Source organism: Dipodomys merriami, unplaced genomic scaffold, assembly GCF_024711535.1.
Source record: "Dipodomys merriami isolate MVZ:Mamm:240054 unplaced genomic scaffold, mDipMer1.0.p SCAF_70, whole genome shotgun sequence".
Lineage (NCBI taxonomy): Eukaryota > Metazoa > Chordata > Mammalia > Rodentia > Heteromyidae > Dipodomys > Dipodomys merriami.
The window spans coordinates 5,048,439-5,108,742 of NW_027206291.1; the positions used below are offsets into that span (position 1 = coordinate 5,048,439).

Here is a 60,304-nt window from a genome sequence, read left to right on the forward strand (position 1 = left end):
CATTTCTTTCCTTTTGCTTAGTGGTAGCTGTTCCCTTTCATTCCCTTCCTCCCATCGCTGCCCTTGAGTTGCTTAGTTCATTTTCATCAATGTCCTGTGCAGCTGATGGGCCCCTCTGTTGTATTTTTTTCCCCATTTCTTAATATCTATCTTAAATATCTTTTTTGTCAGTCATGGGGCTTGAACTCTGGGCCTGAGTGCTGTCCCTCAGCCCTTCAGCTCAAGGCTAGTGCTCTACCACTTGAGCTACAGCACCACCTCCAGTTTTCTGGTGGTTTATTGGAGATAAGAGTTTCACAGACTTGGGGCTAGGAAGGTGGCTCAGTGGTAGAGCGCTTGCCTTGCATGCCTGAGGCCCTGGGTTCGATTCCTCAGCACCACATAAGCAAAAAGAAAAAAGCCGGCAGTGGCGCTGTGGCTCAAGTGGTAGAGCGCTAGCCTTGAGCTGAAGAGCTGAGGGACAGCGCCCAGGCCCAGAGTTCAGGCCCCACGACAAAAAAAAAAGAGTTTCATGGACTTTCCTGCCCCAGCTGGCTTTGAACTATGATCTTCAGATCTCAGCCTCCTGAGTAGCTAGGATTACAGGGGTGAGCCACTGGCACCCGGCTATCTTAAATATCTTAACAAGCAAGAATATACACAGTCAAATCCAGAAAAATGTTAATGATGCCCTTATAACAAATGGAATTTTTTTTAACAAAAATAAAAGGAATTTGTTATTGTCTAGAAAAGTATGGTAGTTTGGATATATCACTAAGCAATATTTACTAGTTATGGCAGGCTTATCATTGTAGTCATGAGGTGCCCAAATAAGTAACTAAAAAGTAAAACAAAAACAAAAACAAAAAGTCAGGCGCCTGTGTCTCATGCCTGTAATCCTAGCTACTCAGGAGGCTGAGATCTCAAGATCTTGGTTTGAAGCCAGCTTGGGCAGGAAAGTCCCCAAGTCTGTTTTTTTGTCAGTCCTGGGGCATGAAACTCAGGGCCTGAGCACTGTCCCTGAGCTCTTCAGTTCAAAGCCAGAGCTCTACCACTTGAGCCACAGCGCCACTTCTGGCTTTTTCTGTGTATGTGGTACTGAGGAATTTGAACTCAGGGCTTCATGCATGCTAGGCAAGCACTCTACCACATTCCTAGCCCCCAGGAAAGTCTTACCTCCAATTAACCACCAGAAAACTGGAAATGGCCCTGTGGCTCAAGCGGTAAGTGCATTCACCTTGATCTGAAGAGCTCAGGGACAGTGTGGAGGACCCTGGGGCTTAAAGCCCCAGGACTGACAAAAAAACAACACAACCTTTTTCCCCTTTTATGTGTGGGTATTGGGGCTTGAACTCAGGGCTTGGGGGCTTTCCTAGAGCTTTTTCACTCAATGGTGCTCTACCACTTAGGCCACAGCTCCACTTCCAGCTTTTTGCTAGTTAACTGGAGATAAGAGTCTCACAGACTTTCCTGCCTAAGCTGGCTTCAAGCCCAGATCCTGAGATCCCAGCCTGAGATCCGGAGTAGCTAGGATTACAGGCGCAATCCACAGGTGACAGGCAATTAAAAAACCTTTCTTGCCTCAGTCTCGGCAGTGGAACTGGTCCTTCAAGGTCAAGGCCCACATGCTGCCATGCAGCCATCAAGGCCTTGGATGCTGTCTGCCACCCACTTACCCAAGGGCCACGGGGGTCCTGGATGCTCACCTCCACGCCCATTTTCCCCTCTGGGCCTGACACCTCACTCTAAGGACCAGGCCTTCCACTGTAAGATGTCTCTCCACAGCAGGGCCGGTCTGCAGGACAACTGCCCTCAGGGCTGTGACAAAAAGTGGGTTTCCAGCCAGGCCAATAAAAAAGTGAGCTCCCTGCAGCGCTCATGGGGCCCTCACACGTGGGCCAACTGGTAAGCATCTTAAGAACTGGAACATTCTGGAAGGTTCTGTCGGAGGTCGTGCGCAAGTGAAGTGGCGAGGCATCCATTTTCCCTCAGAGACTCGAGAGACTAGGGTTTGGAGTCTGACTGGTAAGACAAAAGCGGGCAGGGCGGGAAAGGTAAGGGCCCTGGGGTGGTAAGAGGTCCTGGTACGGTCAGACTTCCATGGCCCCTTCTACGCACGCGCTAGGAACAGTGGGCAGGCAAAGAAACGGAGGCGTGGCCTACACCAGAACGCGGGCGTCTAGAGCGGGAGGCGGGGCGGAACGACGATGCGAGCATCCCATTGGAAGGTGGGGAAGGGAGGGGCTTGGCGCCGCTGCGAGGCAGGCCCCGCCCCCAGGCCCGCGGGGAGCGGCGCAGCAGCGGAGGCGGTGAGCGCGGTGAGCGCGGTGGGCACGGGCGGCGGCGGTTGGCGGGCTGGCCTTCTGTGGTTGGGGCCGCCGCGGCCTCCTCGCTCGGGCTCGGGCGCCGTGCTGGACAGGCCGAGGCGCCCGGTGAGCCTGGCCTGTGCACTCCTCGGGTCCGCTGGGCGGGGCTGAGGCGGCGAGGCCTGGCTGGGCCTGTGGGAGGGACGGCCCCGGCTGGCCGGGAGACTCGTCCCCGGGTGTGCACCTTGGAGCCTGCTAGCCGTATCCCCCCCACCTCTGCTTTCACCCGGGTCCTTGCTGCTTCATCCTCCGTCTCTGCGAACTCTTATTTATGCGGCCGCAGACGCATTTTCTGCTCCCTGGAACCCCGTCCTTGCTACCTGATCCCCTTCTCCCGTCGACTAATTGCGAATCACATCTTTGCTGCTGGAACACCTCCCCCCTGCCCCCCCCGTTGGCCCACATGTGAGGGTCCCCCCCCCCCCGCGTCCCTGATCTCTGCTGCGCGATCCTTCATCGCTACTGCAAAAAGCTCATTCTTGCTGTCTGAACCCCACCTCCCCTACCTTACTGCTGCGAACCCTAGTCTTTGCTGCCTGGATTCCTGTCTGCTGCTCGAAACCCTCCCCCCCCCATCCCCCACCGGTTCCTCTGCTACCTAAACTCCCCCCTCTGCCATACTTACCCCCCTCCCCACCCCCCCATCACCAGCTTTCCATTTCTGTCCACAGCCTAGGCCGCCATGGCCTTGGGTTTAGAGAAGGTTCTGCAGCTGTCCCTGTCCTTTCAGGGACATGGCAACCAAAAGAGAGAGCAGTCCTCAGCTCTGTGGGGTTTTTGTTTTGTTTTGAATGCTCTGTGGGCTACTATTTAACTCCCTGAGCAGGGGAAGGTTTGTAAGATGTGATTGTTTAAAATGCCTCTCGTGTGGAGGTTCGAGGCAGGCCTTCAGCCCAGGGATGATTTTTTCAGGAGCCTTTTAAAAATAATCTGGACAGAACCTTTGGGAAGGAATCTGATGTATTTGTATTTTATTCATGGGGGATGGTGTGTGTGTGTGAGGGGGAAACAACAACAACACAGGCACCTGCCTTCCTAGGTACCAAGGCTGTCCTGTCCCTTTTTTTGTTTGTCAATGGGCTCTTAGGCACTGAGCAGCTCATTTTGAGGTTACAGGATTGAACCATTTACTTGCAGGATAAGTCAAGCTCACCTTTGCCCTTGAGGGTTATGTCTGTGTTAAAATAGCAAGCAAACGCCTTCATAAACCACCGTGCAAATTTTGTTGCAGGGCACATCGGCGGCAGACCTTGAAGCATTTTGTCTGTGCCAAATCATTACCACTTGCCACATGAGTCCCAATCATGACGGATGCCAAGTATGTCCTCTGCCGATGGGAAAAGCGATTATGGCCTGCGAAGGTGACAGCCATTATTCTGTAATTTCAGGAATTAGAAATGACTTTCAGATGACAAGTAAAATCTTTATCAGGCTCCTGTACCTAGGAGTAGCTTGGGTGGAATAATTGAACCTGAACAGTTGGCGCCTGGATCTGTTGGCACAGATCCCCGTTCCCCATTTAATGGGGTTTTGGTCTACTGCTTACAAAGTCTCATGCTTCCTAAAGTGTCTTTTTTTTCACTCTATGAAAAAAAAAAACAGCTATAAAAAGGCATGTGAGGCTCTGACTCAAGAGAATATCTGGCAAGAAGCCCCATGATAGTAAATAACAGTAGTGTTTTGGGGACGCCTTCCAGCAGTTCAGCAGGAAGTGCTGGGCTGGAAGGCAAGGAGCCTGGGTCCCTGGACTGAGTTCTCCTTTGGTTTTATGTGCCTCCTTTTCCTATTTGAGTTAAGGGGATTGGATCTAGTATCTGAAATCCTGCAGTTGTACTTACTACATTTGTATTCTTGTGTTTGCCTCTGTTCCTTAGTTTGTCTCAATAACAAGGATTATTTTTCTTTTTTCTTTTAAACTTAGGTATTGGCCAGAACGGAGACTCCAACAAAAAATAAGAGAAAAAAGACATTCTTTCTAAATGTTCAAATACTCTCCCTAGAGGAAAAGTTAAGTGTTTTGTTTTTTTAATACTGTTTTTTTCCCCCCTGTCTGGGATTTCTAATACTCTTCTGTCATCCCCACAACATGAGATCCACTTGTAACGGTTGATAATGCTGTAGTTACTATTATTCATTATTATTAGTTCCTAATGATAATGCTGTAGTTACTATTATTCATTATTATTAGTTCCTAATCAGCTTTATGAGGATGACACCTTGATTCTACTTTATGCTAGTTTGGAAGTTGAAGATCTGAGCAAAGCATCTGTAAGATCCACAGAGAGATTTTAACGAAATTTGAATAAACAAGCTATACCCAAGAGCAACTCTTTTTTCGGGTCCAAATAGAGAGCTTTCCTTCTCAGATTAGTGTATCTTCTTTTGGAAACTGCAGGGGCCTGTCGGTTTTGAAGCCTTTGATTTCCAGCCTGGCACTCCAATAAGAAACAATTTTTCAGCATTCAAAAGGTTATTGAGTAGTTAAGGGGCAATCCAGTATTGTCCTATACCTGATTATCTGGGTGTGAAGAGGTGTGGGTTGTCTGCAAGGACAATGAGTACTTCAGTGATGTGTGATGGTGCTGGCGTGTCTGGGGTCAGAATCCCCACTTCTAAAGAGTTCCCTGGCTGGTTCTCTTTCTTGCTTGTGTCTCTTGGGGGGCTCCCTGGCCCCACTTCTTCCCTGCCATCTCCCGCTTCTTCAGAGCTGCCTCAAGAGCCCGCCTGGCCCCCAGCTCACACTCTCCCTGCGGCTGGGAAGGTAATTGAATACTTGAGTTAAAAAGGAAAGACATCCTTTTAAACTAAAACACGCCTGCTGGGCTGTAAACAGCTTTTAGTGACATTATCGTCTACTCTGGAAACCTAACAAAGGAGTTATTTGTGCAGTTGAAAGTCGGATTTGCCTCATAAAAGTCACAATTTGAATTTATTTTTACTCTTAACTCCAGCCAACCTTTTCTGTCTTAAAAGAGAGAGAGAGGGAGGGGGAAAAAACCCACACCCACCGGGGTCCTTGCTGCCTATAACCTCAGGCAGGCGAATTCCTAGTTGGCTGTGACTTTTGGTGTAAGTGGAAGGTTGAGGAGGGAACTGAATCTAATTCTTTTGTCATCTGGAGAAAAACATGTTTGAAAGTGTCTCGGAGGCCTTAGCTGCTAGTGTATAACCGCGTCTGTCCCTGCAGAATCCAGGTGAGGAGCACAGAAGTCAAGGTCCTAAAGAAGTCTCAAATTGAGAACATTGCTGCCTTGTTAGGTAAGAGCACACTTCGGGTGACCGTGAGTTTTGACAAAAGGAGCTTGGGAGAAGGGAAGAAAACTCCGCTCTGTCGGTAAAAATTTATCCTGTGCAGTCTGTATTTCCTTATGGAAGGGAATATGAATGACATATGATGAGAAAGGAAAAAATCCCAGGTCTGTTATCCCAGCACTCAGGCTAAACAGGGGTTCCAGGCAGAAACAAAGACCAAAAAAAGGTAGCTTGGCTCTGCTTGCTTTTTTTTTTTTTGGTGCCAACCTGGGCTTGAATTTAGGGCTTGGACACCGTGCCTGAGCTTGTTTTTGCTCAGGGCTAGTACTACAGTGCCATTTCCAGATGGTTTGGTTTTTTTGTTTTTTGGTTTTTTTTTTTTTGTTGTTGATTTTTTTTTTTTTTTTTTTTTTTTGGTAGTTAATTGGAGAAAAGTCTCACAGACTTTCCTTCCCAGGCTGGTTTTGAACCTCATTCCTCAGATATCAGCCTCCTGAGTAGTTAGGATTATAGATTTGAGCTACTGATAACGAGCTAGATCTGCTTTCTTAAGCCTTTCCAGGATTTTCCAGTTTTTTGTGTATATTGAATTTTTTTTCAGACCAATACTGGCTACTTGAGCCACACCTTCAGTCCAGTATTTTGTTGGGTAATTAGAGATGGTATCTAGCAGATTTTTCTGCCTGGGTTGAGTTTGAACCTCAGTCTTTCAAGTCTCAAACTCCTCTTGAGTAGCTAGGATTATTGGCATGAGCCATCAGTAATTTTTTTTTTTCTTTTTTTGGCTGGAATAGGGACAGAATCTGGGGCCTTGTACTCACCAGTGAGCTGCGATCTCAGCCCCTGTGTTTTTTGGGGGAGGGAGGCATTTGAGGCAGAATCACAATATATATTCCAGGCCGGCCCGGAACTCTCGATTCTTTGCCTCAGACTCAACTGCTGCGTTTACAGATGTGCCATAAGGCCTGGCCCTCCTAGTCATGTTCTTTATTTAAGGTTTAAGGCCATTTCAATAAATAGTTCTCTCAAGTGATCTAAAGACATTGATGAGTTTACTGCCATGGGGGGAGGGGAGGTGTTGCTCCCTGTCCCCCCCCCCCCTTTTTTTTTTTTTTTTGGCTATCCCACAGGTAAGGCTGTAAACTGGCTCTCTTGCCATCTGGCTAAGAAGCACTTGCTTATGTAAGATTCTAGAACAGAGCCCAAAAGGAGAAAGAGTGGGGTAGTCTAGGATCTGCATTGGTTGCTGCCCATTATATGCAGGTATTGTCTGGATGGGAATGAGGCTGGTCAACTGGCAAGAATTTAGCAGCTATCCCCTGTGCATTTCATAGCTGAGAGTGACTTGAAGTAAGCCTGGCAGAGCCAGGGATCTGTCACATGCATACACAGCTAGAGAACAGTAACCATCCTCTGGGTGCCCACCTAATCACTTTCTAGCAAAACCAGACTTAAAATTGCTCAAACCTATAATCCTAGCTACTCAGGAGGCTGAGACCATGGGATCCTGGTTTGAAGCCAGCCTGAGCAGGAAAGTCTGTGAGATTCTTATCTCCAATAAAATACCAAAAAAGCCAGAAGTAGAGCTGTGGCTCAAGTAGTATAGCGCTAGCCTTAAACATAAAGAAACTCAGGAAAAGCACCCAGGTCTTGAGTTCAAGCTCCAGGGCCAGCACCCAAAAATAAAAAAATTGCTGTCTGCCTTTAAAATAGGAGCACTTATTTATTGTATTGGCAAAGGATGGTTTGTCTTGTGAAAACATTGACCAGGATCCCTTCCCACAGTGTTTAGCAAATGAGGCTCAGTTTCCTGGACTAGAAAACTGCTATTGTTTGGTGGTGTAAGATCCCATCCGCCTGTTGAAGGTGGTGCTGACATCCGACCCCGGGTGGCATCTGCACCACTGGCTCAAACCCTGTTGGGGGGATGACCACTTGTGGGTGTCTTTAATATTAAACGGGCAAAATACTGTTTTGATTGAGGCATTGTGCCCGCTGAGTTGTGATATTGCCTCTATCATCTTGTTCAAATAAGTAGCGCCGTGTCTGTATGTCGGAATGAATAAATAAAACTATGGCAGCGGGAGGATGGGCGCAGACTAGAGGCCTGCGACATGCCTTTATGGCTTTGAAATGCCCTTGCAGAGAAGTGGAGGAACCAAGCAGCATACAATGAGTCTTTTTATATCTCCCCCCTGTTAGCTGATCACTCCCCCCCCCACCCCCAGCCAAGCACCCACTACCAGCCGAGTTCTTTATTTGGTTGGCATTGGGTTTTATTGACCCTGATTGAATTGGAAATTGTAAGGCTGACAGAGGATTTGCAAAACATTTGAATACATTTTGCTCCCAGTATTGTTTTGTAACTTGAAGGAATTTATCTTTTTAGCCAATCAGGTTAAGGTCAGTATTTTTTTTTTAATTGCAGCTGAGAATGAATAGCTGTCTTCTAGCTTTGTCTCCTTTTAGAAAAACGTGGGTTAAAGATATTAGGCCCGACTTCACTCAGGAGCTAGTGACTGAAGTTTATAGATACTTAAGCTTTTGAGAAAGCAAGATTATGGTGGTAGTGCCTGGGTCCCTAAGTGTAATAACTAGCATGTGTCTTCCATCCTTACAGCCTCAGAGAGCCAAATCCCCACCGCACCCCTGGAGGAGCTGACCTATAGACGGTCACTACGCGTGGCTCTAGATGTTTTGAGTGAGACACCCAGTTTGAATCAAGAAAACCATTCAAGGAAAGATGAACTTGCACTATCTCAGAGAGAAAAGCAGTGTACAGAAGCAGCCTCCTCACGCTCTGGTTCTCCATCTTCATCTTTACCTTGTGAAGATGTGTCGGCTGATTCTGGACTTGAGAGGAAGAAGGAATACAAACCACAAAGCTTGTCACAGTCATCCACTAGTGAAAAAGAAGTGGAGCATAAGAAGGGGCTCGGGAAAGGTGAAACCCCAAGGGCCCAGTTCACTGCTTCAGCTGGAGAAGGTTCTCACAATGAAAGTGGATTAAAGATTCACCACAGAAATCTGACTCTGGCACGTAAGTCCAGCTGGTGCCAGACAGTGCCTATCCTTTCCAGGAGAGAAATCAAAGAAGAGAATAAGAGACAGGCCTGGCCTTCTCAAGCCAAGGAGAGTGATCCATGTGCCAGTGCCGAAGGATATGACCCATCAGGCAGCCTCACAGTGCTCCCCGCCCTGGAGCAGACTGGGGAAAGCTCTGCAAAAAGATTGCGCCTAGATAAAGGCCAGAGGCCACATGCCACACATCTGCAGACAGGTTCCAAGGGGATAGCACTTGAAGGCGCAACATTGTCCACTAGGCAGGAGACAAGTGAATGTATGGCTTTGCACAGAGCTGCCAATAAACCCAGTCCAGCTCCCTCCAACACTCAGGCAGAGCAACCCAGCAATCCTCTTCCGGACCGTGACAGTGACAGGATAGAAGAAGGTAAGCGAACTCTGGCAGTTCCTGAGCTGGATCCTTAGATCCTCAACTCCTCCCTGGGCTTGGGCTTTGCCAGTCGGGATCCTCAGGCAGCTCTTGAGTATTTTTAACCAGATCTTAATGAGACTGTTTCCAAAATAGATTCTGAGCAGAGATTTCTCATTCCTTTGTCTCCCCACTGAGCTATAATTACCTCAGCTCCTCCCAAATATTTAGGTCTTTATTTTTGTTTGAAGCAGAGCAAGTTGGAAAGGGAGCCTCTGGCAGAGTGTGAGGGGTGGCTGTTGGTGACACAGGCGGTGATGCATGGGGCCGGGATGCCTGCTGCATCTGCACCCTCAGGGTTTTCTCTTTATTCTTAATCTTTGCAGAACTAATAATGCATTCCCGGTAAATGAGGTAGGACTTGCAAAAAGTGATTAAAAGTATCCCGACTAGCGGAGTTCCCATGTAACCATCTTTGTGTGATTTTGGAGACCTGTGATTTTTTTTTTTTTTCCGCCTAAACCTTGTAGCATCCCACTTAGTTTTGAAATGCTAATTCAGAAATCTTACCCACTTTGTGGTCAGATATCTGGAAATGGCTTCATTGCATACATACAGCACAGATCTCTGTTAATTGGAAACTTCCTTCCCAGGCCCTCTACTCACACATTGGAAGGCTACAGGGAGCTGGCGTGTGCCATGTTCTAAAGAGATGGTGACTGCCCTCTACCTTGTTTGGAGCTCAATCTGGAATTGAGTTATTCATGCTCTGCCGGTCCCCTGTAATTCAGAAGGAAGAAGGGAGGGGGAAAAAAAAAACATTTGAAAAAGAATTCTCATTTAGGAAAAGGGAGCACCTGTCTTGTGCTGAAATTCACCCTTTGAGACCCCTGGCTTCATCTCCCTTGTCTTGGGTGCTGAGCAACCAGCTGTCCAACCTCAAAGGGAGGACCCAGCTTCCAGCTGCTCAACCTTATTTATTGAGTGTTTACTGAACACTTCCTAGGCTGCCTTCTGAGAGTGTTCTAGGACTTAGGCCACTAGATAGGTAAGGAAAAGGCAACGCTTATGACCTCTCCATTGTTGACACAATGCTTGTATCACCTTTCCACAGAATATGCTCCATGAATATTTGTTGAATGGCCCAGTGGAAAAAGAAAATAATTCCCATCCAGAATATGATGAATTTATCATAATTTAGTTTTAGGTTGTTGCTTCTTAGAAGCAGCCTCTTTATGACATGAAAGCATGTTCTTTCTCTCTCTCTCTCTCTCTCTCTCTCTCTCTCTCTCTCTCTCTCTCTCTCTCTCTCTCTCATTCTCTCCCCCATTTAAAATATACTTTGGAAACTGGATGTGGTGGGTGATGCTTGTTAGGATTATGAGTACCAGTCTTATCTGCCCTATATAACAAAGCCTGTCTCAAAAACCCAAGAGCATACACAAAAAGGCTCAGAGGTTAAAAAAACAAAAAAACCATAACAAAACCCATAACAATCAGAAAGAGACATAATAAAATGGACTCTAATTAAGGTGCATCTTATTTTGAGTTCTGCACAGCCTAGGGTCTTTTCCTTTTATATCGATGGCCATGTGTCATAAAATGTTTTCTTGGGATGAAGTTACAGTGACAATACAATATAATGAAAGTCTAACCTCACATTCTTGGCAGACCCTCAGTCCTCTGAAGAGTCCATGGAGTTTAATTCCATTAATTCCATTCTGGAGGAAGATGAGGAAGATGAGGAGCCACCAAGAATCCTTTTGTATCATGGTAAGAAAGCACCAGAGTCTGCTGTATTCTTGTAGGAGGGGGAAATGTGGGCCAGGGCTCTGAAAACATTTCTGACATTAGCCACCAAGTCTCTTGGGTCATTTTTCTCCTACCAAACGAGAGCCTGGCAGGGACCCTAAGAAATGCCCCTTTTCAGTCCCCTCATCTGAAAAAAAAAAAAAAAAAAAAAAAGATCTTTACACAAAGAGAAGAGGGGCTCAGCCCTCGTCCTTGGTCCCCTCCAAGGGTCTGAGGGTGGCTGAGTGAATTGATGGGCTATACTGCCCTCCTTTGGGCGTGGCCGCACACTGCCTCACCAGTTCTGCAGCCTCTGATCAATCCCTTTGGCAATGGCCAAAGGGACTTTGGTCTTTCCAGGAATGCTATGGGGTCTTCCCTTCCCACAATTCCTGTTTTCCCCATAGGAAAAGGTACTTGTTTCCAGGGAAGCAGGACACAACTACAAAAGAATCCAGAGGTTTGAACGAGCACCAAACGAAAAGTCTAGAACCAGCTCTGCTTTTAGACATGATGCTTATCTCTGGCCTGTCCACTTCTAGTTTGGAATTAATTGTGGATTCATAGGATGTGGTAGGGAAGCTATAGGAAAGTCTGTTCAGCCTATCACCTGCTTGCCCCAGTGGTGACATTCTACAAAGCCACAGGCATCTGTGCAGCCAGACACTGGCCAGTTTTAATGCGCAGGAATAGATGTGTGCATGCCTTTGTACAAGTGCGTGTTTGTGTGGCTTTTCTGTTCTTTTCATATAAACTACTAAGCTTTTCATCATTAATAAGTATAATTATAACTTCACTTTGTGTATGTGTGTGTGTGCAAGCTCAGTTTTTTTTTTCATTGTGTGTGTGTGTATGTGTGTATATGTATGTGTCACATTCCCACCATCTCCTAATTGTAATTAGTGGGAACTGGTTATCATTTTCTGGGGGTGATGAGTCATTTTGTTATGTCTTCCCCAACTACCTTCCACTGAGTGTCTGGACTGCTCCAAGGCCATAGAAGCCATAACACCCCTGCAGTGCATTTGTGAGGAGTAAGTGGTGGAAGATCAGCAATCACTGCTAGCGTGAGCAGGATTAACTAGCCACAAAGAAGAACCCCATACCTTCCTGGAGGGACCTTTCCTTCTATCTGTGGCCACCAGCCAGGGATGGGGGTCACATGGCCACAGCCCCAGGATTCTACCCCTTTGTCCTGACAATCGCTTGAAATGGCTTTTGCTCCCTGTTGGTTTCGTGTTTTACCCATCAGGCGAAACTCATTCTGAGTATTTACCTACCACCTCCACATTGGCCAAGTGTGCCTGTGTCCAGTTAATCCATGCTGGGCCTCAGAGTGTCCTCAAGCTAAATGCCTCCCCCAAGTGGAAAGATGACTTCCTGAGAGTGCAGATGCTCATCCTGGTTTGCCTGCCTTCTCAAGGGCATTAGTTTTTATAGTCATATGTGGTGGCTTTGAATCACCATCGTAGGCCGTACCCCACACAAGCCTCTGCTCTCTGCTGGCACTTGACTTTAAAATTTTTTTTATTGCTTTTATTTATTTGTTGGCCATGGGGCTTGAACTCAGGGCTTAGGCACTGTCCCTGAGGTTTGTTTGTTTGTTTGTTTTGTTACTATAAAGGTGTTGTAGAATGGGGTTATAGTTCCAGAAGTCAGGTAATGAGTACATTTCTGTTTTTTTGGACAATGTCACCCCTTCCTGCCATTTGATTTTTAAAGATTTAAACTATTCCCTTATCCTAGAATTAAGAGGAGAAGGCAAAAAATATAGTTAAATAATTCTGTTCACCAACAATTTTGTAGTTATTTCACGGCTTAATTTTCCCCCTATTTTAAGATCTTAGGTTTTCAGATGAGTTTCTTTGAAATTATTTTTTTCTGCTTATTAGCAATTATCTCACTTGTGTTTTATATCCCACTCTTATTTTATTTATTTTTGTAGTACTAAGGACAAACTTGGGGCCTTATACATATTCAGAGCACTGAGTAAGCACTCCTCCATTGAGCTTCATCTCAACCTGAACAACACTTGTTTTTTTAAGTTTTCTTTTTCTTTTCCTTTTTCTTCCTTTTCTTTTTTCTTTTTGTATGTGTGTATATGTGTGCGTGTGATATTGAAGTGTGAATTTGGAATGATTTTAGACTTAGAGAAATTGCATGATAAGCACAGAGAGCATTTGTCTTTTCTTCCTGCTAGCACATTGACCATAGAACCAGGAAACCACACTGTACCACTGCCGTCTGCCTCTTGGTCTCACAGTTGACAGTTAGACTCCGGCGACATGAGTTATATATCTGCCTCCAAATTTTCTTGATCGCCTAGGTGAATTATGTTCACATTGGTTTAAATACTCTGATCTTTTTTTGTTTGTTTTGTTTCAAGTTGTTACATTTATTGCTTGATATGGCTCTGACTTGTCTTGACCTTTTCTGTTTTTCTTTTCATTCTAGAACCACAATCATTTGAAGTAGGAATGTTAGTCTGGCTTAAATACCAAAAGTACCCGTATTGGCCGGCTGTGGTAAGAGTACCCTCAACTCCATCGGTGTAAAGCTGGGTCCCCTCATCCTTTGCGTAGGCAGATTTTGGGGGTTTTGTTACTACTAGAAAACTGGGTGGTTGGGAGGGGGAGTTGAGGGGGACGTTATATAAGGAAAATAAAACAAGATTCACATTGATCTAACAGAAAGTTTGCTCTTTTGGCTACCATTTAATGTGAGGTTCACTTGTCAAATTTGTACCAAGCAGACTTAGACAAACCTATTTGAGAGAAATACTAGCAATTTGTTCATTTTATGTGCATACCAAGATTTTCTTCCATTAAAGCTGGTGAATTTAAGTGGCGCAACTGCATACCTATAATCCTAGTTTTTCAAGGAGGCTGAGATCTGAGGATAAGTGTTCAAAACCAGCTGGGAAAGAAAGTCCATGAGATTCTTATCTCCAGTTAACCATCAAGAAAAGCTAGAAATAGAGTTGTAGCTCAGTGGTAGAACATCAGCCTTGAGTGAAAAAACTAAGAGACAACACTTAGGTTCTGGGTTTAAACCCCCAGAACTAGTCCCCCCAAAATAAAAAATGTGGTGATTTTAGATTTTATGATAGAAATCTGTTGTTTATTTAAAGAGATATCACAGTACTTGGGAGGCTGAAGAGCATGAGGATTGTGGGTTTGAGACCAACATAGGCTACACAGCAAAACCCTATCTTAAAACACACCCAGGCACTAGTGGCTCACACATGTAATCCACATGGAAAGCCAACCTGGGTAGAAAATTCTGTGAGACTCCATCTCTAATGAACCAGCAAAAAGAGGGCTGGAGGTAAGGCTCAAATGATAGAGCACCAGCAAGAAGCTGTAAATTGAATCTCCAGTACTGCCAAAAAAAATAAAGTGGAGGAGAGGATTAAGGGAAGAAAAAGGTGAAGGGAAGGGAAGGCAGCAAAAAAAGAAAACAAAAAGCAAACCCCAAAGAGATGTTTCAGCCGGGCAGCGGAGGCTCACACCTATTATCCTGGCTATTCAGGAGGCTGAGATCTGAGGATCACCTTTCAAAGCCAGCCAGGGCAGGAAAGTCTATGAGACTCTTATCTCCAATAAACCATTGAGAAAACTGGAAGTGGTGATATGGCTCAAGTGGTAGAACGCCTTGAGCCGAAGAGCTGAAGGACAGTGTTCAGGCCCAGAGTTCAAGCCCCTTGACTTTGCATCCTGCATATGTTTGGATGCCACAGAACAGTAGTATTTTTGTTTTTGTTTTTTGATGTTAATCCAGGGGCTTGAATTCAGGGCCTGGATACTGTTCGCGAGCATTTAAAAAAATTATTATTGAGGTGATGTACAGAAGGGTTACAATTTCATGAGTCAGGTAAATAAGATTTGGGGGCAATGTTACCTCTTCCTTTGTTGTCTCCGTTTTTTCCTCCCCTCACACCCCCTAAGTTGAATAGTTCATTTCCAACATAGTATCCACTGAGTACCACAGCCGTATTTGTTCACCCTTTGTCTCTCCATTTCTGTGGCCTCCTTACCCCCTCCCAAAGAAAAATAAACAGACAAAAAAAAAAAAGAACAAGAAAGAAAACACCAAAAAGTAAAAACAGACGGACAATACTATCTTTACCAACAGCAGGGGCAAGGACGCTGACTACGACAAAACACACACAAAAAACCCCATTGTTTTCAGTTCCTGGAATTTGATAAATATTATTTTAAATGTCCAGAGGCACATTAGCATTGCACCTTTGGGTTCCTCCCCTAAGAGTAGCCCCCTTTAGTCTCACTATATGTGAATGCCTAGAGGCTTGTATAATTTATCATGTTCCGATATATTTTAGATCTTGCTTCTGTGTATGAGAGAAAACATGTGCCGTTTGTCTCTCTGAGCTTGGGTTATCTCATGTAACATGATTTGTTCTAGGTTTATCCTTGTTCTTGAAATTTTTTTTGCTCAGGGCTAGCTCTCTACCACTTGAGCCATAACTTCCAGGATTTTTTGGTGCTTAATTAGAGATAAGAGTTTCTTGGGCTTTCCCAAACGGCTTCGAACCACAATCTTCAGATATCAGCCTCCTAAGTAGCTGGGACTATTGGCATGAGTACACTGGCTCCCGGCAGTATTAGGATTTTTTTTTTTAAAGGCTGCTCCTGGGTCTTTCTCCTTCAGTTTTTAGCCCTCACTTTCTCCTCTGGCATACACACAGGATTTTGATTATTTTATATATTTATTCTCGGTATAGAACTCAGGGACTGACACATTGCTAGGCAAGTATTACAACCACTGAGCCATACTCTAGCCCTAGTTGCGTGATCAAAAAACAACATTGTTGGGCTGGGAAGGTGGCTCAGTGGTAGAGCGTTTGCCTTGCATGCATGAGGCCCTGGGTTCGATTCCCCAGCACCACATAAGCAAAAAAAAAAAAAGCCGGAAGTGGCGCTGTGGCTCAAGTGGTAGAGCGCTAGCCTTGAGCTGAAGAGCTGAGGCTGAAGAGCTGAGGGACAGCGCCCAGGCCCAGAGTTCAGGCCCCACAAAAAAAAAAAAAAAAAAAAAAAAAAAAAAACCAACAATGTTTAAATCTAGAAGGTCAGCCAGATGGCTCGTGCCTGTAATTCTAGCTACTCACTAGATTGAGATCTGAGGACCACAGTTCAAAGCCAGCTTGTACAGGAAAGTGTGTGAGCCACTTACGTTCAATTAACCACCAAAAAGCAGGAAATGGAGCTGTAGTTCAAGTAGGAGAGTGCTATCTTTGAGCAAAAAATTCAGGGATAGCTGGGCGCTGGTGGCTCTCTCTTGTAATCCTAGCTACTCAGGAGGCTGAGATCTGAGGATCACGGTTCAAAGCCAGCCCGGGCAGGAAAGTCCGTGAGACTTTTACCTCCAATAAACCACTAGAAAGCTGGAAGTGGAATTGTGGTTCAAGTGGTAGAGTGCTTGCCTTGAGCTGACGAGCGCAGGGGCAGTGCCTAATTAAGCCCAGAGGTCAAGCCCCACGACCAACAAAAATAAATAAATAAATAAAATTCAGGGATAGCTCCCAAGCCCTGTCAGGAAACTGAGACTCTTAACCTTTAATTAACCACAAAAGCCAGAAGTGGAGCAGTGGTGCAAGTGGGTAGAGCACTAACCTTGAGCATGAAAGCTCAGGGACAGCACCAAGACTTAGAGTTCAAGTCCCAAGACCACCAGACCGGTTTGATAGACTCATAAAGTTCTAAGCTCGCCTGGGTTATATAGTAAAACCCCCATCTTAAAACAAAAAAAGCAGTCAGCAAGACATACTTTTGTTGTTTTCATGGTTCTAGTCCATAACTCCAAGCCTCTTTGTTCATGCTGACTAGTTATATAAGAAACAGAATTGGATTCTGAACAGTAGCTCCTAGGTAAGATGTGTAGCCTGAGCAAATGTACCGCTAAATTGGAATCCTTAAGGGCCAGCGTGTGGTCCAGCTATGAGGGAGACATCATGTGGGGCCCTCTCCTGGTCTCCCTCCCCATGCTTACCAATGTTTTCCTTCCTGTCATCGTTTCTGGGATCTCTATGGGACATAGAGTCCTTACCATAATGGAGCCGTGGGCATGGGAACAGGTAATCTTACCTGAGAGGTAATGGCTTGGGACTAGCCCCTCTCTGCATACTGTGTATGCATGTACAATTGTGCATGCTGCTTTTGGGCCTTGAACTTAAGGTCTGGGTGCTATCCCTACACTTTTTTGCTCAAGGCTAGCACTCTACCACTTGAGCCATAGCTCTACTTCGGGCTTTTTTGGTGGCTATTGAAGATAAGATTATCTGATGGATTTTCCTGCCCTAGCTGGCTTTGAACTGTGATCTTCAGTCTCAGCCTCCTGACTGGTAAGGATTACAGGCAAGAGTCACTGGTGCCTGGCTGAGCTCCTTGCCTTTATTCTGTGTGCTACACTGGGGGCATTGGGATCTGGTTGACCTTAAGGAGGGTAGATGTGAGCTGGGCCACAGAGTAGATCCTCTGCCTCCTTGGGTTGGCTCCCAGGCTCCCTGAGCAGCCTGCAGTAACCCAGATGCTTACAGCACAGTGGGTGCAGAGCCTTTCATTAAGGAACCAAAGTAGAAAACTAGCTTCATCTAACCCTGTTAGCTCTATGGGAAGTGACTGAGGCAGCAAGCCTGGCCCGGGTCTCCCCTGTGCCAGAGCATTGTATGCCATATGTTTTCCACCACCACCACCCCCACACACATCCCCATCCCAAATGAGGGTTGGCAGAGGAGATAGCTGAAATCTGCCCCACCATCACTTGCAAGCTTCTGATACTATTTCCTCTTGAATTTGCTGACAGGTCAAAAGCATCCGGCGGAGAGATAAGAAAGCCAGCGTGCTCTTCATTGAAGGGAACATGAACCCAAAAGGCAGAGGGTACAGAAACTACTCTTGATTTTTTTTTTTTCAAGTGGTCCAGATAACTTTCTGATGGTTCTTAGGAACGCGGCATGAAGAGATTGTGGGGTGCAATTGAGCAAGAGCCTAGCAGGGTGTGGCGGAGTCTGTATGACCCTCTCCTTCAACAGGAACAAAGGCCTGTAGCTAAAGGAAGCCGGTCAGGCACTCATGGCTCTACAAGCTGGTCTGAACTGGTGTTTGATCCCGTCTCCCATATCATAACAAAGCTTAGTCCAGTGACCACGACCCTTTTTGAACCTAGGTCTTACTTTTTGGCTCATGGATCAGTCTTTTGTCAGCTATTCCCTATTATAATGCACTTGCTGGCACTAACCTCCCAGTGGCATTTTGGGGGCCTGTGTGCAGCTGGTCTCATCTGGTCCTCAGGTTTTCTATGTTTCTTACAGCATCTGGTGGGGTGCAGTAGGAACTCAGCTCTGAAGTCCTAAGGGGTTTCTAGAATTGGTTTGCTCCCCATTAGCTCCGGGGCCTAGCTGTATAAGCTCCTTTGGACAGTTGAGAAAAGGGCTGCACTGGAGGCTGATGCTGCTTCTACCCCACACTGCTTTTACCAGGAAAGGAGTTTTGCTCGCTCTCAATCTCATGCATGTTAACCCTTACCTTTCCTCTGCTTCATCAAGGATCACTGTGTTTCTCAGGCGGCTGAAGCACTTTGATTGTAAAGAGAAACAGACACTGTTGGTAAGTGGATCATCGCTTGCTTGCTTGCTTCTGTAAATGGCTTATTTTGCAACTGGTCATTGTGTTCTCTGTGTGTGGCTCCCATATGGTTCTGTGGGCGTCTGGGGAAGGAATAGCTAGAGCCAGAGCAGGCACCACTCCAAGTGGTGACTATGGGATCACTCATTTGCATCGATGCTCATAGCCACCCTGGGATGACTGCAGTTTACAGGGGACCAAGCTGAGCCTTGGGGAAGCCATGGTGAGAGCCCGGGCAAACAATTCCTTCCTTGGCTGTTAGGAGGCTGCCCTGGGGCGAGGGGGCAATGGGCTGTGAGCCCTTGGAAGCTGGTGTCCCTGTGCCTAGCCAAGCATCATGAGCACAGCAGGCCCTCAGGTGTCACATATGTCAGGGGGCACATGGCTGTGTCCCCAGAACTGCAGTGATCTATCAGACACCTAATTTTTTCATTAAAAATGTTCTGGCCAAGGTGGGTGCTGGTGGCTCATGTCTATAATCCTATCTACTCAGGAGGCTGAAATCTAGGGATTTCAGTTCAAAGCCAGCCTGGGAAGGAAGGACTTATCTCCAATTAGTCATCAGAAAACTGGAAGTAGAGCTGTGGGTTAAAGTGGTAGATAGAGCACTAGCCTTGGGCAAAAGAAGCTCAGGGACAGTGTGTAGGCCCTGAGTTCAAGCCCCATGACCCTCCACCCCACCACCCAAAAAAAGTTTTGGCTGGGTGCTGGTAACTTATGCCTGTAACCCTATCTACTCAGGAGGTTGAGATCTGAGGATCATGGTTTGAAGCTAGACCAGGCAAGAAAGTCAGGGAGACTCGTTTCCAATTAACCACCAACAATCTAGAAGTGGAGCTGTGGCTCAAGTGGTAGAGTGCTAGCCTTGTGAAAAAAAAACAAAAACTCAGGGACAGCATAACAACAGACAGATTTTAGTGGCTACATGGTTTATATAGCCTCCACTGTGCCTCTGCAGAGATTCCTGACTCTCCAGAAATGTGCTTCATAGTCAGGCCCTCGAGGAACGTCATTCTATGTGTTCCACTAGCCATGGACTTCAGGGTGCTCTGCCATGTGGCAGGGTCCCAGGGACCCTGTGGGCATTATGTGTATCCTGGCAAATTTAGAAGGCTGTGCTAGCCACCTCAAGTTTGTTCACCTGACTCTGCCACTGAGTTTCACTTCACCCCAAGCCCCATATTCCATTTCTTTAATATCTGGAAGGTTGGTGTCCAAGCTGTGTCCTGAGTCCTTGTCTATCAGTAGTTTCCTTTCCTCCAGGACAGGTGAGCCTTGTTTCTTCTTCTTTTTTTTTTTTTTTTGCAGGGGCGGGGGTAAGGGGGTTCTGGGTCTTGAACTTAGGGTCTAGGTACTGTCCCTGAACTTTTATTTTGCTCAGGGTTAGAGTTCTGCCACTTGAGCCACACCTCCACTTTTGGCTTTTTTGATAATTTATTGGAGAGAAGGGTCTCACAGTCTAGCTGGGCACTGGTGGTTCACGCCTGTAATCCTAGCTACTCAGGAGGCTCAGATCTGAGGATTGCTGTTCAAAGCCAGCCCAGGCAGGAAAGACTGTGAGACTCCTATCTCCAATAAACCACCAGAAAACCAGAAGTGATGCTGTGGCTCAAGTGGTAGAACACTTGCCTTGAACTGAAGAGCTAAGGGACAGCTCCCAGGCACAGAGTTCAAACCCATGACCAACAACAACAAAAAAAAGAGTCTCAGGTCTTTCCTGCCTGGGCTATTGCAAACCTTACTCCTTAGATCTTAGGCTCCTGAGTACCTAAGATTACAGATGTGAGCCACCAGTGCTGGCTTTTTGTTATTGTTGTTTGTCTCCTTTTTCTTATCACTTACTCTTTATAACTTGGACCCCCCAGCTGTCAGGCAGATAGCCTACTCATCCTGGTGTTGGCAGAGGGCTATCAGTTGCTGCTTGAGCTTCTCTATTCCCTAGGGTACAAATCTATGTGTGGTGGGAGAGGAACAGGATCTCTTCCAACCCTGAGCTGACAACTTATTCAGCATGGATGCTGCACTTGGGATTTGAACATGGGCTCTAAAGTGCTGGGCATAGTGTTGCATTAGAATCTTCCAGCTCTTAAATACATGTGTCTGAAGCATACAAAGGGTGGGTTTATTTAAAAAAAAAATCTGGGCTATGAGAAAATGAGCCTATTCCTCCTTGCAGTAACCTGGTCTCAGAGAATGTTCTTTCCCTGAGAAAAGAAAGTTCAGCTCCACAGTGTAGTCAGTTGACAGGGGAGGTTAACATTCCTTTTACTTAAGTGAGTGAGGTCGATGGAGCTCAGTGGGCTTAGCATGTATAGGATTTGAGTTCCATCCCCTGCACATAAAAAAATCTGAGGTAGCTCGATGCTGGTGTCTCATGTCTGTAGGCCTAGCTACTCAGGAGGTTAAGATCTGAGGGATCCAGTTCTGTCAGCCCAGGCAGGAAAGTGTGTGACTGATGGATGGCATTTGGGGGACACTCATAGCAGCAAGAGGTAGACAGAATCAAGGTATCATCCTAATTTTTAGGTGAGAACAGGGAGGCCCTGGGCACTTCCTGACACTGGTGGCAGTGTCCCTTTCCTTTTTGGGGTAGCTCATCTTCCAGCATTTTATGAGCAGGCAAGTTGATATCTTCAGGCACACGGATCATTGAGAAGAATTATTTTCATAGCTTGCCTCTTTTTCTTTCCTTTTTTTCTTTTTCTTTTTCTTTCTTTCTTTTTGTAATACTTGGGTTAGAACCAAGGGCCTCACACTTGCTAGGTAAGTGATGTACCACTTTTTTTTTTTTTTTTTTTTTGATATTGTGAAAATAACCTATTTTTAGCTGGGTGCCGGTAGCTCACGCCTGTAATCCTAGCCACTCAGGAGGCTGAGATCTGAGGCTTGCAGTTCAAAGCCAGCCTGCGCAGGAAAGTCCATGAGACTCTTATCTCCCATTAACTGCCAGAAAACTGGAAGTGGCCCTGTGGCTCATGTGGTAGAGTGCTAGCCTATGAAATGAATTGCTGAGGGATAGCACCCAGCCCCACAACCAACAAAAAAAGAGAGAAAAGAAAAAAAGAGAAAATATCCTATTTTTTGTGTTTTAATTTAAATTTTAAAATTATTATTAAAAAGATGATGTGGGTCTGGGAATGTGGCTTAATAGTAATGTGCTTGCCTAGTAAACCTGAAGCCCTGGGTTCAATTCCTCAGTACCACATAGACAGGAAAAGCCGGAAATAGTGCTATGCATCAAGTGGTAGCTCAGGGACAGTGCCCAGGCCCTGAGTTCAAGCCCCAGGACCCGCCAAAAAAAAAAAAAAAGTCCATTTAATGACCATGTTGGCTACACTGGAAATACTCGTCTGCTGTCGTCTCTAGAGAGTTGTTCCCAAGCCAGTGGGGATACGAGTGGCCACGGCATTGAGTATTGCCCTGTTTGACCTTGGGAATCCCTGCATGGCAAATGCAGACAAGTTTGAAGGTTGCTCAAGGCTGCCTAGTGGGGCCTGGGACTGCGGCACAGTCTTTTTTTTTTTTTTGGGGGGGGTGGTCTAGTTGTGGATTGAACTCTGGACTTGGGCACTGTTCCTCAGCTCTTCATCTCAAAGCTAGTGCTCTACCACTTGAGCCACAGTGCCACTTCCGGCTTGTTTTTTCTGCTTATGTGGTGCTGAGGAATCTAACCCAGGGCCTCATGCATTCAAGGCAAGCGCTCTACCACTGAGCCACCATCCCAGCCCGCGGCACAGTCTTTAAACACACTAAAGCCCAGCTATTTGTTTTTTAGGACAAAGCCAAGGAGGACTACGATCAGGCCATTGGCTGGTGTGTGTCCCTCATCACTGACTACCGGGTGCGGTTAGGTATGTGGGGCTATACCCTGGGACTAGAGAGACACGCCTGATTTAGCACACTGGGACAAAGGAGCTAAGTAGTGAGCGCCGGCCCCAAAGTCCTCCCAGGGACTCACTGAAGCCCAAGGAATGTGATCCCTGGCTCCAGACCCTTCTGTTGATCGGACAGGCCCAGGGCATCCTGTTCCTTTTAGAGACAGATGTGAACACAGAAGGTTAGGTCACTTCAGTGAGCACTGGTTTCCACCTAACCTGAGTCTGCAATTTTTATTAATTAGGTGACTCACCCCAAATTCCTTAGAGTGTGTCCCACAAAGCCCTCACAAGTCGGAGCAGAAAAATTCCAGGAGATACACTAAACCAAAGACCCTGAAAAGTACCTGTTGTCTAATTATAATGTCTTCCACCCCTGCGCAGGCTGTGGCTCCTTTGCTGGTTCTTTCCTGGAATATTATGCTGCTAACATCAGTAAGTGTAAAAGCACATCTGTGAGACCCACACTTGGTGTGTTTGCCCTTGAGAAATAATTATCCTCTAAGGATGGGGCTATAAGGTTAGAGCTATAAGCTTGGGTGCCACCACATCCTTAACAGAGCCATGTGACCCTGACATGGTTTTATTCTGCCCCCTGAGGTTCCCTGAGGTGTGTCAGGGCTGTCCCTACATGTGTCCTACTCTCCCTGTCGAAATCCTACTTTAGAGTAGGATTTTAAGTGCTTTTCATGATAGATCTGGCATTTGTAATTACGAACTAGAATGAATTTTTTGTTACTCTGGGCCACTGAAGTATGGGAGAGTGAAGAGATGATTCCTTTTTTTTTTTTTTTTTGTCGGCCATGGGGCTTGAGCTCTGAGCCTGAGCACTGTCCCTGCACTCTTCAGCTCACGGCCAGTGTGCTACTGCTTGAGCCACAGCGCCACTTCCAGTTTTCTAATATATATATATTTTTTTTGGGGGGGGGGGGTCCGGTCGTGGGGCCTGAACTCTGGGCCTGGGTGCTGTCCCTCAGCTCTTCAGCTCAAGGCTAGCACTCTACCACTTGAGCCACAGCTCCACTTCCGGCTTTCACTTCCAGTTTTCTAGTGGTTTATTGGAGACTAGAGTTTTACCGACTTTCCTGCCTGAATTGGCTTTGAATCATGATCCTCAGATTATCTCAGCCTCCTGAGTAGCTAGGATTACAGGTGTGAGCCACCAACGCCCAGGGAAGAGATGATTGTTTTGCAGTGTTAGAGCTGTTATATGTCTGTGTTTCTCTGAATGGGTTAAACATGACTAAAGGACACTGTTCATGGAGAAAAATCAGGGATCCTGTTAAACAAAAGGTGCTTGGAAACTTAAAAATCCCACCTCAGGGGCATCTGGGGAACATGAGGCTCTCCTGCTATGTGCCTCTGAGGGTTGCCTTCCACCTCTGTTCCAGATTGAGACTCCAGATTTGGTACTTAGGCTGGCTCTTGCACAGGAATAGAATCCAATTGTCACTGATGTTTGCATTGCAGGTTATCCTGTGAGGAAGTCCATCCAGCAGGATGTACTGGGGGCCAGCTTTCCTCAGCTGAGCAAGAGGGACTCCGAGGAGCAGGAGGTGGGCAGCCCTGTGGGACGACGACAGCCCTGCAGGAAGGTGCTGCCTGACCGCTCCCGTGCTGCTCGTGACCGGGCCAACCAGAAGCTGGTGGAGTATATTGTGAAGGCCAAGGGTGCAGAGAGCCACCTGCGGGCCATCCTGAAAAGCAGGAAGCCATCAAGGTGGCTAAAAACATTCTTGAACTCCAGCCAGTATGTGACCTGTGTGGAGACCTACCTAGAGGATGAGGAGCAGCTAGACCGGGTGGTGAAGTACCTGCAGGGTGTCTACCAAGAGATAGACAGTGAGATGCTGACGAGGATCAATGGTGACAGGATCAGGTTCATTCTGGATGTGCTTCTGCCAGAGGTGAGCTGGCAAGGGCCTGGAGGTGAGGCTGTGTTCATGCTCAGAACTGGAGCTGGGATTCAGACTGGATTAGGAGTGAAAACAAAGGCTGCTCTAGAAGCTAGTGGGTGGCCACAGTTTGCAGAGTACATTCTCTGGTTTCAAATTATTTGACCTCAATCATCTCAGTGACTCAGGAGGCAGAGGTAAGTAAGAGGATTTCTGTCCAGGGTTGGACCAGGCAAAGTTAACATGAGACCCAATCTGAAAAACAAAGTAACCAGCTGAGCATGGCTAGAGTGGTATAGTATCTGCCCAAAATATAGGAAGTCCATCAAAATTTTTTTTCTTTGACCTAATATTTGTGGAAATTTTCAAAAAGATACAAAAATAAAATAATACAAAGGGCCGGGTGCCAGTGGCTCACACCTGTAATCCTAGCTACTCAGGAGGCTGAGAGCTAAGGATCGAGGTTCAAAGCCAGCCCGGGCAAGAAAGTCTGTGAGACTTATCTCCAATTAACCATGAGAAAACAGAAAGTGGTGCTGTGGCTCAAGTGGTAGAGCACTCACTGGCCTTGAGCTGAAGAGTTCAGGGACAGTGCCCAGGCCCAGAGTTCAAGCCCCACAACTGACAGGAGAAAAAAAAGAAAAAAATATATATATATTACACAAAGGGCTCCCAAGTGCCCATCCCCGTGTTATATTTTTGGGGAAAATATAAAACCATAAGCTTCTCTTTTAACCATACTGCAGTATGGCTAATGCTAATGGCTCATGCCAGGAATCCTATCTATCCAAGAGGCTGAGACCTGGAGGATTGCATTTCAAAGTTAGCCAGACAGAAAAGTCTGTAAGACTCCATCTCCAATTAACCAGCCAAATGCTGAACCAGAGGCATGATTCAAATGGTAGAGTGCCAGCCATGAGCAAAAAAGATGAGTAAGGACACAAGGCTTTGAGTTCAAGCCCCAGTACTAGCAGAAAAAAATAAATACATTCATTGAATACATGCATATATAACTTTAGTACATAGGTCTAAAACAGTGATCCTGGGCAGTATCTTTGGGACATTGTGGCTGTCGTGACTAGATGCCTCTGGCATGTACCGCGTAGAAGCCAGGGACACTGCCCAGCATGTGCAGTACCTAGGATACCCCCAGAGAATGAGCTGGCCCAGTCGGGGAGAGCCTGTCTTGAATCACGAGGATTTGAGTTGCTTTGCCATAATTGCAATACTGTTATTTTATGTGAACACTAACAATGGTATCAGGCGCCTGTTGTGTATTCAATTTACTCTTGTGTCATTTAGGTTTGTTTTCACAGTAAGCTTACAGATTTTCAAAACTGCTCCTGTATATTTGGGTCATTGCTTTTTACTGTCTGTCTTCAGTGATGTGAACTCTAGTCTCTGGTCCAAAAGAGGGCTTCCTTGATTTAATTCAGGACCTCACTGTGAGAAGAGATCATGGATTGTGTTGGTGGCTTTGAGCCGTAAGCCAGGCCATAACTGGAGGTGACAGCTGTGGATTTCTCATGTAGTGTGTCCTGTGCTGGGACTTGCCCATTAACCGGAAAGCACTTCTTTTTGGTTTAGTTCTTGGTCAGACAAGGGTCTTATGTTTTTGCCTGGAGCCAGCCTGGACTATAATCCTCCTACCCATATCTCCCTCACAGTGTGCCATCATGCTAGTTGAGATGAGGTCTCGCTAATTTTTTGCCTGAGCTGGCATGGAATCACGATCCTACCAATCTCCACCTCCCGAGTAGCTGGGATGACAGGACTGAGCTACTTTGTCTGGCCTCACCATGCCTTCTTGCAGGCCATTATCTGTGCAATTGCTGCCGTGGACGCTGTGGACTACAAGACAGCTGAGGAGAAGTACATAAAGGGACCTTTGCTCGGCTACCGGTAGGCTGTTTTCAAGCCCTTTGGGGTTTTCATTTCCAGGGCCATCTCTAACCCACAAGGTGGCCCAGATATGTGGGTACTGGGCCTATTGTATAAATCTAACCAATTTTATTTAGCACATGGACAAGGAGTCCTGCAGGGACCCGTGAAGTCAGAAGTCTAAGCTGGGGTAGGCAGTGAATTTGAGTCTTAGGGATTGGTCCAGAGCAGACAGTTACTACAGCAAGCCCAGAGGAAACCACCCAGGAGATCCAGTTCTGCAGCAGGCCCTGGCTGGAGTGGTCGCGTGCTTGGCAGTCCCTCTCTATTATCTTCTTCTGACAGGGTGGAGTGTGTGTTTTAGACTTTCTGCCCCACCTGTTTTCAGCCTATGGCTGTTTGAGAAAACAGAATAAGATTAAGAAGTATTCTTGGTCCCTGTCTGGAGAGAGAATGCTGTGATCAAGATGTTTTTCTCCACTGGCGTTTAGCCACCCTGGGATTTTTGGCCCCCAGACCCCTAATCCGCCTCTGGGCATGCTGCCAGGCCTTGCTAGGGAACAGACGGGGCTGCAGGGCAGCATCACACTCCACACTCAAGTCACAGGGCTGGTCCTGTGCTTACCCGGGCCCCTGTTGCCTCTGCAGAGGTCTTGGGAGTGCCTGCAAGACCCTGGGTCCTCCTTGGCCAGGTAGCAATGCAGCTGGCACACCAGGAAGGCGGTGGCATGGTGTGGTGGCATGAAGAGACTTTCCTGCAGAACCACTCAAAAGTGGTTAAATTTGGTTTCATTTATAGGATTTTTACATTTTGTTTGATCTTTTATAAAATAATTGTACAAAGGGGTTTCATATTTTTGTACCAGCATATAATGTACTTTTTAATTTTTTTCTGATGCTGGGTTTGACCTCAGTGCCTCACATTTGTTTGGCTTGCTTTCTGAGCTGGTCCTCTACCACTAGATTCCAGTCTGGCTTTTTATTATTGTTGTTGTTGTTATTGTTGTTATTAAATATCATAATTGTCTTTAAGTGGTTGTATAAAAGTGTTTCAGTGGAACACATCAATTCCAGTCTGCCTTTTTGCTAGTTATTTTGGAGATGGAGTCTGGTACTTTTCTGTCTAGATTGTCTTTAAACCACTATGCTCTAGATCTCTGCCTGCTGAGTAGCTAACTTAGGCAAGGACATTGACATACCAAACCTTATAATGTACTTTGAACAAATAATGTGGGGTTTTTTTTTGTTGTTTGTTTTTGTCACTTGTATTTACTTATCTAGCCTGTCACACACTGTTCACAAATAAAAGTGACTGTGGCTTGAATGTGGCCCAATTAGTGGTAGAACACTTGTGTAGCTTGCCCAAGGTTTTGTGTTCCGTTCACAACACAGTTCTAGGAGGGAAAGCTGGGGGTTGAGGAGTCTCCCTGGATGCCTTATTGCCCCTCCGTGGTACCAGTCACACTGTGAAGTGTTACAAGTCTGAGTTAGCTTAGCTGACCAGGAAACCCTCTAATGAGCTTCATTGGGTTATGTTTAGGGGTGAAGTTCACTTCGTGTGGCACCCAGGTGTAATTAAACAATATGCTTGGTGAACCCTGACCACTTTGGGCCTTTGACCTGATTGTGGTGCTGTTGTGAACTCAGCGTCTCATAAGCCCCCAGGTCCTGGGCTCTGTCCTGAGCTTTTACATTCAAAGCTAGCACTCTACTACTTTGAGCCACAGCTCCACTTCTGTTTATCTGGTGGTTAATTGGAGATGAGAGTCTTACCAATTTTCCTGCTCGGGCTGGCTTTTGAACCATGCCCAGCTCAAGCCCTTTATTTTTTTTTTAATTTTTATTTTTTTAGTACCAGTAATTATATTCTTTGAATCTAAACTGTATCATTTTAAATTAATTTTATTATTATTAAGGTGATGTACAGAGTGGTTACCATTTCTTGCAGGTGATGAGTATATTTTTTTTCTTTTCTTTTTTTGTCGGTCGTGGGACTTGAACTCTGTGCCTGAGTGCTGTCCCTCAGCTCTTCAGCTCAAGGCCAGCACACTACCATTTGAGCCACAGCACCACTTCCGGCTTTTTCTGCTTATGTGGTGCTGAGGAATGGAACCCAGGGCTTCATGCATGGGAGGCAAGCACTCCACCACTGAGCTACCTTCCCAGCTCCATGAGTTTATTTCTTTTTTGGATAATGTCACCCCTTCCTTCTCTTTCCCCCAGTTTCCCCCTTCTGTCCCTGCCCACAAATTACATAGTTCGTTTTCCACATAGTGTATACTAAATAGCATAATTACATTTGTTCACCCTTCTTCCTTCCTTGTCTGCCTCTCCCGTGTTTGTCCCCCTTAAAAATAAAAAAGCAAAAACCAACACATCACCACTGACAGCAAAAGCCCATGTTCCTTTGTTGTTTTGTGGCCCGGACTGGCCTTGACCTGCACCGTTATTCCTATCCACACCATACTCTTTCTTTTGCTTGCTTGCTTGCTTGCTTGTTTTTCTCTTTCTCCCTCCCCCCTCCCCCCATTCTCTTTTTGTGGTTGTGGGGCTTGAACTCTGAGCCTGGGTGCTGTCTCTCAATTCTATCAGTTCACAGCTAATGCTCTACCACTTGAGCCACAGCACCACTTCCAGTTTTCTGGTGGTTAATTTCAGGTAAGAGTCTCATGGACTTTCCTGCCACAACTGGCTTTGACTGTGATCTTCAGATCTCAGCCTTGAGTAGCTAGGGTTACAGACATGAACCATTGGCACCCAGCTATCTCTCTCTCTCTTTCTTTTTGTGCTGGTCCTGGGACTTGACTGAGAACCTGGATGCTGCCTCTGAGCTTTTTCACTCAAGGCTAATTTTCTCTTTTCCACTTGAACCACAAGCTCCACTTCTGGCTTTTTGGTGGTTAATTGGGATGAGTGTCTCACAAACTTTCTTTTTTTTTTTTATTTTATTTTATTTTATTTTATTTGAGAACATACTGTACAGAGGGGTTACAATTACATTGGCAGGATAATGCATACATTTCTTACCAAGCATTGCAGCCTCCTCCTTTGTTTACCCTTCACCTCCCTTCCCAGCCTCCCCCCTCCCCCCTCACAAACTTTCTTGATCCTTGATCCTCAGATCTTAGCCTTCTGAGAGGATTATAGAGAGGTATGAGCCAGCAGCATCCAGGTTATTTTTTTTGGTATGTAGTTTTATTGTAAAGATACTGTACAGAAGGGTTATGGTTATATGAGTAAGGTAATGAGTTCACTTCCTATTGAGCATTGTTACCTCCTCCTTTGTTTTTCCCCTACAGTCCCTTCCCTCCCCTACCTTCCAACTCCTCCCCGCTCTGCCCTCCGAAATTGTAAAGTTCGTTTTCAGCATACATCCAGAGTGTTTTGTGTTTTGGTTTTGTCGTGGTACCCAGTCCTAAGGGTCTGTGCTCTGCTCTGCTTTTTCACTTATAGCACTTGAGCCATGCCTTAAGTTCCAGCTTTGTGCTGGCTAGTTGGAGTCAAGAGTCTTGCGGTTTTGTCTGCCCAGGCTGTTTTTTAATCTCTATCCTCAAATCTCAGTCTCTTGAATGACTTAAGATTACAGGGGTAAGCAACCAGCCATACTCTTTAAGAAACATTGTGTGTGTGTGTGTGTGTGTGTGTGTGTGTGTGTGTGTGTGTGTGTGTGTGTGTGTGTGTGTGTGTGTGTGTGTGTGTGTGTGTGTGTGTGTGTGTGTGTGTGTGTGTGTGTACGCACGCATGTGCACACCTGCCTTTTTTTTTCTTTTTTGAAAATGGTTATTGTAAGGATGAAGTACAGAGGGGTTGCAGTTACATACATTAGGTAATGTGTATATCTATTTGAATAGTGTCAACTCTTCTCGCGTTTTTACCCAGTTATTACCTCTGGTACATGCCTATAATTCTGACACCTAGATGGAGGCAGATGGATCAGAAGATGGAAGCCAGCCTAGGTTACATAGTGTGGCTCTTGTCTCCTTCCCCCTGCCCCCAAAAAATATAGTTTTTAAGATTTTAGGGTTGGACAATAATTCAATGGTAGATCACTTTTCTAGTATATACAAGGCCCAGGATTTAATCCCCAACTTCACAAAGAAAGAAAGGGGCAGTGGATTATGGTAAAATGCATGTAGCAGGGAAGGAAAGGAAGAATAGGAGAGTGGCTACTGGTAGGCTGTTTTCGTTGTCCATCTTTGGGATTCTCATTTCCATATGTGTGAGGCTGCCCTGATTATAGTAAAATATACCTAGCTTAAAAGTCTGCTGTCTTTATGATGAAATGTGCAGATTGGTAGCATGAAATGCATTATTCCTCATGGCTGTAGCAACCATCCCAGCATCATCTCCAGAACTTTCTCATTTTCCCAAACTGAAACTGCTCCCTAAGACACCAACTCCTCGGTTTCATTCTCTTTAAAAACTCAATGAATCCTTACTAAAACGATCCATCATCTTTTGTTTTCTGAAGGGAAAAAGAAATATTTGATAACCAGCTCCTAGAGGAGAGGAATCGGCGCCGCTGGTGATGGAGCTGCTGTCCCCGGGGTAGCCTGCTGTGTCTCACCGGGCTTGTGTGCGGGTTCCACAGTTAGTAAGAAGCCCGGCCATGGACGCTCCTCTTGCTCCTCTCGTGTTGTTCTCCAATGCTCTGGAAATCAGGAGGCCCAGGGAGTGGGTTGTCTTTGGATCTATCAGCCCTGAAGAGTCAATTTCATTAACACACCAAAAGCTAGCTATTTCTTCCTGGTGGATTTTAGAAGGTGCATTTCCTGAAAGGTTGTTTTTGATTTTTTTTTAAATTTCCTGCAAGATTTTTAAAAGAACAGTTTATTGCATAGCTCTCATTGTGACTGTATAGTTGGGTATGAAGTGTAACATTTGTGTTTTGTGTTCCCCATTGCACCCAGCATTCTCCAGGAATTTCTAAAAAAGAGTGTGCAGTGAATATATGGCTCACTCTGTAAGCACTGATGTGTTTTTCTGATCTTGTTTTGTTTTGTTTCCTTTGTGTGTGTCCTGACGGTGAGTTCTGGCACCTGCTCTGCCCCTCCTGCATGCTGAGCAGGAAAAGCGTCTTTGTGAGAGGCGGAACCAAAGAGCTGCAGCCTCACGTTGCAGTGTGTGTGGGTGTGGCATCCATCTGTGCAGAGGGATAAAGAGACACATTACCCAATGGTCTCTGCATCTAGCCCCAGGAGGGCAATAGCAGTGGGCATCTAGACACCAGATGCCACTTGCAGTCTCCCTGTCTTGACAATCTACCTGGACAGCAATGGCAGGGTCCCAGTGCCTCGTTGGAGTGTGGGCCCAGTATATTCAGAGATAAGTCCTTTGTCCTGAAGGCTAGCACAGTGCATAGCCAGCAGGGTCAGGCTGGCCAGCAGAGTGACCCTGCCCTGAATGAAGGGTAAGGTCAGCCCTGCCATCCTAAAAGTGCTTGTGGCCAGGCCATTGTCTTCTAGCACAGTTGTGACAATTCTGTCAAAGTTAAAACTGAACAGCAGTGAATTATTTATTCTAAGCTAATGCCTGAGGCTCTCTGTGGAAGTAAATGTTGGCCAAGGGAATTTTCAGATTGTGACATGAGATGAATTTGAAAGCAAGATCAAGTCCTTCCAGGCCAGATGCCACATGTGGGTGTGGTCACTTGGTCACTTGGTTCCTTTTGGTCTCTTCCCCATCAGTTGTGCCTGTCCCTTGGGGAGTCCTGGGTTTGCAGTGGCCTTCTCCCCAGTGTTCCCCTCACCCAGATGATGGCTGCCATCGAGGAGCAAGAGGAGAAGGTAGTTCCTGCCAAGTGTCACTCAGAAAGCCACGTGGAGCAGGAGAAGCCTTAGTGAAGGTTGGGATCTCATTGCCTTGAGCCTTTCGAGGGACTGACACGTGGAGTGGCTTTGATGGGGGTGGGGAGGGGGGACTGGGCACCTTCCAGTGGCCATTTTGATTGCACTTGACTTTGCTCATAAGAGGTCCTGTCTCCCTCTGTCCACCATCTGTGGAGTTCATGTCCAGAGAAAGAGTACACAATTAGTGTCTCTGAGCATCTGGCCCTGCACGGGTCACTCCTTGTACATGGAGAGCCAGCTTTACCCCTCAGTGCCCTCCCCTCCTCTCAGAAGGGGCCTCCCCAGTATTGCTGGATCAAGCAATCTCCCTCTGGTGTGGGAAAACTTGCCCCAATAGCAGCCATGGCTGAATCTGGAGTTTCCCATCGGCGTTGCCTGGTAACCAGCAGTGGACACATCAAATACATGGGACATTGGGGTGGCTGAGAAACCTGTTGGGAATTCTGCAGAAATGGTGTCTGTGTGAGAGAGTATCTATTGTTGGAAAGTATTTTTATACATGTGCTTTTATCTGTGCCGACCTTTACTGTGTCCTGAGGGTTGGATTGTTCAGCTATTCAGATGAATTAAATGCCTTTTCAGAGCTATGGCTTTTCTTTTGGAACCCCTAAACTACATGGAGGGGGGCCTTGGGCTATTTCCTAGAAGAATCTGCTGGGCCTGAGCTGATATCTACCCATTCTGCTGTCCCTAGCATAGGGCCTTCATTTGTTCTGCTCTGCTCCAGAGACACCTACAGAACCCAGTCACTTGCCAGGAGAGTCCAGAGACACCTCTCGCCCCCTGCCCAACTCCCCCCCCCCCAGCCATCCCTGTTCCCCCTATTTAGTCAATTCTGAGGGTGTTTGTTTCAAAACTTGGCCTGATGTAGCTGTGGGTGGGCTGCTTTAAGGGCATTCTCCATGTAGAGGATATTTATAACCTAGATTATCTGAATCAGAGCCTGCCTGATGACCTCACTGGCATGCCCAGTGAGGAAAGTTCTGAAAGCTGTCCTGGGGTCAGGTCTAGCCTTTCCTGTGATGGCCCTGTGTCAAGGCTGCTTTAGAGTTATCAAGACTTGATCCTAGCTGGGCTCTGACGGCTCACACCTGTATTCCTAGCAGCTCAGTAGGCTGAGATCTGAGCTAGCCAGGGCAGGAAAGGCCATGAAACTCATTTCCAATTAATCACCAGAAAACTGGAAGGGGAACTTTGGCTCAAAGTGGTAGAGCACTAGCTTTGATCAAAATAGCTCAGGGACAGTACCAAGGCCCTGAGTTCAAGCCCCACACTGACTCCCCCAAAAAGGATGACCCACGAAACCCATGTCTCCCTATACTCAGCCCCCTCAGCACATGGGCATTGGGCTGGGTTTACTCCAGTGGGTATATTGTGCACTGCAGGATCAGGAGCAATATCCCTGGCCTCTGCCTATTCCATGGTAGGGGGCGCCACAGTCCTCCAGATACTCCAGAAACTACTGGGTCTTACCGGGCTCCTCCTGGCTCCATCTCTCTGATTGTTAATTGCCAGATCAGAGACCAACTTAGCGCCATCTACTGTCAACTTCTGGACCTCCTGCCCCTGGTCACTGACTGAGCTTCCTTCCCAAAGTTAATTTTATTTATTGTAGCTCAGGATGGTACAAAAGAATGGAAGTTCCCCCAACAAAAGGACCAACACAACAGGAATGGACAGTTCCCCTCGCGGGCACCTTGATATCCAGCATGTACAAATATATAGCTCACTGAAACATGTTCCAGTTCTGCTTCTCCTGCCTTTTCCCTACTCACCCACTCACCTCCCTCCCACTGGCTCCACAGCTGGTTTCTGATCTGTCTGTTCCCCCATTCCCTTCTTACTCCCCCCCTCCATAACACCTGATGCTCCCCACTGAACGTGACCTCACCCAGGTTCCTAAGCTTCTTCCCTACCCCATTCATCTAACCTCCTATCCAATCCCTCCACCCAGCAACTAGCCAGACACATCGGTCACACCTCTAGTGTCCTCTACGCATTACTCAAAAATATAGAGGTGGAAAATAGTGTCTCTGTCCAAGAGCTGGGGTCCAAGAGCAAATAGGCTGGGTAGTTTAGGGGTCTCTAGAGGCTACAGCCAGGTGCAATATGGGGCTCAGGTGCCTCGCTCAAGAGTGAGCATAGTTCCTAAGTACTTGGGTGGCTCAAGGCCTTAGTTCCTCCTTGAATTGCACCTCTCCCTGGCTGGTGAACTTCCTGCTTTGCTGGCCCACAACTACAAGCAATTCCTGACATTCCTCCCATTCATCCCCCATGCCACCTCCCAGATAGGTTCTGGTGCCAGACAGAGGAAGTACTGTTTGCTGGCTCTCAGTCTCAATAATCAAATTCCCAGAATCATGCCTATTTTATTTCATTTTATTTTTTTGCCAGCACTGAGGCTTGATTTTTTTTTGGGGGGGTGGGGGGAGGTCGGGGGTGGGAGAAGGTCCTAGGGCTTGAACTCAGGGCCTGGGTGCTATCCCTGAACTTTTTGTTTTGTTCAAGGCCATCACTTGAGCAACAGCTCCACTTCTGGCTTTTTTGGTGGTTAACTGGAGATAAGGGTCTCACCAACTTTCCTGCCTGGGCTGGCTTTGAACTGTGATTCTCAGATCTCAGTCTCCTGAGTAGTTTAGGATTATAGGTATGAGCCACCAGCACCCAGCTATATCTCAGCTAAGGATTACAGGTATGAGCACCACTGCCCAGCAGGACTGGGTAATATAAAGAAAGTATATGTAATATGAAGAAAAGATACTTATTTCTCACAGTTCTGAAGGGCCAGGCAGAGCAAATAAACTTCCTTCTTTTACCTTTCAAGTGCCAGGGACTTGGAATGCTATGTGCCCCCCACTGAACTGTACCCCAGCCCCCTTTGCCTGTTTTAAAATCACTAATGCCTGGAAGGGGACTCCTTCTGACTTCTTTGTCTTCAACACCAGAAACAATGTGGTTTTGGGATCAAGTTTCCAGCACATTATTATAGGGGACACTAGGGAAAATCCAGGAAACCCAACCCAAAGAAAGTGCTTCATTAATATAAAATAATTCACTGGGTATGGCTTATACAAGGTCTCTCTGTACAGTCTCTGACCTTTTCTGTAACACTAAATATTTACGTTTTTTTCCTTTTTGGCAGAACTGGAGTTAGGACTCAAGGCCTTTTTGTTGTTGTTGGGCCTGGGGCCTGGGTGCTTTCTCTCAGGGGCTGCTGTCCCTGAGCTCTTTCACTCAAGGCTAGCGCTCTACCACTTGGAGCCACAGTGCCACTTTCAGTTTTCTGGTGGTAAATTGGAGATAAGAGTCTCATGTAGTTTCTTGACTGGGCTGGCTTTGAACTGATATCTTCAGATCTCAGCCTCCCAAGTAACTAGGATTACACCTGACAAGGCCTTTTTGTTAAACATACTTGGTAGGCAATCTATCACTCAAGCCACACCTCCATACTTCTTTTTTTTTTTAATACCACAGTTCAGAAATTCTTGAGAGGCACAGAAGAAAATGTTTTGTGTACCTGCTACCATTTCAGAGTCCCCTTGAAGTCTTTTCAGCTAAAATCCCCATCTCCCTCTTCTCTCCTATATGTTGTCCATCTCAAGTACTGGGTGACACAACTTCTCTTCTGCATTCATGCCCCCTACCTCTGACCATCAGAAAGCTGGCGGATGCTAAGAACAGGGGTCAGGGCCTGGCTTTCCTCCACAGTGGGATCCTAGCACCTCATAGGTATTAAATAAATGCCTGGGGAAGTCCTTAATAGATCATCTTGCTGGAGCTGCAGTTTCCCCACTTGTAAAAGGGGTGGAACACATATCCTGCAAGGTGGAGGTGGCATACAAGCAGAGATTTTTATAAAATACCAGTTCTAGCCCTACCAACTTAAAAAAAATTTAAATATAGCTGGGCACCTGTGGCTTACACCTGTAATCCTAGCTACTCAGAAGGCTGAGATCTGAGGATCACGGTTCAATGCCAGTTGGAGCAGGAAAGTCGGGACTCTTATCTCTAATAAACCATTAGAAAACCAGAAGTAGTGCAGTGGCTCAAGTGGTTGAGCGCTCGCCTTGAGCTGAAGAGCGCAGGGACAGCGCCCAGACCTAGAGTTCAAGCCCCACGGCTGACAGAAAGAGAAAATCAATTAAAAAAATAAAACAGGTTAAAGGAATAGAGAGACACAGTATTTTTAAATACAAGTACATATCGAGATTTGAGAGAATAACTTGAAAACTAAGAGGTATGAGAAAGGGCAAATATCAGGATGATGAGCCAATGTACATATCAGGATGATGAGCCAAATGTACAGTTTTCTACTAAGTACAATGAAGTCAGGCCTGCTCCAGGGGTCAAAACCGTTGCCGAAACCCGGGATCGAACCAGGGACCTTTAGATCTTCAGTCTAACGCTCTCCCAACTGAGCTATTTCGGCGGAATAATTGCCCTTCCTTTCCTTCTCGCCTCCGCCCTCTCCCACTGCGTTGCGCGCAGGCGCAGCTTGTTGTGCATGCGCAAATTGAGTAACTCTCGTAAGTCCGCTTTGGAAACCAAATAGCCAGGCCGTCTCTGTGGCGCAATCGGTTAGCGCGTTCGGCTGTTAACCGAAAGGTTGGTGGTTCGAGCCCACCCAGGGACGCGCGCATTTCTCCTTTTGGCTCCCCAAGGGAGGAGGAAAAAAAAAAATCACGTGGGTTTGTTCTTGTATTTGTTCTTACTGCCCTCACCCCAACATACTTCTCCGTGCCAGGGGACCAGGGACGCGCGGCGCGGCGCGGCGCGGGCACGATTACTACCGAAGAGCGGAACGACAGGACCTGGGCTCCGGTTTCCGCACGCGCGCCGAGCCCTTTTGGACTGACGCTCGTGAGACACGGAGCGCTAAGGACGACGGACCGCAGAGGTTATCTGAAGGCCGAGGCCAAGATGGCGTCCCTGACCGGTGAGCGTGTGTGGGGTGTCGGGGGCCGGGGTCACCGCTGGCTCTGGGGGCCGGGGGCCGTCCAGGGTCGGGTCGGGGCTGCAGGAGAACCGGGCTAGGTCGGGATCTGTAAGAGGGAGGACTGCCGAGTCCAGAGGCCGCGCCCCGCCGGGACGTCAGGGCCCCGGCCGCGGCCTCTCCACGCCAGCGCTGCTCGCTCGGGCTCCAGCGTCGCCCGCGACTCTTTATAGTCGGGGAAACCGAGGTTCCGGGGTCCACCCCAGACCGGGACAAGGCCGGAGATGCTGCCTGTGAAGCAGCCGAGAGAGTGAGACAGGAATCAGACCCATAGCGAGACCTAGAAGGTTCCGAGAGCACCGGGCAGAAACCCAAGCTATTCCAAGCCCCTTTCGTCTCCTTCACCGAACCTTGGATCCACGTCAGGTGTCTCAAACCTGCCCCGCCTCGGGACCTTTCTGTCCACAGGTGAAGCCTTCTGACCCCTTCTTAAAGTTATTAGGGAGCTGAAATAAAAACGGTACACTTGCCAAGGAAATCCGGTATACTGAAAGACAGTTATCCTGCCCATGGCTTAGTCACCTATGTGCTAACATAAAACATGAGCTGCAGGCCAGGTCTCCCTACAGCTCTGGGTTTTTGTTTGTTTTGCTTTTTTGTGGGTTCAGAGTCTTGAATTCAGGTCCTGGATGCTGCCCCTTACCTTTTCTCAAGACTAGCTGGTGCTCTACAACTTTGAGACACACTTACACTTTTAGCTTGTTTGGTGGTTAATTGGAGATTATAATCTCTTGGACTTTTCTGGTTGGATTGGCTTCTAACAGTGATCCTCGGATCTCAGTCTTCTGTGTAGCTAGGATAATAGGTGTGAGCCACAGGCACTGGGCTATAGGTATAGTTTTGAAGTCATCAAGAGTAGACGGCACTGATTTGTGGAGGTCTACCTCTTTAACATCTTAGTTCAACCCTGTTCTTTCTGGGAGGAAAGTTACAAGTCATGCTGATGTTGCTGTTTTGTTTATGCCTAGAATTGAATGAAAGGCCAATAAGATTATTGTGATAACCTTTTTGTTATGTGCTTATTTTTCTGTGCAAGTATATAGTTCTGAAGAATTTTCTTTCTTTTCATTTTTTTGTTGTTGTTGATCGTGGGAACTGAACTCTGGGCCTGGGCGCTGTCCCTCAGCTCTTCAGCTCAAGGCTAGCACTCTATCACTTGAGCCACAGCACCACTTCCGGCTTTTATCTGCTTATGTGGTGCTAAGGAATCGAACCCAGGGCCTTATGAATCTGAGGCAGTCTACCATTGAGCCAACTTCCCAGCCTAGTTCTGAATTTTCATGTGCAGCAGCCCTTTGTCAAAACAGCCCATCCCAGGATCCTGTGTAGTAATTCATACATGTAATCTCAGCTACTCTGGAGATGGACATCAGCAGGATCAAGGATCTAAGCCATCTAGGGTTTTAAAAAAGTTGTAAAGACCCCCATAAATAAATTGGGTACAGTGGTCATTTCTGTGATTTCAGGTATGCAGGATGCCATAAGCAACCCTGGGCAAAAGCTCAGGACCCTACCTGAAAAACAGCTAAAACAGAGAAGGGTTTAGCCATTGCTAAAATGCTAAAGCTCTTTCTGAGTTCAAACCCCAGTACTGCCAAAACAAAAGGGAAAAAGAGGAGGAGAAAACGAAACAAAACACTGGATCCAAAACCAGGTATTTGGGACTTACCTGTAATTTTAGATATTTGGGGAGCTGTGGGAGGAGGATACCTTAAGTCCAGTAGTTCAGGGTCAGTTTTGGCAATAGAGTAAGACCAATTGAAAGACCTATTTCAAAAAGAAAGAAACAGACCTAAAACTAAAGCCAGCCACCCGTGGTTCATGCCTGTAACCCTAGCTACTCAGGAGGCTGAGATCTGGGGCTAAGGTTTGAAGCCAGCCTGGGTAGAAAAGTCCTTGAGACTTTTTCTCCAATGAACCAGCAGGAGGCTGGAAATGTGGATTGAGTAGTAGAGTGCCAGCCTTGAGTGAAAAGAGCCCAAAGAGAGTACTAGGCTCTGAGTTCAAGCCCCAGTACTGGCAAAAAAAAAGAAAAAAAAAGTCTGAGGCCGGGCGCTGGTGGCTTACACCTGTAATCCTAGCTACTCAGGAGGCTGAGATCTGAGGATCATGGTTCAAAGCCAGCGCGGGCAGAAAAGTCCATGAGACTATCTCCAATAAACCACTAGAAAACCGGAAGTGGCACTGTGGCTCAAGTGGTAGAGCATGCGCCTTGAACTGAAGAGCTGAGGGACAGCACCCAGGCCCAGAGTTCAAGCCCCATGACTGACCAAAAAAAAAAAAAAAAAAAAAGTTTGATCAACAACACATTTACTTTGTGTGAACTGATCCAAGGCCCTCCATTTTTAGGAAGGGGAACTGAGGCCCAGGCAGAGGCAGCTTATGCAAGAGTCTGGGGTTATCTTTGGGCTCAGCCTTAGACCTGCCAAGAAGTAAGGTCATAGTCATGACCTTGGGGAACAAGCAACACTGGGTTATTTAGGCTGAGGCAGAATCAAGAAGGAGGTCGGAGAGGAAGAAGCTGTGAATGGTAGCCTCTGGCCCTGGAGGGGACCTCACTCCAGCCTCCCCATTCCCATCATGCCTGGATGTATGTGTTGCCTCAGATGGGATAGCTCAAATGACAGAAATTCATCATCTGCCCAAGATCAAGATATTACAGGGTTCAACTTGTAAACATTGTTCCTGTCTTCTCTTTATTTTTGTAGTGTTAGGGTTTCTTGCACTTTGCACTCTTATCACTTGAGTCATACCTTCAGCCCTTTTGCTTTTAGGGTTTTTTGGGGGTTTTGTTTTTGTTGGTCGTGGGGCCTGAACTCTGGGCTTGGGCACTGTTCCTCAGCTCTTCAGCTCAAGGCTAGCGCTCTACCACTTGAGTCACAGTGCCACTTCCAGCTCTTTCTGCTTATGTGGTGCTGAGGAATCGAACCCAGGGCCTCATGCATGCAAGGCAAACGCTCTACCACTGAGCCACCTTCCCAGCCCTAGGTGGGGTGTGTGTGTGTGTGTGTGCGTCTGTGTGTGTTTCAGATCATACAGTCCTCTTGCCTCAGCCTTCCAAATAGCTGGGACCATGGGTGTGTGCTTCTACATCCAGCTCTTCTATTGTTGTTTATATGTTTCTAAATTGTGTGTTTTGCTTTGTTTTGGTTTTTGAAGGTTGCTGGAGTTTCAACTTACCACCTTATATTTTACACGTTACACCCCCTAGTCATTTGCTTTGGTTGTTTTTTGGATAGGATGTCAGGATTTGGGGGGTGGAGGTCCTACCTGGGCACTGTCCCTGATCTCTTCTGCTCAAGGCTAGTGCTCTACCACTTCAGCCACAGCTCCATTTCCAGATTTTTGGTGGCAAATTAGAGAAGAGTCTCTTGTACTTTCCTGCCCCAGGCTGGTTTTAAACCCATGATTATCAGATCTCAGCCTTCTAAGTAGCTAGGGTTACAAGTGTGAGCCAGTAGTGCCCAGTGGGTCTCAAGTTTTTGCCTCCACAAACTTCACAGGCCCAAGACTACAAATCCTCTATGCTTCCAATGTAGCTAGAATTACAAGATGGAGTCTTGCTAACTTTTTGCCTAGGTTGGCCTAGAATCACATCCTCCTGATCTCTGCCTCTCTTTACACTTCTGTAGAGTGTCCAAGTTTTAAACATGTGTATGAGGGACACAGTAGGACTCAAGTACCCCAATCCTGGCCACTCTGGCTGTCCCATGTCCCTCAGGTTCTCTCACACCCTCAGCCCACCCCTCTTGCGTGTGTGCGCTCTGTCTCTGTCTCTGTCTCTGTCTCTGTCTCTCTCTCTCTCTCTCTCTCTCTCTCTCTCTCTCTCTCTCTGTCTGTCTGTCTCTCTCTCTCTCTTTCGGTTGGTCATGGGACTTGAACTCTGGGCCTGAACGCTGTCCCTCAGCTCTTCAGTTCAAGGCGAGCACTCTACTACTGCTCCTCTCTTAACGCTTCAGGCTGCTTCCTCTGGAAGAGTTCTCCACAGAGGCCTTCTTTTTTTTTTTTTTTTTTTTTTTTTAGAGGCCTTCTTTTGGACTGCATCTTTCTGGCTTTCCATTGCCTGATAGCTCTACTCAGTGACACATGGCTGTGTAGGTTGGTGTATTGGATGTCTTCACTGCATGCCAGAGGACCAGGCTGTGCTAAACAGAGTCTGAAACCCTTAAACCCATGCTGAGTGTCTTGCTCATAGCCAAGGCCACAATAGTCCTGAGTACCCAGGAGGGTCCTGGAGTAGTGAAGGAAATAGGGAGCACATCAGTGTATATGACCAAGAGAATGAGCACCAGGATCGAGAGGACTGGCAGGCTGTGTGGGCCTGATGTCCTGGGCATGAGTTGAAATCTGCCCTCAGGAGAAGGCATCAGCCACTTGTAAATGTGGAGCAGGGTGAGAACGACAAGTGTAAAGGCCCTGAGGTAGAATCAAAGAGTTCTACAGGAAGAAGCAGGAGAGGAGAGGAGTCATAGGAGGGGGTGGCTTTGGTGTAGAGTATGGGTTTAAGTAGATAAGGGACGGGGGTGAGAAGGAGGGCCTGACTGGAGAGTGCTGGCCCCAGCACTCTAGGGGATGATCCTACCAAGTCTGAGCTGGCCACCTACAGTACACTACTCCTACCTCTGGTTCTTTCCACAGCTCCTGGCTTGCTCTGCATTCGGGTCCTTGGCCTGCGGTGAGTACCTGACAACCTGTGGAAGCCCTGTAGAGCCACGAGGGTACACTGGAGCCCAGAGCTGGGAGGAACCTCAGCAGTGATCAGCAAAGGAACCACTTGATGAAGTCTTCCAGCAAGTTGATACAGCACAGGGCTCCCTGGGGACAGCAAAGGCTGGCAGAGCAAGGAGTCAACTTGTGTCTGCCTGGCTTTGCACCCTCAGCTCCCTTACTACCCATCTTAGCAAGGTGTTCTGCAAGCCCTGGCCAACCTGGGCCATCATGTGCCTGCCTCCTTGTGACTTAGATAAGGTTGCGAGGGCCACCCTCCTAGGGGAGCTATCAAATGTCCCTTCAACCAGGGCCTGGAGTTTCTTTCTGTACACAGTCCCAGAGCTTAGACTTTGCTTAGAACTCAGTGGCCCATTAACAAGCTGGTAGGTCCTGGAAGAAACTATTAAAACCTACTCCAGTCAGGTGCCAGTGGCTCATGCCAGTATCCTAGCTACTAGGGAGGCTGAGAGCTGAGGATCAAGGTTCTAAACCACCTCAGGCTAGAAACTCAGGTCTCCAGTTAACCACCAAAAAGGCACAAGTGGAGAGGCTGGGAAAGTGGCTCAGTGGTAGAGTGCTTGCCTTGCATGCATGAGGCCCTGGGTTCGATTCCTCAGTACCACATAAGCAGAAAAGACTGGAAGTGGCGCTGTGGCTCAAGTGGTAGAGCACTATCCTTGAGCTGAAGAGCTGAGGGACAGCGCCCAGGCCCAGAGTTCAGGCCCCACGACCAGCAAAAAAAAAAAAAAAAAAACACAACAAGAAGGCACAAGTGGAGCTGTGGCAGAGAGCTAGCCTTGAACAAAAACCTCAGTAGCTGGGCTTATAGCTCATGCCTGTAATCCTAGTTACTCAGGAGGCTGGATCTGAGGATCATAGTTTGAAGCAGCACAGGCAGGAAAGTCTGTGAGACTCTAATCTCCAGTTAACCACAAGAAAACTGGAAGTGGTGCTGAGGTTCAGAGTAGTAGAGCACTCACATTGAGGGAAAAAGCTCAGGGACAGCGCCCAGGCCATGAGTTCAAGCCCCATGACTGACAGGAAAAAAAAAAAAAAACCACAGGAAAGGACAAACCTGAGTTCAAGCCTTAGGACCAGCATTTAAAAAAAACAAGACGAAATAAAAAACACCTACTCCTTCATGGGGCATGTGAGGGCCACTGGGCTCTAGGGAGTCCAGCCAGTGGCCTGAGGTTGACAGTGGGAGTAGAGCAGGGGAGGTGTTCAGCAGAGTGGGAAGATCAGCTGGGGAGGGCCCTTGGCCAGGGCTCCAGGAAAGCCATGGACACCCACTGACCCTTTGTCCTTCTCCCCGACAGTTCATGCGCGGGTGCAGCAGTGCAGGCACGGGGCATCCATCTGAGTGTGGCCAGTGAGGGCCCAAGCAGGTAGGCTGGCCTTTGGCAGGAGGCCACACCCCTTGCACTGCCCCTGCCTCCCTCATTGGCTATACCCATGGGGCTGCTGAAGCCTGAACCTGGTCCTTGGCCTGTTCTGTTCGAAGTCTTTGTTTATGCCTACTTCTCTGTTTCTCTGTGGAAAGCTATTGTGGATCCCTCTCCCCCAGTAGGGGGTGAGCCAGCACCCACCCGCAGGGGTACCTGGCTGGCTCACACCAACTATGTCCTGTATCCCCACATTCAGTACCCAGCCTGCTGTGTCCAAGGCCGGAGCTGTGGTCACCAAATACAGCGACATTCCTAGGAACCGGGGCGAGTATGTGGTGGCCAAACTGGATGACCTCATCAACTGGGCCCGCCGGGTGAGCCCCGTGTGCCTCCTGACCCTCTGTGTCCTGTAGGCCCCCACTGCACATGTGCCTCCAGCCTCCCCACACTCACAGCGTAGACAGCAGGTGGGACTCTCCTAGAGGCTCCTCCATTCTGAGGGGTCAAAATCTGTACCCCCATATTGGGGATCCCCCAACCTCCCTCCTCATCCCCAAGTCCTGTCCTTGCTGTGGCTATGGCAGTCACTACTGCCAAGCTCCTGCCCTACCTTTTATTGCCCCCCTGCCCCGACCCCCGTGAGCCCCAGTGAGATAACCCCACCCCTCCTCTAGTTCTTTTTCTGGTCTCTGTATTTTCCTCCTCTATTGTAAAATATTTATTGACAGTGCTGGGCCTCATGCTTGCTAGGCAGGTGCTATACCCCTTGTGCCATTGTTTTTGTTTTTTGTGCCAATACTGGGGCTTGAACTCAGGGTCTAGGTTACTGTCCCTTAGCTTTTTCGAGCAAAGCTGGTGCTATACCACTTGAGCTACCCTTCACTTCCACTTGGTTAACTGGAGAAAAGAATCTCACGGGCTTTTTCACCCAGGCTGGCTTCAGTTATCCCGGATCTCAGCCTCCTGAGTAGCTAAGATTACAGGTGTAAGCCACCCATGCCTGGCTTAAAAATAATTTTAAGTCAGAAGAATCATGCATGTTGAAGTTTAAGTCGTTCTAAATAAATCTGACAGCCTTTTGAGGTGCCCCACAGCAATGGCTGTGCCATGCGTCCCTCCAAGTCCATGGAGTGGTCTCTACACCATGCATTCCTCTAGCCTGCTCACACCCAGCTGTCTGGCTTCATAGCGCTGGGTAGCACCCGGTGGTGACAGCGCAAGTCTAACAACTGTCCATTGTCAGGCATGCTCATAGGCTCTGCTTTTGCTTCTCTGCATTGTGCCCAGTGTACTCATGGTCATCCTGCACTGCCAAAGAGAGATGCCTGTAGGAACACGGCCACCTGTGGCTCAAGGATCAGTAGAGGCCTTTTCCTGTTCTGTACCCCACCTTTACCCCATGTTGGGCACCCCCACATGTGCCAGCTACAGAGACCACTTTTAGTTCTCAGACCCAGGTACAGAATAAGCAGGACCCGTGGGGGCAATCAAGGCATCCCCAGATAAGGGAAATAGCAGAGCAGCTGGGGGATCCAGGAGGTTCCTGTTGAATTGGCTCTTGTGCTGACCCAGGAGTATCAGGAATAAGTCCTGTGGGTGCTGGTAGGAACAGCTCTGCAAGGCAGGCCCCCTTCCCTCAGGGGCCCAGGCAACATCCAGAGTCCTAGTGTTTACAGCTGCACTTCCCACGCAGCTAAAATGTGGCTGGTGCCCACAGAGCACGTGGATCTGCAGTGGTAGCTGGCCTGCTGTTTTTTCCATTAGCAATTTTACTCCCCCTACTTCCCTTCCCCCCACTCCCCCTACCAATCTGGTTTTGAACTCTGGGCCTGGGTGCTATCCCTGAGCTTTTTTGCTCAAGGCTAGCACTCTACCAACATTGAGCCAAGGTTCCAATTTTGGCTTTTTGATAATTAATTGGAGGTAAGAGTTTCACAGGCTTTCCTAACCAGGCCATCTTCTAATCCACAATCCTCAGATCTTAACATCCTAAGCAGCTAGAATTACAGGTGTGAGCCTTTGGTACCTGGCTGCAAGTTCACTTTCAAGCCACCTCCAGGGGCTGGTGTGTCTGGCCACTGCCCTTAGGAAAAGAGCTGGGTGGCTTTTTTTTTTTAATGCCAGCTTGAACTCAGGGTTTTAGTGCTGTCCTGAGCTGCTTTTTTGCTCAAGGCTATCACTGTACTACTTGAGTCCTAGCCTTCTGGTTTTTTGGGTAGTTTATTAGAGATAAGACTCTCACAAGCTGGGTGCCTGGGGCTCACAGCTGTAATCTTAGCTACTTAGAAGGCTAAGATCTAAGGATCATGGTTTGAAGCCAGCCCAGGCAGGCTTCAAAACTCTGTGAGTCTTTTGCTGGTCCTGGTCACTGTCCCTGAGGCTCTGGGTTCGATTCCTCAGCACCACATAAGCAACATGAAAAAAGCCGGAAGTGGCGCTGTGGCTCAAGTGGTAGAGTGCTAGCCTTGAGCTGAAGAGCTGAGGGACAGCGCCCAGGCCCAGAGTTCAGGCCCCACGACTGGACCAAAAAAAAAAAGACTCTCACAGACTTTTCTGCCCAGGTTGGCTTTGAACCATAATCCTCAGATCTTAGTCACTGAAGTAGTTAGGATTATAAGGCTGGGCCACCAGTGGCCAACAGGGTGACTTTCTTTTCAAGTGAGGTTGTGAACCTAGGTTTTCCTACATGAAACCACACGGGCAACATGTGACCTGAGCCCCTGCCCCACAGAGCTCACTGTGGCCCATGACCTTCGGCTTGGCCTGCTGTGCTGTAGAGATGATGCACATGGCAGCACCCCGCTATGACATGGACCGCTTTGGTGTGGTCTTCCGTGCCAGCCCACGCCAAGCCGACGTAATGATTGTGGCTGGCACACTCACCAACAAGATGGCCCCAGCACTCCGCAAGGTAAGCCGTGTCCCTGCCCAAGCAGCCAGCCCAGGTAACTGAGCTGTTTGCAGACTGCAGACGCCATGTCTCTTGTAGGTCTATGACCAGATGCCGGAGCCACGCTATGTTGTGTCCATGGGGAGGTGAGTGCCAAGCCGGCTCCTTCCATTCCCATGCTTTGCCCTGCCCACGTATCTGAATGTAGTTGACATTTGATAGAACCATAACAGAGCTGGGTGCCAGTGTTCAGTTCAGGCCATCAGATCTGCCCTCACCCCAGAATGATTTCTTTTGGCCTTCCTTGGCCCAGGCAGCAGGCTTCAACCATCTTATTTTCCTTCCCTTTGCCTTATAATTTTGGGGGCTATGTCACCCCCAAAAGACAAGCTTGTACTCTCCCCATCTTTTTTTTTTCTTCTTTTTTCTTTGGTCGGTCGTGGGGCCTGAACCCTGGGCCTGGGCACTGTCCCTCAGCTCTTCAGCTTAAGGCTAGAACACAGCCCCACTTCCAGCTTTTTCTGCTTATGTGATGCTGAGGAATCGAACCCAGGGCCTCGTGCATGCAAAGCAAGCACTCTACCACTGAGTCACTTTCCCAGCCCCTCTTTTTTCTTTCTTTTTTTTTTTTTGGGGGGGGGGTGCCAATCTAGGGCTTGAATTCAGGGCCCAGCACTGAGTTTTGCCCAAAGCATTCTACTACATTCAGCTACATTTCTGGCTTTTTGGTAGTTAATTGGAGATAAGAGCCTCACAGAATTTTCTGCCTGAGCTGGCTTTGAACTATGATCCTCAGATCTCAGGGCCATAGGCATGAGCCACCAGTGTCTCATTTTTGGTTTTGTTTGTTCTTTTGCTGGTTCTGGAGCTTGAACTCAGGGCCTGGGCACTGTCCCTGAACCTCTCTGTGCTCAAGGATAGTGCTCTGCCACTTGAGCCACAGCACCACTTCTGGCTTTTTCTGTGTATGTGGTACTGAGGAATTGAACCCAGGGCTTCATGTATGCTAGGAAAGCACTCTACTGCTAAGCCATATTCCCGGCCCCCTCGTGTCTCATTTTTTAGAGATAGAATTCACATAGTATAAATTTCAGCCTTGCTTTTTTTTGGGGGGGGGGGGGGCAGCCAGTATGTATGCCAGTACGTAGACTTGAATTCAAGACTTTGTGCTCTTGCTCTCTTTCTGCTCACAGCTGGTGCTCTACCACTTGAGTCACACTTCTAGTCCATCATTTTTACTGGCTACTTAGAATCTCTTGGGACTTTTCTACTAGGGCTGGCTCAGTTGCCCTGTGCCCAGGGACTTTGTCCTTGGTAATCTTTGCTGATTGAGGGGCTTTGTGTTTAGGTATCTTTGGAGCCCACATTTCCCAGCCTCTTCCACATTTCTCAGCCTCCTGTTTGATTGCACCCCACCCATCCCATGGTAGGCTCCACGAAGCCACTTGCTGGCTGCTTGTTTACGATGTCTGGCTCTGGTCTTTTCTGACTGCCCAAACCCCTGTTGGCATTAGAAGCAGACAGCAGGGGCTACAGGGGCTGGGCCATCCTCATTGTGTTTTCCCCCACAGCTGTGCCAACGGAGGCGGATACTATCATTACTCCTACTCTGTCGTGAGGGGCTGTGATCGCATTGTGCCTGTGGACATATACGTACCAGGTGAGACTGGGCCCTTGTGACGCTACTCAAGCCACCAAGAGCAGAGAGACTCCCTCCCCCAGGCCTGGCCTTTACCACAGGGCAGTATCCTCCCTCCTGCATAGGCGGGAGGGAGGATAGGCAGCGTTTGCTAGCTATAAGCGACATACAGCTCTGCCCAACTTAAAGAAAGAAAAAAATACCACACCTGGGCACTGGTGGCTCATGGCTGCAATCCTAGCTACTCAGAGACTGAGATCTGAAGATCACAGTTTGAAATCAGCCCAGGCAGAAAATCTGTCAGACTCTTACCTCCCATTAGCGGAATGGAGCTGTGACTCAAGTGATAAAACACCAGGCTTAAGTAAAAAATCAAGCAAGAGCACAAAGCCCAGAGTTCAAGCCCCAGTACACACACACACACACACACACACACACACACACACACACACACACACACACACACACACACACACACACACACACACACACACACACACACACACACACACACACACACACACACACACACACACACACACACACACACACTCTCTCTCTCTCTCTCTCTCTCTCTCTCTCTCTCTCTCTCTCTCTCTCTCTCTCTCTCTCTCTCTCTCTCTCTCTCTCTCTCTCTCTCTCTCTCTCTCTCTCTCTCTCTCTCTCTCTCTCTCTACCACATAGGATGCAGTTCTTGAAATCAACAGGACAGGAGGCTGGTCTAAACTCTCTGGTCCTTGTCCTCAGAAGGGTTCCAAGACTTCATCAGATCCCCACATGGCCAGCATTAGGTTTAAAGTGTCAAGAATGGCAGTGAATGATAAATTCTTCTAATCATTTCCCACACAGCCTTTGGACTATGCCAGTACAGTATTACCTGGAATTCACATTTCCCTGGTCATCCTCTATTTGACCTGGTAGCCCCATGGACCCTCTCATATGGTCCCAGCCAGCCTGGCACCCAAAGGGAGCCTGCTGGAGTATTTGCCTTGATAGTAGTCAGTACGGTCAGGAATGGCAGCTTATGCTGTGAGCAGGACACAAAAATGCCTAGTTCTTGCTGTCTGGCATTGTGCCCTTAATGCTGAGGTCAAGTTCTTAGCTGCTCAGGAAAATGAAAGTCATGTCATGACCTCCCAAACAATGACAAGACAAGTTTGCCATTGAATGATGATGGCTGTCTGGAAACAATTTGTTTGGAGTTCTGTGCTAAGATCTGTTTGCTGACACAGGGGCCCAAGGTGGCCCTGCCCGGTCCTCATCCTCCCCAGGACTGTACACTAAGGGGTACTGGTATGGGACTTGGTTTCCTTCCACCTCATCCAGTCCCATCCTCTACCTGCTACCTCCAGGGTCCCAGTGGCCCTCAACTGTCTTCTGCTGTCTGGCCACTTCTAGCCACTTCACACTAAGACTGCCGGATAGCCAGGTGGGGGTTGGCTGGGCAGGGAAGATGGCACTCAGGGCCAGAAGTGCAGTCATTCGATCCTGTGTCATTTCCACAGGTGGTAGGTATAGGCCCTTCCTTCAGTCCCAGGCATCTGCCTGTGTCCCCAAACCCATGTTTCCCTTCCCTGCCCAGCCCAAGGACCCCTTGGCACTTCGGCATGCTGTACCTTGTAGTGCTGGGGTTTGAACTCAGGGCCTGGGCACTGTCCTTGACCTTTTTGCTCAAGGCTAGCACTGTACTACTTGACCCACTGCACCACTTCCAGCTTTTTCTGTTTATGTGGTACTGAACCCAGGGCTTTATGCATGTTAGGCAAGCATTCTACCACTAAGCCATATCCCAGCCCCCCTTGTAGACTTTTGAGGAGTCTTTTTTTTTTTCCCCTCTTTCTTTCTTGTGCCAGTGCTAGGGCTTAAAATCAGGGCCTGGTAACTTTCCCTTAGCATTCTGACTCAAGGCTGGAGCTTTACCATTTGAACCACACCTCCACTTCTAGTTTGTTTTTTTCTTTTTTTGGGGGGGGAGGGGCGTAATTAGTATTTCATTGAAGATAAGCCAGGGGCTGAGAAGGTAGCTCAGTGGTAGAGCGCTTGCCTTGCATGCCTGAGGCCCTGGGTTCGATTCCTCAGCACCACATAAGCAAAAAGAAAAAAGCCGGAAGTGGGGCTGTGGCTAGCCTTGAGCTGAAGAGCTGAGGGACAGCGCCCAGGCCCAGAGTTCAGGCCCCACAACCGGACCAAAAAAAAAAAAAAAAAAATGCATAAGCCACTGGCACCTGGCTTGTAAGGGACTTAGACAATGTAGGAAGAGGGTAGCCCAGAATACAGGAAGGACACTGAGATTTTGGTCCCCACAGGCTGTCCCCCAACCGCAGAGGCCCTGCTCTACGGCATCCTGCAGCTGCAGAGGAAGATCAAGCGGGAGAAGAGACTCAAAATGTGGTACCGAAGGTAGTGCTGCCCATGCTACTACCCTGCAATTGTGAATAAATCCATAGTAAACTTGCCTGAGCATGAATCCTAGTGTCCATGGGGTAGGGGAGCGGTGGGAGGCAGCAGGTGGATCCTGGCATCTTGCCTCTAGACAGGGGCTGTTACTATTCTATAGACATCAGACTTGGTTATGAACCCCCTGCCCAGTCACTCAGCTGAGCCCTCCCAGGAAGGAGTGGCTTTGGAGAGCAGAAAGCTGTGAGTCTTGATGCAGTCTCCCTCTCAGGCCCACAGTAGCTGAGCACAGCCCATCATCCCTGCCCACACCTGAGTACCCAGGGCTCAAACACTGTTTCTAAGCTATTTCTGGGGCCATCATCCATGCCCACACCTGAGTACGCAGGGTTCAAACATTGTTCCTAAGCCATTCCTGGGCAGTGGGGACTCTAAGACGCTTTAGCAGTAGCTGCCTCTTAGCTGGAACACACCAAGACAGGCCTAGATGAGCCCTGGGGACCATGTACATCCAGGGCTGTAGGAAGACCTTTCCTCCTTCTCCTGGCCTGGTACCCTTGGCCAGGGCCTCCCTCTAGAATCTGCTCTGTGTTCTCTAGACCACAATTCTACAATGTCTTAGGGACAACACTGGTCAGGGCTATGGTGATGGTACCCAAGTCACTGGGGGTAAGGGTAGGCATTGGGTGCCCAACCCAGCTTGAGGGCAGCATTTAGAACAAGACCACACTGAAATGGGAAGTCTCACAGGTAAGAGAAGCTTCACCAGGGCTTAGGGCTGAGTCTGCAGCTTGACTTTTGTACTCATGGTGGGGATCAGCAGCCGGAACAGACAGGATGGTTCCAATGCAGTTGGCCTCGATATGTGGATGATGCGGAACAGGGCTACAGAGGGACCCAGGCAAGATATTTGGAAGGATTTTCATATTGGGGGACAATACCACAAATGACACAGTTGAACCCTCTGTTGCACAATTGCTTTCATCTGGCTCCTGGTCATGGCTGCCTGGAAGATCTTGGGTGCTGGCATCATGAGTGAATGGCAGGTAATCACAGAAGGAGGCTTAGAAACAGGCAAGGAGAGCCCCCAGGAAGGCCAATGGGAAGCTGCACGGTCACCCACCACTGACTGGCCAGGCCAGCACCATCATTTATTTTACCCTTGGGCTCTGGGGACCACCAGCAGGCCACTGCTGGAGCTTAGGAAGGCTGCCCTGTGTCAGCAGGGACAACCAGGGCTGAGGCTAGGGTTCACCCTCTAGCCACCAAGGCACTACTAGGGGTGCAGAAACACTGGTCCAGAGACCCTGAGGATCCCCCAGGGCCAGCAGCTCAGTGCTTGGTGACCAGTGGTGTGATCATCTGTGGGAAGGCATAGTAGCGGCAGTCGGCAGGTGGGGTGAGTGCCATCACTTCAGTGCGGATGTTGTCCCGCCGGAAGCCCGCCTCCTGCAGCGCTGGCACCTGTGTCTCCTGGTGAGAGGGGTTCAGGTCATCCCAGGATTGGGGCCTGGCCACACCCCCGGGGGCACATGGGATACTGCCCTGGACATGAATAGGAATCCCCAGCTTTCAGCCTGGACAGCAGCCACCTCAGCCCCTAGGTATCCTCCCATACCAGTCCCAGGAAGGATAGTGATACACTAGAGCCCACCTACGGGATCCCCAGTGGGCTGCTTTTGCTCTTGCCACTATGTCCAGAGTAAGAGAACCAGGACAGGAAAGGGACACAGGCTGCTAGCTAGCTCATAATTTTGTTCGCCCTGTGTCACTAGCAGGCTCTCAGAACTTCTGTGGGTTCCTAGGAGAGTAGCCAAAAAAAAGCATTGTTGCCTGGTGCCTGTGGCTCATGCCTGTCATCCTAGCTACTCAGAAGGCTGAGATCTGAGGATCAGGATTCAAAGCCAGCCCAAAAAACCACTGTGGCTCGAGTGGTAGAGCCTTACCCTTGAGCTGAAGAGCTGAGGGACAGTGCCCAGGCCTAGAATTCAAGCCCCACAACAAACCAAAAAAAAAGGTGGGGGGGGGGGGAACACTGCTGAACAGGTAAAAGGGCACTGAGGAGAATGGGAGGGGCTGAGCTGTATCCATATGTTGAGGAGTAACAGGAAGTGATTTGAGCTGGTGAGGCGTCTTGGTGATTTCAAAGTAGAAAAATCAGCACACCAACCCACCCAAGAGTTTAACCCGAGACCCATGGGACAGAGGCTCTCCCCAACATCAACAGGGTGACCACAACTCCTCCCCCCCCTCCCCCGCCAAGGTCCCTGCCAGACTTTGAGGTAGAGTCCACCAGGAACTCCCAGGTTTGCACCTCAAACATGGTGGTAATGTCTGAATACTTGGACTTCATCAGTTCTCCCCAAGAGGTGAGATTGCAATATGTGAGGACACCTCCAGGCTTCAGCAGGCGGAAGGCATGGTTCTGGGGAAAGAAACCAAGTAATCAGGAGAGAGCCTGAGGGGGATCGATCCCTGTGAGGTCCCCACACCCTAATAAGTCAGAGCAGCGAGTAAGAGAGGTACTGACTACAGACAGCCCCATGAAGCTGCAGTCTCACCTTGATGAAGTTGAACTGGTGTGTATGCCAGGTCTCCTCTGAAAGGGGGTATGTGTCATACAGGATCCCTGCACAGGGCAAACAAACTGGCAATCAGGGCCACCATAGCCTCACCCAGCCTTACCTGGCTAGTCCTGGAGTTGCAGAAGCTGTGTTTCAAAGGCTACCCTGGTGAGCCCCAGCTACCTTTTCCATTCACCACCATCTTGTGTTTCTGTGCACAGGCCCTCTGTATGTGTGCCGTTGTATGACCTCCACACCAACTCCAACCCCCAGGCTTGTCCCTGAGTACATACTAGCGAGTGTATCAAAATGTCCCTCTGCAAGCAAAGGAGGAGCTGATGGTGCAGTTGCAGGCAGAGGGCCCCATGTAGGTTCCCCTCACCGTCAAAGTGATTGTCCGGAAGTGTGGGCGCCACCTCTTCCCACAGGCCTTTTAAGGGGACCACCTTGGAGATGGGAGAACAAGAGAAGATTGGGGTTCAAAGAGGATCCTATCACTACTTGCTGTAGGGAGGAGGCTGCCCCTTCCCCCCTCTCCATGTCACCCCAGGCTCCTGTCCCTCTGAGGAGTGGGCCTGCAGGTCACTGGGCACCTTGTGTGGCTGCTGCGAGGCCCAAGCCTGAAGCCGCTGGAAGACGCCATCATTGCACTCGATGATCCAGTGCTCCTCAATGGGGGCTTCCTGCAGCCTTGTGGCTGCAATGGCCATGCCAAAGCCCACCTCTAGGACCCGGCCCCCTAGGAGATAAAGGACACCAGGCATCAGAGTGGGTCCTGGGTGGGCTGCTGCTAGGTCCTGGGTGGACCTGGCCATAAGTCACATCTACCCTATGTCTGACCAGTTGGAAAGGAACTGTGGGTGGGTAGAACACAGTAGCCCTAAGGACAGAATCGCGTGGGCCTGGGCAGTAGCCAGGGAGAAAATGTCCAGCCTCAGGCCAAAGCTTTTGGGACCAGCCCCAATCTGTGTGTGGAGGGGGGTCAGAGCCTTGGACTTTGAGCCCCTGCCCACGCTGTTTGTGCTGGTGGCCCTTATCTCTCCAGTTAGTTACTTTTCTGTCCCCTCCCCCTGGCCGTGGGATTTCCAAGGACAAGGCCTTGGATCTGAGCTCTAGATCACAGGGTGGAACACCCCCTCCCCCAACCCTGCGTGGAACAGTGCAACTGCCCATTTCCCAGAGGCCCTGGAAGGATTGTTTGGGGCTGGGGAACACTCCAGCTTCCACACTAGGCAGTGCAGAGCCAGTTTAGTGGACAGCTGTATCTCTGCTCAGCTTTCTCAAGCTATTCTTAGCCACCAGGGGGCGGGACCCCCACCGTCCCGGGCAGTCGGACACTCTCCCCCAGCCAGATTCCCCTGTCCCTCCCACTAGCCGAGTTCCACCCCAGGTTGTGCGTCAGGGCATCCAGACCCCCGCCCTCCCGCGGCCTAGCCCGGAGAATCGGGGTTCATTACGTTCCCAGTACCTAACAGGCGCGCCTGCTGCGTGCGGGCCCCGTGCCCGCAGCACCCCTTCTGCAGCCTCGGTGGCCACCCACCTCCGGGCGAGGAACCCGAGGCTCACAGAGAGGCTGCTTCGTGTCGACTGGAGCGCCCCGCCCTCACGGCCCAGGCCCGGTACCTCTGGAGGCGGCGGCGGCCGCCAGAGCGTGCATGTAGGGAGTCTCCCAGCGCTCCATCACCGGCTTGCCCAGGATTTGCAGGTGTGTGTCAGATGCATCGTAGGCCGCCGGCGCCGCGCGCCACGCAGGGCTGCAGTCCTCACCGGGCGCGAAGAGCGGGCTGGCAGCGGGGACACTCATGGTGCGGTGGCCGCCGGCGAAGCCTCTGTGGGGGCCTTCCGGGCAGGCGGGGCTGGTGGGAGGAGGGGGCGGGGATAGGCTGTGGGGGCGGGGCCTTCGGGTGGGGACGGGGCCCATAGCTCCCCCCGTGGAGGCGGGGCTACCGGGAGGGAGGGGCGGGGCCTGGGGTGGGGCCTTCGAGACAAGGCCGCGTTGGAGGCCGGCGGGGGTGTGGCCGGATTCATCAAGCAGCGGCCCTATGGCCTTCAGTCCCCACTTTGTCTTTTACTTGCCTGGGAATCCCTCGCCGGGAAGGGGCGTGAAGACCTGACGTTTTCCTAGCGCTATTGCAGTGTTTTTGAATATTTTAAATCATTTAACCTTTAGAATAGGCTGGGTTTCTCACTTTACAGATGGGGAAACCAGCAAAACCTAAGCCAAGAGGGTGGGGGGAGAGGTTCAATATTAGAACTCCCAACAGCACCCTGGAGGTGAGGGCTCACACCAATGACCATAGCTACTCAAGAGGCTGAGGTCTGAGAATCACAGTTCAAAGCCAGTCTGTGAGACTTACCTCCAATTAACCACCCAAAGAACCGGGCCTTGAACAATAAAGCTAAGGACAGCACCCCAACACACACACACACACACACACACACACACACACACACACACACACACACACACACACACACACACACACACCAGAAAGTCACCACCTTTTCCACTTCACTGAACTGCCACTCCCCAAAAACCCACCCCTGCTAGCTTCAGGTCACACAGCATCCTGATAGGGGAAGAACTAGGACAGCATTCAATCCTAGATGAGATCCTCATTCCTAGGAAGTCAGGCTGTGCACATAGTGCCCAGCTGCTTCTGCTATCTACAGCCCCAGCCCCAGGCAGCCACTGGGGGGTCAGATTCCTCCTAAGCCTGAATCCCTAGTTCTATGATTTCCCTTTTCTGGACTTGTTAACTCAATAAGCTCCCTTTCCACAGCTTAGCATGCTCCTTCCCCTTCCCATAGCTTAGCATGTTCCTTTCCTAGGCAACACTAGGCCCATTTAGTAAAGGCAGTAAATAATCAGCCTCTAATCTCCCCTTTGTCTTGAGATGGCACTCCTCTGGGGCAGCTATCACCATATAAGGCAGCAAGATCCCCTTAGAGTGACCTTAGGTCTGGGCAGCTGCAGGACCCCTTGTCTACTACTTGGGCAGCAGCCATAAATCCTAACCCACCATGATGAAGCCCCTGGCCCACACATCCACAGCAGGGTTATAAAAGGTCACTAGACACAATAGCTGGCACTTCTCTCGTGAGGAATCTTGCAGTCCCTTTACTGGCAATAAACTTTTTCTTTGTTCTTTGTACCTGGATGTCTGCATGGTTTTCTGGCAAAGTCTAATTTATTCTTACAGGACTGAACACAAAACTATGGCACAAACCCTGAGCACTCTCAAATCCCCACAGAATACTATGGGTGTTTTTTTTGTGCTGGTCCTGAGGTTTAAACTTAGGACCTGAGCATTACCTCTGAGCTCTATTTTCGCTCAGGCTAGTGCTCTACCATTTAAGCCACAGCGCATTTCCAGCTTTTTGATGGTTAATTGGAGCTAAGAGTCTCACAGGACTGGAAATGTGGCTTAGTGATAGAGGGCTTGCCTAGCATTCATGAAATACTGGGTTCAATTCTTCAATACCATATAAACAGAAAAAGCCAGAACTGGTGCTGTGGCTCAACTGGTAGGGTGCTAGCCTTGAACAAAAGGAGCTCAGGGACAGTGCCCACCCAGACCCTGAGTTCAAACCCAGGGACTGGCAAAACAAAAGGTTTCACAGACTTTACACCCCAGGATGGCTCAGATCTCAGCCTCCTGAGTAGATAGGATTACAGCCATGAACCACCAGCATTTAGTTCACTTTGTTTTATTTTTGAAAATAGTTCTTTTTTTTTTTTTTTTTGTCCATCATGGGACTTAAACTCTGGGTCTGGGCGCTGTCCTTCAGTTCTTCAGCTCAAGGCTAGCACTCTACCACTGGAGCCATAGCACCACTTCTAGCTTTCTGGTGGTTAATTGAAGAGTCTCACAGACCTTCCTGTCTGGGCTGGCCTTAAACCAGGATCCTCAGATCTCAGCTTCCTAAGTAGCTAAGGATTATAGGTGTGAGCCACTGGCACCTGGCTTAGGATAAGGTTTTAATTTATGCTGGACAAACTAGGATGAACTTGGGCTTCGATCTTTCTCTTTCTCTCTTTTTTTTTTGGGGGGGGGAGGTGGTTGTGGGTGCTGTACCTGAGCTCTTTCACTCAAGACTAGTAGTCTACCATTTTAAGCCATAGTGCCTTTTCCAGTTTTCCAGTGGCTAACTGGAGATAAGAGTATTAAAAGTTTTCTTGCCCAGACTGGCTTTGAATAATGATCCTCAGATCTCAGCCTCCTTAGTAACCAGGATTATAGGTGTGAACACCACCGCCCTGTTTGGGCTTCAATCTTTCTACTATGCTTCCCTCTGTTGCTGGCAATAACAGGTTTGTGTATCCAGCTAGAGTGCTTGCCTTGTATGCATGAGGCCCTGGGTTCGATTCCTCAGCACCACATAAGCAAAAAAAAAAAAAAAAAAAGAATTACAGGCGTGGGGCTGGGAAGGTGGCTCAGTGGTAGAGTGCTTGCCTTGCATGCATGAGGCCCTGGGTTCGATTCCTCACCACCACATAAGCAAAAAGAAAAAAGCCGGAAGTGGCACTGTGGCTCAAGTAGAGAGCTAGCCTTGAGCTGAAGAGCTGAGGGACAGCGCCCAGACCCAGAGTTCAGGCCCACGACTGGACCCCCCCCCCAAAAAAAAAAAAAGAATTACAGGCGTGATAAGTAAAAAATATAAGAGACAGCACCTAGGCCCTGAGTTCAAGCCCCAGGACTGGTACAAAAATAAAATAACATTACACACTTGAGCCACTGTGCTCAAATAGGGCATTTTTGCCTCCCCCCCTTTTGTTTTGCCAGAGCTTCTTTTTTGTTTGTTTGTTTGCCAGTCCTGGGGCTTGAACTCAGGGCCTGAGCACTATCCCCTGAGCTTCTTGAGCCAAAGTGCCCTTTCCAGCTTTTTCTGTTTATGTGGTACTAAGAAATCAAATCTAGGGCTTCATGCATGCTAGGCAAGCATTCCACCACTAAGTCACATTCCCAAACCTTCCAGAGCTTCTTTTTACTCGACTAGCACTCTACCACTTGAACCACAGCACACTTCCAGCTTTTTTGGTATCTAATTGAAGATAAGAGTCTCACAGATTTTCCTGACCGGGTTTGCTACAAAACACACTGAGCACCAGTGGCTCATGCCTGTAATCCTAGCTACTCAGGAGGCTGAGATCTGAGGATATCGGCTCAAAGCCAGCCCAGGCAGAAAAGTGCCTGAGATTCTTTTTTTTTTTTTTTTTGGCTCCGATTGTGGGGCCTGAACTCTGGGCCTGGGCGCTGTCCCTCAGCTCTTCAGCTCAAGGCTAGTGCTCTACCACTTGAGCCACAGCGCCACTTCCGGCTTTTTTCTTTTTGCTTATGTGGTGCTGAGGAATCGAACCTAGGGCCTCAGGCTTGCAAGGCTCTACCACTGAGCCACCTTCCCAGCCCCGTCCCTGAGATTCTTATCTCCAATAAACCACTAGAAAATGGGAATGGCACTGTGGCTCAAGTGGTAGAGTGCTCATCTTGAGCTGAAGAGCTGAGAGATCGTGCCCAAGCACAGAGTTCAAGCCCCAGGACTGACAAAAACAAAAAACAAAAACACAATTCTGGGGCTGGGAAGGTGGCTCAGTGGTAGAGCACTTGCCTTGCATGCATGAGGCCCTGGGTTCGATTCCTCAGCACCACATGAGCAAAAAGAAAAAAGCCAGAAGTGGTGCTATGGCTCAAGTGGTAGAGCACTAGCCTTGAGCTGAAGAGCTAGGGACAGCACCCAGGCCCAGAGTTCAGGCTCCACGACTGGACCCAAAAAAAAAATTCTTAGCTGGGCGCCAGTGGCTCACGCCTGTAATCCTAGCTACTCAAGAAGTTGAGATCTGAGGATCATGGTTCAAAGCCAGCCCAGGTAGGAAAGTCCATGAGACTCTTATCCCCAGAAAACTACAAGTGGCACTGGGGCTCAGGTGGTAGAATATTAGCCTTGAGCCAAATAAGTACAGGAACAGTGCATAGGCCCAGAGTTCAAGCCCCAGGACCAGCAACAAACAAACCAACCACAATTCTTAGATCTCAGCCTCCTAAGATACCCTGCTTTTTTTTTGTTGTTTGTTTGTTTTTTTGCCAGTCCTGAACTCAAGGCTTGAACTCAAGGCCTGGGTCCTGGCCCTGAACTTCTTTTGCTTAAGGCTAGCACTCTGCGGCTTGAGTCATAGCACTACTGCTGGCTTTTTCTGTTTATGTGGTACTAAGGAATCGAACCCAGGGCTTCATGCATCTAGGCAAGCACCTACCATTAAGCCACATTCCTAGCCCCATCCTGCATTTTTTTTTTAAATTTTGGTTGGTCATAGGACTTGAACTTGGTTTAGGCTCTGTCCCTCAGCTCTTCAGCTCAAGGCTAGTGCTCTAGCACTTGAGCCACAGGGTCTCTTCCAGTTTTCTGGTGATTTATTGGGGATAAGAGTCTCATGGACTTTCCTGCTTGGGCTGGCTTTGAACTGAGATCCTCAGATCTCAGCCTCCTGAGTAGCTAGAATTACAGGCATGAGCCACTGGCACCCAGCTAAGAATTCTGTATTGAAGCAAGCCCGATCAGAAAAGTCTGTGAACCTTTTATCTCCGATTAGCTACCAAAAAAGCTGGAAGTGGTGCTGTAGCTCAAGTGGTAGAGTACTAGTCTTGAACTGAAAAGCTCAGGGACAGTGCCCAGGCCCAGAGGTCAAGCCCCATGAATGGGGAGAGAGGGACAGTACTGGAATTTGAACTCAAGGCCTTGTACTTTCTAGATATGGCCTTAAGCCATGATGCCAGCCCTTTTTGCCTTAGTAAGTTTTCAAACAGTGTCTAGAGTTTTTCTGGCTGTCCTTGACCTTGATCCTCCTCTTTTACAATTTCTGAATAGTTGGGATAGCAGGTACATACCACCATGCCCAGCTTTTTATTAGTTGATATGGGTTTTCTTTTTTTCTTTTTTTTTTTCTGCTTATGTGGCACTGAGGAATCGAACCCAGGACCTAATGCATGCAAGGCAAGCACTCTACCGCTGAGCCACCTTCCCAGCCCTTTATGGGTTTCTTGATCCTTTTGTACTGGCAACTTTAAATCAGGATACTCCTGAGTAGCTAGGATTACAGAATTAGGCTGGCCTAGAATTTATGATCCTCCTGAGTTGATCTTTCTAGTGCTGGGATTATTCACCTACACCATCACGCTGCCACATCATGTAACTTCCACCACTGAGAACATTTTTTTTTTCAGGTCTTACTGTGGCAAATACTAAAATTGGAGCTATATGTAGAAGATTGTTCTCTAATAACTTAAAAACATAAAAATGTGGGGCAGGGTAGGTGGCTCAGTGGTAGAGCGCTTGCCTTGCATGCCCGAAGCCCTTGGTTCGATTCCTCAGCACCGCATAAGCAAAAAGAAAAAAGCCAGAAGTGGCGCTGTGGCTCAAGTGGTAGAGTGCCAACCTTGAGTATAAAAGCTCAGGGACAATGCCTAGGCCCTGAGTTCAAGCCCCAAGACCAGCACACACATATAATTATGCAAGGGCTAGGAATGTTGTTTAATGATAGAGTGCTTGCCTAGCATTCATGAAGCCCTGGTTTCGATTCCTCAGTACCACATAAACAGAAAAAGCCAGAAGTGGCACTGTGGCTCAAGTGGTAGAGTGATAGCCTTGAGCTCAGAGAGGCTCAGAGACAGAGCCCAGACCCTGACTTCAAGCCCCATGATTGGCAAAAAAAAAAAAAAAAAAAAAAAAAAAAAAAGCAAGGTTGGGCTGGGAATATGGTTTA

General features: G+C 48.3%; 3 protein-coding genes and 2 non-coding genes across 11 annotated transcripts; 3 read left to right on the plus strand and 2 right to left on the minus strand.

Moving 5' to 3' along the window:
* Positions 1-2,214: 2,214 nt before the first annotated feature.
* Positions 2,215-43,397, plus strand: Pwwp3a (PWWP domain containing 3A, DNA repair factor). Of its 7 annotated transcripts, none has more exons than XM_070008533.1 (17): positions 2,215-2,297; positions 3,577-3,706; positions 4,267-4,352; positions 5,533-5,603; positions 8,218-9,048; positions 10,702-10,803; positions 13,276-13,346; positions 17,644-17,720; positions 18,386-18,446; positions 22,240-22,315; positions 22,724-22,774; positions 23,810-24,246; positions 26,048-26,136; positions 36,709-36,900; positions 41,596-41,632; positions 42,987-43,055; positions 43,312-43,397. In XM_070008533.1, exons 2-16 carry the CDS (start codon positions 3,650-3,652, stop codon positions 43,041-43,043), a joined length of 2,295 nt encoding a protein of 764 aa, XP_069864634.1. In that variant the 5' UTR covers positions 2,215-2,297; positions 3,577-3,649; the 3' UTR covers positions 43,044-43,055; positions 43,312-43,397. The 7 variants fall into 7 exon arrangements, with proteins under 7 accessions (XP_069864634.1, XP_069864636.1, XP_069864638.1 ...); XM_070008534.1 differs by lacking the exon at positions 2,215-2,297 and adding an exon at positions 2,321-2,411; XM_070008535.1 differs by lacking the exons at positions 41,596-41,632; positions 42,987-43,055; positions 43,312-43,397 and adding an exon at positions 38,424-38,567.
* On the minus strand, positions 36,321-36,393 carry Trnaf-gaa (transfer RNA phenylalanine (anticodon GAA)). Its single transcript has one exon. It is a non-coding gene; the product is annotated as a tRNA-Phe (tRNA).
* Positions 36,524-36,597, plus strand: Trnan-guu (transfer RNA asparagine (anticodon GUU)). The gene has a single exon. It is a non-coding gene; the product is annotated as a tRNA-Asn (tRNA).
* Positions 43,289-49,988, plus strand: Ndufs7 (NADH:ubiquinone oxidoreductase core subunit S7). Its single transcript, XM_070008070.1, has 5 exons — positions 43,289-43,429; positions 45,787-45,966; positions 46,045-46,091; positions 47,517-47,605; positions 49,891-49,988. Exons 1-5 carry the CDS (start codon positions 43,289-43,291, stop codon positions 49,986-49,988), a joined length of 555 nt encoding a protein of 184 aa, XP_069864171.1.
* Positions 49,989-50,890: 902 nt separating this feature from the next.
* Positions 50,891-54,397, minus strand: Gamt (guanidinoacetate N-methyltransferase). The gene is made up of 6 exons (XM_070008562.1): positions 54,169-54,397; positions 53,139-53,284; positions 52,928-52,991; positions 52,543-52,610; positions 52,296-52,406; positions 50,891-51,454 (listed from the first exon to the last, which is right to left on the minus strand). Exons 1-6 carry the CDS (start codon positions 54,347-54,349, stop codon positions 51,314-51,316), a joined length of 711 nt encoding a protein of 236 aa, XP_069864663.1. The 5' UTR covers positions 54,350-54,397; the 3' UTR covers positions 50,891-51,313.
* Between the last annotated feature and the right edge of the window lie 5,907 nt (positions 54,398-60,304).

Excerpts from the sequence above, each read along its gene's own strand:
- Gamt (XM_070008562.1), bottom strand. The coding sequence starts at position 54,349 with ATGAGTGTCCCCGCTGCCAGCCCGCTCTTCGCGCCCGGTGAGGACTGC. Across the intron at positions 52,992-53,138 it reads CCTCGCAGCAGCCACACAAG|GTGGTCCCCTTAAAAGGCCT; the intron begins GTGCCCAGTGAC and ends CCCATCTCCAAG. Across the intron at positions 52,407-52,542 it reads ACCAGTTCAACTTCATCAAG|AACCATGCCTTCCGCCTGCT; the intron begins GTGAGACTGCAG and ends TTCTTTCCCCAG.
- Ndufs7 (XM_070008070.1), top strand. The coding sequence starts at position 43,289 with ATGTCCTGTATCCCCACATTCAGTACCCAGCCTGCTGTGTCCAAGGCC. Across the intron at positions 46,092-47,516 it reads TATGTTGTGTCCATGGGGAG|CTGTGCCAACGGAGGCGGAT; the intron begins GTGAGTGCCAAG and ends TTTCCCCCACAG. Across the intron at positions 47,606-49,890 it reads TGTGGACATATACGTACCAG|GCTGTCCCCCAACCGCAGAG; the intron begins GTGAGACTGGGC and ends TGGTCCCCACAG.
- Pwwp3a (XM_070008533.1), top strand. The coding sequence starts at position 3,650 with ATGACGGATGCCAAGTATGTCCTCTGCCGATGGGAAAAGCGATTATGG. Across the intron at positions 17,721-18,385 it reads ATGAACCCAAAAGGCAGAGG|GATCACTGTGTTTCTCAGGC; the intron begins GTACAGAAACTA and ends TGCTTCATCAAG. Across the intron at positions 22,316-22,723 it reads TGACTACCGGGTGCGGTTAG|GCTGTGGCTCCTTTGCTGGT; the intron begins GTATGTGGGGCT and ends ACCCCTGCGCAG.